Source organism: Chenopodium quinoa, unplaced genomic scaffold (assembly GCF_001683475.1).
Source record: "Chenopodium quinoa cultivar QQ74 unplaced genomic scaffold, ASM168347v1, whole genome shotgun sequence".
NCBI classification, from domain to species: Eukaryota; Viridiplantae; Streptophyta; class Magnoliopsida; order Caryophyllales; family Amaranthaceae; genus Chenopodium; species Chenopodium quinoa.
The window spans coordinates 102672-174760 of NW_018742222.1; the positions used below are offsets into that span (position 1 = coordinate 102672).

At 39.1% G+C, this 72089-nt stretch overlaps 1 long non-coding RNA gene across 1 annotated transcript; it reads left to right on the forward strand.

The window, feature by feature from the left end:
- The first annotated feature begins 5115 nt into the window (after positions 1-5115).
- Positions 5116-37507, forward strand: LOC110734465. The gene is made up of 6 exons (XR_002513809.1): positions 5116-5567; positions 5659-5709; positions 7305-7384; positions 10513-10557; positions 35453-35547; positions 37121-37507. It is a non-coding gene; the product is annotated as an uncharacterized LOC110734465 (long non-coding RNA).
- Positions 37508-72089: the final 34582 nt, after the last annotated feature.

Sequence of the window (72089 nt, forward strand, 5' to 3'; positions counted from 1 at the left end):
TGCCTTTGAGATCGCAGGAATCACTTTTCATTATAAGAATCGAGTAGAGGCCAATACGAGCGAATGTGACTCCATGACTCACTTCGTACCATCATCCTCGATCCTCCTTTCGTGGTTCCGAACCATATGGAGTTAGTAATCTCATGGATTATGAATGGGGTGTAACCTTCACGGGTCAATCGTTGTTCCCTTTCGTTGTCCCTTATCGTGGTTGCCTTTTTATGATCTGTGAACGATTTACAAGTTCCTTAAAAACTTGTTGGCGGCTCCCTACTTTATTTGTCCCTAATCGTGTTATGTCAATTCCCACTTCCTATGAGTGCCAAACATATTCACCACATGCTTTTACGTAGGCGCACTTCGAACGACGCCTACAACAGCCATAGAGACTATGTTCGATATAATTTAAGAAATTTTCTAAAGTCCATTCAGTATTTAAATTAAGTACACTAGTCATACTTTTCTTCCACTGATCTAAAACATCTTGTCTATCCCTTATACCATCTAATTTAAGCTTATAACCAGTTTGACTTATAGGTTCAAGAGTCACTTCTTCTTGTTTAGGTATATGATTAGGCATAACCTTGACATTAAACCAGGTAGTCTTCCCTAGTATGTATCTTGGTCGTGTGCAACTTCCTTCTCCTTGATACCTAGGTCTTTGGATAACATTGTTTACGTTAATGTTTTCATTAATAATTTCTTCTCCAGCATCATTATTATCCATTATTTTTTTTCCTAGTTTGTTTTCAATCTTTTGTTGGACAACTTCTATGGGTAGAAAGTCTAGATCATTTAACTTTATTAATCCCATTTAATTTGTTGATATAAATATTCTTCTAAAGAAATATAATTATTTCACTCTATTTCATTATCAGAAGCAATCCTTTTTTCAGAAATTAAGTTCATGATTTCGTTAAAGCTTATTAGGGTCTTCTTCCTTATCGAATAGGGCTTGTAATTCATTAAGCGTTTTCTCTTGAAGATGAGAGCTCATCTTTAGTTTCTTTATTCTTTTCTTGGTTACTAGTAGGTCTTTTAGGGAGTGATACAGTAAACTTTTTATTTTTATCTAGATTTTGAAAAGGATATTTGTATTTATATGGGACAATTTTCTCTTTATTAGGTGATACTCCTAACTTCGTTTGTTAAAGCAAGTTGAACTTGTTTAACCTTTTCTTTTAGATCGCTTACTTTTTTTTATTAATATCAGTTGTGGTTATTGATATCTTATTTTCGATATTAATACAACGAGCATGTATGTTATCAACTTCCGATCTTATTTCACCAATTTGGCCTACTATATAATTAAGGACTAGCAAAAAATTACTAGTATTTTCATGAATATGATAATAATGCTTAAAATCAGGTTTCTTATACTCAGTAGAGGGCCTAGTATTCTCCAATTTTACTTAATTATTAATTAAATTAACAACTCAGTTTAGCTCCTAACCCGTTAACCGCATGGCTCTGATACCAATCGAACGCAGCTAGATACCAACAATATATCAACAACAATATTTGTTAAATATGATACCAACCGCAGTACTATGATGATACCAACATGTTGTAGGATGGTCTTTCGATACTACTAGGATGGTTTTACCTATATATCTCGTTGGTACTATACAGATAATGTACTTTTTTTATTATTTTTTTAATTTACAAAAATGACCTTACTAGAGATCAACTTGGACTCTACCTAGTTGAGGCCAAGAATTTCTATTTTTAACTAACTTATTTTTTTTTAAAACGAGATTTCCAAATACGTAGTAAAAAAGATGTCAAACAAGTTTTTTTTTTTTTTTTTTTTTTAGTTGTTGGTTTTTTTTAGTACATTTTTTTTTTTGGGAAAACAGCTATTAGTACCTAGTTTTGAACTTTTGATACTATATTAACTCTTCCAAAAACTAATAAACCCCATAACAAAAAATATAAAAGCAAAACGAAACACCAATAGAGGAAGATGGCGGCAAGATTATCTGCTCTTCGGTCATAGGTGCTGCGGCCATTGCTACGCCGGCAACAACTTCAATCATTGTCATCTCTAATTGCTCCCCAGAATTCTTCACTCTCTTCAATTTCTCAATTCACTCATCCCATCCCACTCTCCAACCTCACCATTCCTGCCGCTGCATGTGTCTTCTCATCCTTCTCTTTGGGTTCTAGAAGCTACTCTTCCGACTCAGGTACTCCTGTTTCTCATTATTATGCATATATTACAGAAAATGATTTATTGTTTATGTTGTAAATTTGTGTATTTGTTGCCAAAATATAATACGGTTATTGAGAAATTTAAATAAAAGTTAAAGATTTACACCATTGAGGAGAAAAATGTGGATGTCCATGGATTGGGTCGGTTTGGGGCTGAATTGGTTTTTTTTTTATAGGATGAGTCGTGGGTTGCTGCAGTTCTTGCCGCTGCTTCTGAGCCAAATTGGTTGTGCTGATGTTTGATTCAGCGTGGGGGGTGCTGCAGGTGAAGGAGGGTGCGATTGGTGGGGGTTGCTGCTGCTGAATGGAAAGGTGCGTTGCTATGGGTGTTGTGTGGTGGGCGAGTGGCTGTTGTCGCCCTTGTAGGTAAGTCGCTGCTGTTGCGTGGCTGCTTGCGGCTGCATTTGAAATGGGTTCTGGGCGCTATTATTGGCATGGATTTGTGAGATGGTTGTGGCTGGTGGTGCATCAGTGTGACTGGTTTTGGTGAGTTGAGTTGTTGTGGGTCTGTCGGTGGGTGCTGCTCCGTGGTGCTGATTGTGCTGCTGTGGTGGCAGTGAGGTGGTGGTGTTATTGTTGGTGGAACAGGGGAGCAGGGGATGGTGATGTTGGTTAGTGTTGGGAGCAGGGGAGTTGTGGTTGTGGGTAAAGGCACCTGCAAACTACTTGGAGTGACACATGACTCAAACCCGGAACTCCGAACACGACCTACAACGAAAATACAATAAAACTCGGGAATCAGGAAAATAAATAGAATAAAGAGGAACAAAATATAAATAAAATGAAAAGCTATAACACATCAAAAACTTAAATAAAGTAACATATAAAATAGAGAGAGACGAGAGAAAAAAATTATTAACTAAAACTAAGACTTAAAACATTAGAAATTAAGAAACATAAATAAAATACGAAATAAAAATCACTAAAAAAATACCAAATACTCAAATTAAACCATAAAAGACGAGAATAAGAAAATAAGAGAAAAAGGGTTTAAAAGAGGGAAATTATAGGAAAAATAACTAGAAAATAACCCTTAAATACTTCTAAAAGTGACATAAATGTCTCTTATCATAGGTTTACTTCAAAGTTGAGTCATGCTAAATTATTGTGTCCATATGAGTCAATCCTCAGCTCACTTAGCGTAAGTATATTTAAGTATATTTAAGCCTCTTTTTGTTGTATGTATGTGTGTGCCTGCACTTTATATGGAAGATGAAGCCTCATTGTGTTGTGTGTATGTGTTTGCTCACACTTCATTATTTGGAAGATGTATTCATTATTGAATAAGCAAGGGAGGGAGTGAGAGAGCTAATTAAGATAGATTTGACAATTTTAACGGCATTAGCTGCATTACATCAAGACGAGATTATACTTGGATGCATATCAACAAAATATGGTAGATTAAGCAATTTATGCTAATTGCCTCTATAAGAAAGAAGACAAGGGACTCATAGTAAACTAATGGACTACCAATTCGTTACAACTTCACTACAACAAATTGAGTTGATTGACCTATGTGCCACGACAAAAATCTTGGCACAAGTTTAAAATTTCCGTGGCTAAGCAATTTTGCCACGGGAATATTAAATTTACGAGAGGTTTTGGCTAGGAATTTGCCATGGGATAATGGATGGTGTGACAAATTGATTTTATGCTGTGGGAATTTACGTGGCAAACAAATTCTCTTACCATGAATACTAGTGTGGATACCAAATTTTTTTGCCACAAATACAACCATTGCTAATAAACTTTGTTGCTACAAACATTACCGTGGCTAATAAACTTTTTTTTCCACATATAAAGTCGTGGCAAATACCATTGATACTATACTTCCGTGGCTAACAAAATCCCATGCCACAAATACTAACGTCGCTACCCAATTTGCTAGTGATAAGCTTTGTTGTGGCAAAAAAAAAAAAAAAAGTACACACGTAGCTAATATTTAAAATGACATTTTTTTTTGCTTAAATATGTCGCATCTGTTATTATTGAAATAAATATATAACACCTAATAAATTTGGAATAATACACATTTGATATCCATGCAGGCATACATACAAACATACTTGAAATTAGTATGTGGTACGAGAATTTAGGAATAGAAACTGTTTAGTAGTGAATAGTATTATAAAAATTCAATTCTAGGTTGGCAAACATGAGAGTTCCCAAATTCGAGTTACATAATATAATGTATGATGGATTCAATCCCATGATATCCCCATCTCCCTTCAAAGACTCTACCAATTAAGGACGATTTCTTTTAACTGTGGGATTATGTTAGCTGACACAATCTAATATTCTATACTAAGGAAAGCAAATCAAAGTTATCCAAATGTGGCACATGAGGATCGTATTGATAACCTAGTGTAAGTCACCTAAAGTGACTCCTTACGACATTTATACATCAAAAGCCAAATAATAAACAAATTAAGACATGATGCAGTTTGATAGTTCATAATTTCATTCATTAAATCATTGTGTAAGAGGCGCGCCAAAAAGAAAATAACATAGCAAAATTAAATGAAAGATGAATAAAGTCTTTAAATAAACTAACCAGATTTAATTTTTGTACCAGATAAAAATCCAAGACTAATAATCTGACAGTTCGAGTTTCAGTTGATGCTAAGGCTAACTATTAAATAACTCTTGCTCAATTGTCAAATAAGAATGTTAATTGCTACCTGTAATTAGAAGACCTTAATCTCATAAATCCAATGGAAGTTCACAGTTCAACCACAAAACTGTAACTAATTTAATGTGAACATTACAACTAGCTAGAATTTTCAATTTTGCCTTTGATGCATGTAAACTGCTAACGAGTGTCAATTTGTTGTAGTGTTATGAAATAAACATTACAAGGAAATGGAGGATAATTAAAAAACTTTGAAAGTTGGGGGCAAGGGGGAATTTTGTGTGAATAAAGGGAAACATAGAATATAATTAGTATCTATAATAATCAAATATTAAGTGGATGTTAGCATTTGAGTTAACGAAGAAAAGGTAGCTTAAGAACTCCAAAAACTTATTAACACCAAGATGTTAAGTTAATAACAGTTTCTTCCACCGTGTCAAATATCTTACTCTATTACATCCCTGATTTCGTGTTATATAGTTTCCTTAATGTTTGAACTAGTTTATTCCCTTATGCCTTGAGGGTCATGGTGATTTCTGGTTTGTGAATGATTATTAGGATTAACTTGAATGACGAAGTTGGTATCCTGTGTATGGACATTAATTTTATTTTTGAACCCTATTATTGGTTTTTTAAATTTTTTTGAATACAGAATCATATTCAAATGTGGTCGTCGTCCAGTCTGATGATCAGTTGAATGACTTTCTTAAGAAGGCAGAAGGTATTTCATTTTATAAGCTCTCTCTCTTCCACACCTCTCCACCTTTATTTATTTTATGAATATTCATGCTGAAATTGTGCATTTTTTCTAGATGAATCTTCGCAGGCAATCTTCTACTTCACAGCAGTATGGTGTGGTCCATGTAAGTTAGAGTATTATCTAAACATTTTCATTTAATTTGTATGGATTTTGAATTGTTATAGATTTGGGATATTTATTTGATAGGGATGAGTCAGATTTTAGTGTGTGAATGTTTTGAATCAAACTAGTTGTTGGCTCGTGCACCAACATTGTGCAATCCTTTAAGTTTATGGGGCATAGTAACTAGGAAGAACAGCTTGAACAAAAGAGAGTTCACTTCTTTAATTATCTACTCTTCCTATAATCATATAGAACATAATGTTTGTGGATTCTTTTTTCAATATTTTGCCTACCATATCACTGTTCATGAAGGTTCTTTCACCATGAAAATATGTGCATATTCGTTGATTTCAAATCTTTCTCTATAGTCATAAAATAATAATGAAATATTTTTGGTAAGGCTTCTGTTTTTATTGTATTTTTTTATTTTTATTATTATCATCAAAATTTATTTTTAAACATTTATAAAAATCATACTTCAAAACTGCACAATTCTAATTGCATCAAGAGGTTAAGATGTCCTCACAAATCTACTAAAACTCACAATTCATCTTAGTCCAATTCCTTTGTATCTCCCCAAGAGAATAGTTTGGGTAGCCCCAACTGCCTTTGGCCCTTTGCCCATAAAGAAGCTAATGGGTTGACTTTATACCACAGCAAATCATTGGGTTATCATTTCCATCAAAGATTTGCTGATTTTGCTATGGCTTGATACCCAGATACTCCAAATAATAACCAGCATTGAATTTCACTATATCAACTTCTTCTCCTTTTCCCTACTAAACCCCATATAACAAATCTATAATAACTCTCTTGTGTTAAAAAGATTTACCCAAGCCTCACTAGACACCACAGAAAGTCTTCTCCAAGTGACAAGCCATATCACAATAAAGAAAACACATGTGATCATGTAAAATGACTTACCATTAGCTAAGCAACGCGCCAAAGCACATAAGTCTCCACATACTTTGATCACGGGGACAAAACTACTGGTGAACTTAATACTTTGAGGATCAAACTGGTCTGCTTAGCTTTTGTGTACCTGGTTGAGGTTGCCTATCCTAATGCTTTTTTTTCTAGGATGATAATTATTTTGCATTTGTTAATTTGTATACAACTCTGGAGTAATGCTGCCAAACTTCTTTTGTGCTCTTGAATCTTGATATATATTCACCTGTTGTTGTTTCATGGTTGTGTCTCTTGGAAATTGGAATGCCTCTACTCATGAATTTCACAGTACGTGAAGAAAAGAATCAAGGCATTTACCAATATTTTGTATAGGTTGGACCGTTGGAGTATTAATTTTATGATTTGCCTTTACAGATTGAAATGCCACCTATTCACCTGTTCTTTAAGACACTAAACCTGATTTTGCCTTTGTTTAAACTTTAAAGGCAAAGCTGCAAAGCAATTCAATTGGAACTCCAATTGACGGAAGAAACACCATACATATCCCAAACTCCTTGGCCCCACAACCCTTTAAAATGGTTTCTCTGTGAAATTATTTAGTAGGAGAATGTCGTATTCTATATGATTTGGGCTTATTAGCTTTCAGAATGCTGATTGGTTAGAATTGGTCTTGAATATGTTTTGCAGGTCAATTTCTGTGGCCAGATATGAAAAAGCTGAGTGATGGTTTGCCTAATGTAAAGTTTTACAAGATTGATATTGATGAGGTAATGATACATATGTATAACTCCTGTTTGTGAGCTTTACTGTGATGAATGATAATAATTAGGTTCTTTGCATATAGTCTGTGGAAAGGAACATGGCTCCTATTGTCACCCTATGATGTGTCACACACATGTATTATACAAGTCGATATATATGAGATCCGAAATTTGTGAGTCTTGTGACTTATTTCGAAGAACATTAAGTGTTGGAAAATGATTTAGGTATATCTTGATATGTGCAGTGATGTGTTTGAGCAAATGTTCGATTCGTTTTGTAATTAGATTCTATTTAATATGTTTTAATGTTTTTTTGCATGCTACTTGGAAATAATATTATGTTTTGTGTACAGTTCACTCATCTTAGCTCACCTAACAATGATTTTAGATTTTCAGTGGGTTTAATTTTGCATGGTTAAATGATAGTAAATATTCGTTATGACTTGTTAAGAGCATACTGTTAGTCTGTTAGTAACTATTCATCATATAGCAAGTGAGGCTACACAATCCTTAATTAGGAAATAATACTGAGTGGGTTGCAAAAGTTGTGTCAATTTCTGTCTTTCTAGTCTAGCAAAATATGTAAAAATTTCATACTATGCACCTAGTACAAACTCTTTTTCTAGGGGATCAAGCAGTAGCTAATGCATCATGTATCATCAATAATGCAATTTTAGTATACTAAAAACTCCAGGTTTTGCAATGTTGAATGCTTGGTTGGCCTTACCGAGAGCTGAAAAACAGTTCCTTGATTATAACATGTGACATACGTATAGGGAGCTAGGCAGGGTTAAGGCAAAGTAACGCAGAAGAAGAGGAAGCCAAGAGTGATAGGACATGGTAGCTAAAAGAGAAACTAGTGAGAGGTGAGCAGGAGATAAGAGAGATGTTTAAGTACAGAGAGATTTAGAGAGAAAATTAAAGCATTGAGGAGAGACAAGAGAGTAGAAGTACAAAAGCGTGAAAAAGGGGGGCAGGGGGTGGGGAATTTTTCACTAATTTAGAAATACATCAAGTCAAGATAATCCTCATCTTCTTGGGAGGATAATATTCTTAATTTCTACTAGTAGCTTGCATGTATTATGAACATCATTTAAAGGCCGTATAGTGAGAGAATTAAATGGTTGTGTTTTAAAGAACTTGGTACGCCCTCCGTCCCATAATATAGTTCTTGTTTGTGTTTTGTCATGGTATATAAGAAATAGGAGGAGAAAGTAGGTGAAGTATTTTGATAAAAGTGAAAAGTACAATTATAGACAAAAGTTAAAGAGAGAAAGTGGAAAAAAGTACAAGACATTTGCAAAATTCAAGGGTAATGTAGGAAGTATAATGAATAAATTAAAAAAAAAAAACGGTATGATGGTCTTTACATACTATCCAAAAATAGAAACGGGAACAACATTTTAGGTCTCCAAAATAGGAAAAAGGGTCTATATTATGGGACGGAGGGAGGGAGTATATGTTTAACCCTTAGACTCGCTTCCAACCACATCAATTTTCCACTTACATTTATCTACACCTATAGCAAAGTTATCAAAATCTCTACTATTGAGATTCTACTCTGAATCGTAAAGGTCTTTTAGAATCAAATCGTAAAGTCTCGAGTAGCTCTTAAATTTCATTGAATGTATTTATATTATGGGGGTGTTTGGTTAGTTTTTTTTTTGGAGCTAAATAATTTTTTTTTGGTGTAAATGAGTTATTTAATCATTTCAAAAAGCTCATTGGGGTGTTTGGTAAGGAGCTTTTTGAAAGAGCTTTTAGTGGTTTTTTTTTTTTTTTTTTTTTTTTTTTTTTTTTTTTTTTTTCAACACACTAAAACAACTAATAACTTACCACTATTTACCAAACACTTTAACACAAACTGTAATTTGTAATAGACTAGAATTTTCAGATTATAAGTTCTATTGAACAAGAAATTTATTACTAAAAGCTTGAGTCTTTGATTGATAATGGCAGAAATTTGGATACAAAAGTGATAGGTTAATAGCTCTAGGTTATTACTGTCCTTGATGACTTTAGGTTATTACTCTTTTAGTAACTTGAGGTAACCATTTTCTCTCATTTCCCCAATACAAATCTCATACCTTCTAATGTTATGCTACTACTCCATATATAATCAAGCAAGTTACACTAGACAATGAGGATAACCTAATATTAACTTTGTTACTATGCTACAAAGTATCAAAACAGCAGGCTTTTGTTACACCTCTCCTAAGTGTTTCATTGATGAGTTTTGTCCAATAGTGCCTTGCTGTCCTATGCTTCCCATTACACTTAGGGGGAAGCCACATTGAGCCTGGCACATTACTCACCGCCAGAAGTTTCACCTTGCCTTCAAGGTGGATTATAGTCGGCACTCGATTCTTGACCTCGGTAATTTTGCAATGACATAATCGGCACTCGATTCATGACCTCGGCAACAATGATTACTAAACTGATTCTTGAATAGGCCAAAACTGAGGATGGGCAGGAATGATCTCTAAAGTAGTTTTAAATCAATTAGTCAAAATAGTTTATACAAACAGCTTGATCAATGTTTCCAAACAGGGCATAAAAGTTAAAAATCTAGTTATTGATAGAAAGTAGTTCTTGACCCACTAAGCAACCAATAATTCACAATATATTTATTAATAACTTTGTAGGCATGTTTTAAAGTTGTAAGGTTTTCTCTAGGTAGGATAAATATGTAAAGTCGGGTAGAATTGTAAATTGAATTGTATGGCCATGCATAAATCGTATATTTCTATGATTCAAAGATTTGAATCGCGATTTTAATAACAATGGCCAATAGTTAGACTCCTAGACAAATATTACACTTTATCTCACAAGACTCACAAAGTGTCTACCCTTATGTCATTGCAAATATCCTCGCCCCACCCCCCCCCCCCCTGTTTCTGGTATTAATTAATTGATATTTTCAGCATCAAAATTTTATTTATTTCTAGACTAGAATTAAGCTATTGAAATTTGAAAGGCAAACTATTATATCATTATTTCAATGTAGTGATACTTGCATAATTATAATTAATTCCTCCTTTTGTTTTCTTGTAGCAGCAGTGAGTTTTAGATATATGAATTTTCTTGGTTATTTTTTGGCTAGGATGTTATTTATGGTTGATATTTGTTTTTAGGTGGGAACTGGACCTACAATAAGCAAGTTAAATATATGCTCTGTGGTAAGATTTCTGTCCCTTCTGGTTCCTTTACTTTGTATTTATTTGCTGGTATTATTGAAATTAGTTTATTGTGTTCCTTTACTTTATTGTGCTCTGTACATAACCACTAATTTTATCATTAGAATTTGATACCAATTGACACATATGGATATGGGGTCACTTTAATTAATCTAGGAAGAACTTGAATGGAATATTTTTATTTTGAAGTATGGGATTATAGGCATCACTCAAGCCATTGTTTTGATTCCTAACCCCTTTGTTAATCGGACTCGGCATTTTGGCCGCCAAACGCGCGTCAACACGACGCGTATGGGATTTGGACACAAAATTCGTGTCCAATTCGTGAACTTCTCCTCGGATTCGACAAAAACCCTAATTCCCAAATAAAACAAAAATGAAGAAGTAAAAAGTAATAAAACTATAGGGCTTTTACTCGTGGGCCTCTAGCGAGCCAAATGCCATTCTGATTTTGCATCGAGGGTGACGGAGAAAAGAGACTCCATTGAAGTGCAGGGAGTTTTTTAGGTGAAGAAGAAATACGAAGAGAGAGACAAGAAAAAGAAAAGAAAATGTTTTCACGTGATTCTTACTCTTTATGCTTTAACAGCCTGTATTTTCTTTTTTATTTTCATTAAAGGCTGTTTCTTTTTTTCTATCCTGGCCCACATCAGACATCCTTTTTTTCCTTTACTTTTTTTTTTCAAACACAATTCAAACTACTACGTATTTGTTGGCTGTATTTTTAGTCAAGTGGACTTTAAAATTGGGCTTCCTTATGGCTTACTATGTAGAAAATATTTGATATATATATATATATACACACACGTGTACTCGCACCCGTGTCCAAATTTCGGAGTGAGTCCCCGAGTCCCAAAATTTTGGACTTTGCCGAATTAGACACCTTGACGTGTCCGTGTCCGACACCGGTATTATCGAAATTAGTTTATTGTGTTCCTTTACTTTATTGTGCTCTGTACATAACCACTAATTTTATCATTGGAATTTGATACCAATTGACACATATGGATATGGGGTCACTTTAATTAATCTAGGAAGAACTTGAATGGAATATTGTTATTTTGAAGTATGGGATTATAGGCATCACTCAAGCCATTGTTTTGATTCCTAACCCTACCGCTTATAGCAGAAGATGATCCAGACTCACCTTTTGTGGATCTCTTGGATTAAAATTTCTAATTTAAACTCTTTCTTTGGTTTGATTTTGAGTAGCATCAAGTGAGTCCTTAACAAGAAAAAAGGTACTTTGTGCATATTAAATTGGTCTATTCGTCTAAGTGTCGTGTCCGATAAGGTGTCAGAGTGGCCGATACCTCAGTCCTAAATTTTGGTCGACACTTCGACACAGTCAAGGGAGTGTCTTGACTTATTCATAGGATACAACTACTATATAAAGTGTCAAAAAAATTTAATCCGACACTTAAATAATAATAATAAAGTAATTAGATTAAAAAAAGGTTTAAAAAAGGTATAGTACGTTAAGTAACAAAAACAACTTTCAATTAAAAATAAAAAAATAAAGTAGAAAAGAAAGGATGAGAATGAGAAGTCAAAAGTAAAAAAAATACTCCACCACATAAAGATGACAGCTGTCCAACTTTCTTTATTTGATAATAGCTGTCTAATATTTCCACCAACCTCGTTATTATCAGCCAACCTTTCATTTTCAGGCTTATTTGCCTCTTTCTCTCTCTATTTCCCTATTATGTAGCTGCTACACGCCGGAAACAATGGAGTTTACCACTAAAATTCCACCGACAACACTTATTTCAGACACTTTTTCGAACCTCGAGTCGACACTTTCTCTGAGCCGTGTCAAGGGCCGTGTTGCGCGTCGTGTCGTGTTGACACGCGACACCCATGGCTAAGGAATGTGTCGGAGTAACAGTGCTATTATGTTTTGGTGAAGTGATTACTTATGTTTTAACATCTATAAAAGATATTAGTTTAAATTCTTCATTAGTGTTCCGGCCTTGCTCTCACCAATTTAGAGGGGCATTTTGTACTTGTGAGTTGTACATGTTTTGTGCTTATCATATGCTTTTGGAAATTAACTAGTGTAATATTAGTTGCACAAATCCAAAACAATGTGAAATACAATGAGAGAGATTCAAAGCATTTTGATTGAATAAGAACACATTTTATTGCCTTACAATATATATTGCGGTTTGATTGATTGATTAATGCTTTGATTGATTGATTGATTGGTTGGTTGTTTGATAGATAATAGGTTTTGGGTCAGGGTTTTGTAATACTTGCTCTGTTTCGTTTTAACGTGACCTATATTCCCATGGCACACAATTTAAGGAAAAAATAAGATAAACAATTTTTTTTTTAATACAAAAAAATACAACCACCAATAAGAGGGATTGATATATTGGGGTTTTATAGTATTAATTTATTTTTATTTAGTGTATGTTTTTTTTTTTCTTTAATCTCTTCCTCCTTGTTGGATGCCAAAGGGCTATAGGCCTAGTTAATAAAAATGGAGGAAGTAAATAGTACACTTCCGTGCTCGGAACAAGCATAAGACAACAATAAACTACCTAAACATGTTAAATTAGCCTATAAAATGTTCTAGTCTACATGTTAAATTAGCCTAAAAAATGTTCTAGTCTACCAATATTTGCATTTGAATATGTGCCATACCAATACATAATTTGTGTGAGGGTTGGAGGACGGGAGTATTAGGTATATTAGGTAGCTCCGGTGGCAACACCTAAAATCTTATTTCGAGGTTGAGACATTTTAAAAGTACTAAGAAGATGCACTCTAGAGTGGAAGATTTTGTTAAAGAGGTAGAAGATCAGGTTCCTATCCTTCCAAAATTTAAGATGAGCGTTAATAAGTTGTCGTAGACAATTGACATTACTATGGGTTTTTGGGATTACGTTAGCTTTTAAAACTCTAAAGACATGTTTCTTTAATCCATTAGGGTTTTAAATTTTCAATGATATGAACATACTACATATCATACTTTAGTTATTGGAGCTATTGCATACATTAGAATCAATAACTATATACTAAAAGATACACCAGTAATGACACGTGTCAATTTTTGGTGTGTAAAAAAAAATAAAAAACTCCTTTTATAAAACTTTCAGTTTAAGAAATCATTACATAATAATAATTGTTTACATTAGAATTAATAACTATATATTAAAAGACACATTAGCAATGACACGTGTCATTTTTTGGTGTGTTTCTAGTATTTTGTTTAGGAAATCATTAAAAAAGCTCCTTTTATAAAACTTTTGGTTTAGAAAATCATTACATAATAGTAATTGTCTTAATTGTATAAAATAAGTAATGATCTTTTACATTCTATGGATGGATATGCAACTACCTAAGAGCAAGTTTAGCCCCAAGTCTTAAGATTTGGATGTGACATCATTTTTGGTGGTCCCCGTTGAAAATGATGTCCCTCTTAAGACTCACTAAGACTTATACATATTTATCACTTTAGCCCTAAGACTTAAATATTTGACATATCTATACTAATATATTAAAAGGCGTTTCTAACAACATCCACGTGCCACGTAAGCTTCCCTTACTACGCCACGTCATCCATTCAGGTACTTATAACGCCACGTGGCTCTCTCTTCCATTGATTTTCATTACATGTCATGCACTCTTAATAATTATAAAAAAAAAGTTATCCGCAAGATTTGAACTCGCAACTTCTAATTCAAGAACTAAATGTCTTACCACCAAGTTATGTCATTCTTTATGTAATCTTTTGAATACAAAATATTAATATGTAGCAAATTGACAATATGAATAACAAATTTAATTATAAGAAAATAAAATCATAAATTACAATGTATATTAATGATCAGTTAGTTTTATGTAATAACCCGGGGCATCGCCTGGGCCCAAAAACTAGTTATATGTAGAAAAGTGTAAGAAAAAAAGGGATAATAACATTTGATTTGTTATTGTGAAAAGCTATTTTGACCACATGAGGTATATATTGCTTTTGGTTGTGATTTAATACATGATGATGAGTAAGCAACATATAACCTTAAATGATCTCTAAGAAAATGGGGTTATATTAAACTACTCCTTTGATTTAGAGTAAGAAAAATAATACATCAATAAATGAAAATTGCTATACATAGCCGGCTATATATAAGAAACTTAAAATGGTTTAAACAAATGAAAATATAACATTATTTACACTAATTTGCGCGTGATTTTGTCATGCATTTCTAAATTAATACCAAATTAGAAAATATATTAAATACTTATTCTTAGCCTTAAAGTTACATATAGCATTACCCAATAAATGAACTTGTATACATAACCCTTTATAAGGAGCTAAAAATGGGAAAAAAAAACCAAATGAAAATTTAACATTAATTACACTAATTTATGTGTGATTTTGTCTTGCATTCCAAATTTATACCAAATTGGAAAAGATATTAAATGCTTATTCTTAGCCCTAAGGGCTACATATAGCATTACCCTTGGGGCTAAGATTAATACCAAAATGGGTTATGCTATATGTAGCCCTTCGGGCTAAAAATAAGCATTTAAAATATTTTCCAATTTGGTATTAATTTAGGAAAGCACGACAAAAATCAAGCATAAATCATTGTAAGTAATGTTATATTTAATTTTAAAATACTCCTTTGATTTATAGTAAGAAAACAATACATTAATTTTGTCTTTGAAAATTTAAAATTACCCATATAATCTACGACAGGATTTTAAAATACTCATTCAATCAAACAAATCTTTCACATGATATTCTATGTTTAATTTTTTTGTAGAGACGTGAAATAAGAAGAAAATAAGGTCAAAATTTGTTTACAATTTTATATAATTTTTATTTATTTTTTTAATTAAATATAATGCTAAATTGAGTGCTTCCCTCAATAATGCTCTAATTTATAGCAATTAAAAAAAAAGAAAAAAAGGTTCAGTATAAAATAAATCAAGAGAAAACCACTAATTAAGAGGTGGCGGTTTTCCATTTTTTTTAAAAAAATAAACTAATTGAGTTATCAAATCAAAGTAATTATACAGAGTACAAATCAAAGGGTGAATACCGTGAATTGAAATAATCAAGGAAAGGTTGATATTATTCTAAAGTCCAAATCTATTAACTATTACTAAAACAGTTGTCGTTGAAATCATCATTGCTCACGTGTCGCTTTCTCAAAAGAAAAATTCCCGCCTAAATGCAATGATGATGTCATTTTTTTTTTTGGAAAACTATCATATTTAACATTTTTGAAATTTAAATATTGAAAGCTTCTACATTACAACTAAAATCTATCAATTTATCATAGGAAATTGAAATAATTTTAAATAGCACACTAATAAATGACTTCCTACATTGAACTATGAGTTAGAAAACGTTGAACAAATACTATATCATAATTTTGGTTAAAATAAAAAAATTTAAAATTACAAAATATATGTAATTCTTATTTATATTCATGTATTATAGCGATTTATTTTTAAAATGTACAAATTAAAAATAGGCTTTATACAAATCGTGCATCGTACGGGTTCTAACCTAGTCTATACTAATGTTTTAAAACAGGAACTTTTGCAAGTCATACATAGTACTACGTGGCATTTACCTAATATCCATCTGTAGTTAAATTTTTTTATAATTTTTATTACTTTAAAAGAAACCTTTTCAAGTTTTCATTCATGTCTTTTCATCGTATAGTTTCCTATTTTCTCGAAATATTGTACTCTTTCAATGCTTACTCCTATTATTGTTATCGAAAACTTCAGTTTCTAATTCTCATCCCAAATGATTCTCATTATAAATTTAGAAATGCTCTTTTAATTTTCCCCATTTTATTTTCATGTCTAAAATTTATTTTTCTTCCTTCTTATTTTTCTAATTTGAATTATACAACCTTATACCCAATTTTGTTGATTTCCTTCCTTCCTCTAATTTGAATTAAACAATCTTATACCACAATTGAGTTAATTTCATAGTTTTGTAAGACAATTTGGCGAGATTTTGTCTTCAGTTTCATACCTTCATCAAATTTGTCACAAAAGGTTTGTTTTCTCAAAGTTTAACTTCCTTCTTCTTCTTTTTTTTTTATTTTTTTTTTTATTTTTTTTTCCGAATGTGCTATTTTACAATTATAATAAAAAAAAAATAAAAAGTTGTGATAAATTAAATTATAGGTAGGGAGTATTAAAAATTTATGACAAAATGATGTTATTGTTCAATTGAATTTGAATACTGGTTGGGTCTTTAAAATCGGTGAATACTAATTTTACTAAATCAATCATGTGCATTATATTTTTGGAAAATTCTTTAATACTGTTTTGCATATAGCCGAAATTCCTAAATACTACTTCGTATATAGTAGTTGGTCAAATCTATTTATCCTGCTTTTACAATTTGAAATTTTAAAATTTGTGGGTTTTCAAGTATTTGTGTTGTTTTTTTTTTTTGGAGTTCAAATTTGCTAACTATTTCAAATTTCAGTTTCTATTCATTATTCTACATTGACATAGCTAATTTTTTTTTTATTATTATTTTTTATTTTTTTTTTAAGAAAAAACCTCCCAAATGTTTTCAATCTCCTAAAAAAATGACCAACTTTTATTTGTGTCTCTTCACCTCTTGGTTCTCCTCTATGTCCCAAACGTTTTTAAATTTTTTAGTTGTTTTTAAATATTATTTTGCAAAAATTTGAAAAAAAATCTGCGAAATAAAATTTTATTTATCGGCAGATGTATTTTTTTTTTCTACTTGGTGCAATTTGTATTATTGAATGTTATATATATGATATGATGCATTTTTCCCCCCCGTTAAGAATATATCGCATTACATTTACGTAAACTAAATCAACTAATTTAATGAAGTTGCTAACTAAGAGAGAGTATCTTTTTTGCTGAAAACTATTCTACTGTTTTTTCTTCTCTCTTTTTCTTTTTCATTCTCTTTTTCTTTTTCATTCTCAGAGGCTTTCTCTTCTTCATGCTCAAAATCACTCTCAAGGGGAGGCTCACTCATGTTCACTTTCTCATTGTTTTCCTTAGGGACACTCTCTTCCAACACTTTCCCACTCCTAGTTGATATAGCATTCACCGGTTTCTTGGGGTCAAGTCCTTGGGGTGGAAGTTTAGAAGTGCTAGCTCCCTCTTTTAAAACATTGGCCAATTGAGAAATTTGTGTTTCAAGCATTTTGTTATGGGTCATTACTTCATTAAACTTCTTATCACTAGTGGCCATGAAAGTGTTGAACATTTTGGCTTGGCTTTCCATCATCTCTTCTAGGCTAGACTTTTGTGGAGGTGGTTGAGTGTAACAATTGTCTTGTTGTGCTCTAGGACCTCTCACATTGGAATTAGCATTTTGGTTGTTAAAGCCTCTATTACCATTATAATTCCAATTGTTCCGGTTATTAGAACTCCCCCCTTGGTGGTATTGGCCTTGATTTCCATAGTTTCCTTGATTGTTATGATTATGGTTACCATAACCACTTTGTTGGTTGTAATTACCTTGGGGATTTTGGTCCCTTTGGTTTCTACCACCCCATTGGTTGTGGTTGTGGTAATCATAATCATTTCCTCTTTGGTTGAAATTATTCCCTTGCCCTCTTTGATTGGGTGGTAAGTATCGTTGGTTGTCATTCCTAGGTCTATTATCATAAGACAAGGCATTGACATGTTCATTTTCATACTCATTACCATCATCATTAAGGGGTTGGGATTGGGAATCAAAATTACAAGAAGATGTATCATGGTCATAAGACCCACAATTATCACAAAATAAGCATCCACTGGGCATGTTATTAGATGTAGAAGTAGAAGGGTTAGAACTCATACCTCTCCCCTTAGATTGGGAGGAAAAGTCTTGGCGCGAAGTGGAGGACTCAAGCTTAGCTTTGATCGATGTCATCTCCTTTCCAAGATTTGTAATTTGGGATGTCAAGTTGTTTATAGCATTGAGGTGATCTACCGAATAAGCCCCCCCCCCCACTCTTGCTTGTGGATTCTCTTTCATTTTCTTACCAATCCATGTGGTGCCTTACCACATCTTCAATGATCTCAATCACTTGATCTTCGGTTTTATTCATGATTGGCCCACCGGCTCCCGCATCCAAGCTTGTTTTGCCTTGAGAACTCAAGCCTCCATAGAAGATTTGTAAAACTTGGTATGTTGCGATTCCATGGTGAGGGCACTCTCTTTGGTACTCCTTGTACCTCTCCCAAGCTTCATAGATAGTCTCACTACCCCTTTGCCGAAAGCCTTGAATTAGAGCTCTTGCCTCGGCCGTCTTCTTTTGAGAGTAGAATCTCCCTAAGAAAGCCGTGGTGACCTCATCCCAAGTCCTCAAAGAATTGGGTCTCACCTCCTTCTCAAGCCATTCGAGAGCCCTTCCTATTAAGGAGAAAGGAAATAGTTTTAGTCTCACAAACTCTTGAGTGACCCCATTCACCTTGATCGTGTTGCAATATTTCTCAAACTCGTTCAAATGTACAAGAGGGCTCTCGTGTTTTGCTCCACTAAATTGTCTCCTCTCAATCAAATTTATCATTGCGGGCCTAATCTCGAAGTCATTGGCTGGGGTGTTTGGGGGAGCAATCCCACTTGAAGCTCTATAAGCTCCCGGAGTTCCCATCTCCTTCAAAGGTCTTGGAGGTGGTGGTGGTGGGTTGTCACCCATTGGATTTCTTTGTGGTTCCGGGTTGGATTCTCTTCTTGGGGAAGTGGAGGACCGCGAACGAGATCTCCTTCTTCTTCTAAGGGTTTGCTCAATCTCGGGATCGTAAGGCACCAACTCTTTTTGTGTTTTTTTTAAAGGTGAATTAGACTCAAGCAATCAAATAGCAATCAACAACACCGCTCCCCGGCAACGACGCCATTTTGACGGGCGTTAGAACGGTCGCACATTCCACACTCAATCAAATAAATTTATAAATCCTAAAACTAACCCCTAAACAAGTCTAGTGGTAAGTTCGGAGTCGAACCACAAGGAACGGTAATGCTAGATTGTTCTTAATCTAATGCCTAAGCTATGCGGAAGTCGATTTACGGATAAAGGACACTACAACTACACTAAAACACATATAAAGAACAAGGTATGATAAAGTCTACTAGGGGAAAAGATCCACTTAGAACAATTAATAAGCTAATGAGAATCCATTTGATAATCAATCATGCAAAGAAAGAATTATAATGAGAATTAACTACACTCAAAAGTAATCTCTCAAATTCCTAGCCTAGATCCCTCATTGACTAGGTGCATAGAAGAAAATTACCCAAAATGCAATCAAATATATCAATTCTAATTCACAATCCCTTGTCAAACTAAAACCAATATGCAATTAAGTGTGCTATCATGGGAGATCAATCCAATCTAAAACAAACAACATGCCAACATCAATTCAATCAATTTAATCACACAATTATCATCAAATTTATCTCAAATAACTCAAATAATCGGCCTCACTCAACACCTAGTAGAGAGAGAAACTCTCAAAATTGTAGAGAGAGAAAGTGAGGAGCACAATGGTTTTCAATGATTGATTTTGAAAAAGAGGCTTGATCACCCTTTGCTTCACGGTTAGGCTAAGCACCAATTTCCAAATTCCTCCACACCCTTACCCCCTAGTCAACGTTACAACCCTTTCAATGCCCTGTTGACCTAGGTTGGTTGAGTCACTAGTCGGTGGAGGGAGCTGGAACTCAAGCATATGGAGAAGGCATGACTTGGTGAGATGTCAGGTTCCTCTATTTTGCAGTGTTTTATCTTTGTTCCGGCTCCTTCGAGGAGTCACTTGATGCTATCTCCAAGGGCGGATTTGAATCTAGATGAGAGAACGCGGTAAGATTGTATGGAATGCGGGGGGAGTGGTGCATGTTTGAGTTCTCTATGCTTAGCATGACTTGTCCTTCAATCAACTTTCGGCATCCCCTTGCATGCTCACTTCTACTACTCAGAAAGTTTGACTCTCATCCATGTTTGTTATCTCCAAAAGCTCGACTTGGCTATGATTTGTGTTGGATTTGTTGTTTCTCTTTCCCTTGTTTTTGGTTTGTCTTGAACACAATTTTGTAAGAGTTGTGGGGTATGCTCTTTGGAAACCCTCACGAGATCACAACTCGTCCTCATCGGCGACCTTGGGGTTTAAATGGCTTGTTGCTTTTGCTAAAAGCAATTTCGGTTTTTCTTTTGTTCCTTGCATGTTTGAATAACTAATTCTTTCTCCCTTGTTCATTTTCCTTTGCTTTGCTCGAGGGCGAGCAAAGGCTTAGCGTGGGGGAGTTTGATGAGTGACATTTATGTCACTCTTAGGGGTAGCATTTAGGTCTTTTTCCTCTTATTTTTCTTAGTTTTTTCCACCTCATTTATCCTCTTATGGCTTCTTTATGTATTGATGAAAAGTAATGCTTATTTGCGCTTATTTTGATAATCTTTATGCATTATTTTATCATCCCCATGCTCTCGTGAACTTTGGTATCTTCTGCAGGTTCCATGACGGTCCTATGCACGGTGGGAGGCCCCTTGGCCAAGTATGGAAGCCATGGACAAAGGCAAGAGGAGCAAAAGGGAAGGAGAGGAAGCAAGAAAAGGAAGTGCAAGTGGAGGTGTGGCCGAACCTCTGAAAGGTCCGGTCGAACCTAGGTGTGGTCAAACTTTTGAAAATTTTGACCGAACCTCCTGGGTGCAGTGAAGGCAGTGTCAAACCAGTTTTCAGCAATTTTGCAGGAGAGGTCGAACCTCAAAAGTTCGACCAAACAAGGATCAGGGAGGTTCGACCGAACCTACATAGAGTTCGACCGAACCTACCCTGAGTCCGACCGAACCTACCCAGAGTTCGGTCGGACCTTTTCCCGATCTCAGCCAATTTTGTACGGACTATTTAAGGTCCTTTTGAGATCGTTTTTCGGGGAGAGAGAAGAAAAAACAATAGAATAGTTTTCAGCAAAAAAGATACTCTCTCTTAGTTAGCAACTTCATTAAATTAGTTGATTTAGTTTTAGAAACTCTCAAATCTAATCATTGTAGAAGCAAATTTCAAGATTTATCTCAAGAATTTCAGCAATTATCCAACATTTTTTGAAGCTTCAATAGTAACTTTCTTCATTTGTCCTTCATTATTTTCTGATTTTATTTTTTTGTTTTGTAAGCCACTTGATTTTCTCTCAATCTTGATATATTGTTGTTGCATGTTAGCTTTGTCCATAGATAATCACTTGTTTTTCCAAATCTTAGAATCGCTTATAATCCAAACTTGGAATTTGCATGTACTCACAATGAATTGTGAGTAGTCCTCTTGGCTAGGGGTTGGGTGAAACTCAACCTATTGGTGATTATGTGAGTTTGGGAGTGATTTTGATGATGGATTGCGACTAAACTTGATTATATGGGATTGCTTGTTAGTTCTTCATGATAGGAGTAATTAACCTAGATTATTGAACTTGATGGCATGAAATGTTTGGTTCGACATGGAAATGTGAGTTGAATTTTTCATTACCTATTGCAATATGATTATGTATCTTTTGTTGCTAAGTTAATGAGGGATCTAAGCTTAGTAATCTGAGTTGTTTTCATATCGTTTGATGTTGATCTTACATGTGGTCTTTGCTATTCCATTACCCTCATTCCTCCCTATTTGCCTAATTGCTATTGGTTGAGTGAATCCCATTCCCCTAGTGTTTTAATCCCTTGAATTCAACCTTTAGTTGTAGTTTGTTAGTTAATCGCCACTTATACCTTGATTTCGATTTAGCTTGAGCATTAAGATTATTTAGCATTTGATTCCCGTTCTCCGTGGACCGAACCTTTGCTTGCCATTGTACTTGTTTGAGTGAGGTGTTTGTTATAAATGTGTTTGAATGAGCCTAAATTGTGCGACCGATTTAGCGCTCGTCAAAATGGCGCCGTTGCCGGGGAGCGGTGTTGTTGATTGTTGTTTCGGGGTTTTCTGATGTCCTGCGGGAGAGTTACAATTCCGAGACTGGAACCGGACGCCTGTACCTGCAAAACAAACGGATGCTCCGGATGGTTGGAGATCCGCCTCCGACGGTCAAGTTAGTACTTGATTAAGGAGTAATTAATGCGGAAATTAAAGTGATTGGGTCTCTCTAGGTGAGAGTGTTTAATTGCTTAATCCCCTTTAATGAGGATTAATTAAGTATTTATAGTCTTTGAGAAGCGTGCCAATCCTAGGTTTAGGTTAACCTTGGGCTGATTGGGCTTCCCTCGGAAGTTGGGCCTGGGTGGCCGATTTCTCCATTAGGCATGGAGTATGCCACGTGTCATGACATAATAGGTTCAAGGTGGACGAATAAGCGGGTGTCACGTGGCAAGCCCTGACAGTTCCAACTGAGGGACACTTGGCAGGACCTGATTGGCCCACGTGGCGCATTCCGATTGGTGGGAGCGAAATCCCCTAATCATTTGCCCCTCACAGGTGGCACGTGACTGGTCACGCGTTACCTGTGACAGGTGTCGCACTGTAACAGGCGACGACCTGCTACAGGTGTCACTCGGCGAAAGGCCGAGAGATTCTCCCGCCCAAATTATGAATTCTGGAAGTGACCCTTCGCCTTCTCACTTCGCCTATATAAGGGAGTGTTGACTTCAGTCATTTTCACACTTGAGAACTTTTTTAGAGAACATTCGGACCCCTGAACTTGCTCTGACATTTTGGACCCTTTCTGCCTACCGCCTGCTCTGACAAGCCGACTGCAAAGGATTTTCAGAACTTCATCAATCGTCACTCGTTCAGGTAACTGTCGGTTCTCTTACTCTTAATTTTCTTTTTATTCTTTTTTGAAATGGCACCACGGAAGCACACGACACGACCTAGGTTAGTGATCAGCCGGTCACCGGGGACGGCTGAATCTAGGATTAGGAGTGCCGCCTGCCCTTTTCCGGACCCATCTTTGCCCTTTATACAAAGTCCGACTGTATCTGTGTCTATGCAGAGCATGATGGCCAGAACAAAAAAGTATGCCAGGATCTCAAACTCAGACGGCTCCTCCCACAGGGTGCCGATTAGTGAAACATCTGACCAGGCGCCAGATGTGGAAGTGAAACAAAGCGGCTTGAAAGCCGGCAGTTCTGAGGGAGGAGTCAAAGTGACCCCTTCCCATTTTATAGTTGACAATTCTACATTCTCTCCTGCTCCTTTTAAAGGAGAGGAGGCGGGCCCCTCCGGGAGAGGACGATTCCGAATCTAGCTCTTCTGGCCATGCATCTCTGGACACAGAAGAGAAAAACAGTCGCCTGCAAGAGGCAAGGCTTTCTCACGCAGTTGAGAAGGGGGACGATTGGGCGGAGCCATCCGCCTCTTACCGAGAGCAAAATACCCCCTACTACTGCACGGTACCTCGGGGCCGGATCACGGCCATGCAAGAGAAAGTGGAGAGCTTTATCGCAAACCACATAATGGGCCCCGGCTTTTTAGTGTTTGTGCCGGATCCAGAAGACACAGTCGTCTGGCCGGCTGGTACCAGTTATGATAGCGCCTGCTTTGGCTGCTACGAGGCGGCCATCAAGGCTGGGCTGCGCTTCCCACTACATCCGGCTGTTCAACGGATCTTGGATGGGTATGAGTTGGGGTTATGGCAGTTAGCCCCGAACTCCTGGGTCAACGTACTCGGCTATGTGGCCGGGTGCGAACTGCACGGGGTGGAGCCGAGCTTTGAGGCTTTCGCCCACATGAACTACCTCAGCCGGACCCCTAAGGCAGGCGGTACCGGCTGGTATCAATTGACGAGCCACAGGGGCTACCTCATGACGAGAGGTAAAGCAAACAAATGGAAGGACTGGCGGAGCACCTTCCTCATCATTGAGAGTTCAGACACAGAGCTGAACAAGCGCTTCAACAGGTGGAACAGGAATCCGCCCCTTCTTGCAGGCGGCCGCAGCATGCCGCCTGTTCCCCCCAAGGCTAAGAAAGAGATCCTAGATAAAGGACTCTTCAAAGTAGAGTCGAAGGTGAACTCTACTTCAGGGGTACGAGAGCAAGTACCCCTGCACTGCGTCCCAAGCTTCAAATGGCTCTACGACGAGTACTTTTTGGCCGCCTGTGGCCTCAGCAGTCGGGGCTCAAGAGGTAGCCGGCCGGTCGAATACTCTTTTGTTCCATGCATTTCTTGTTATGACTTATTAACTTTGCTATTTGTTTTTGCAGCGGACGCTATGATCAAAATTACCGCCTCCAAGACTGCGGCGGCCATGTTGCGGGCCTCCATCATGCAACAGTCTTCAACCGACTCCCCCAACAAGGGGGCACCCTTGGTGGGCTTCGAACCTTTCACCCTCTTTTTGGAGTTGTTTATGCATATACTGACTTCTTCTTTTTTAGACGGGCGCTCCAAGAGCTTCTTCTTCCCAACAGCCGGACCCCAAGGCCCGGAGGACGACTGTTGCGAGCTCTCCTGGTTCTGCCAGGAAACATGCGGCGGCTGAGAAACAGCCGACCATTTTTCTAAAACTCCAGCTGGGCCACCTAGAAGTATGAAATTGTCCTTGTAAATTTTAGACTTGCTCCCTTCTTTACTAGGTCTAATCCGTTTGTTTATGCTTGATGCAGCCGGCCCTCAGGAGCCTGACTTGGTCGAGGTGGCCAAGTCTATGATCAAGGTCGTTCCTCCAGCTGAAAGGGAGGCGGTCAGGGGTGTCGGCACCCTTGACCTAGACGGGATTGCAGGGGTCCTTGCTGAGGTATACTTAGCATATTTTTGAGTATTTGAATTCCAGGACGCCTGTTTTCTTTTTTGTTTGGAAACTGACGCCTGTTCCCCTTTTTACTTAGGCCTTGCTCCGAGTGAACGACCTTCGCAAGCCGCTTGACCGGAAGAACAAAGAGGTAAAGGCTGCAAAAGCTATAGCCGCCTCTGACTGTGATAAGGCAATGTTTCAAATTGCCCAAAATGAAGTTTTGACCATTGATATTCTTTATTATCAGGCGCAGGCTACCGCCGCTAACCGGGCTCAGTTAGAGGCGGCCCAGAAGAGGAATAGCGAGCTGGAGGCGACCATCAACAGCCTCAAGGCCGAGCTGAGACCTCTTCGCCAAAAGATGTCCTCATACGAAACCTTGGAGAAATCCTTGGCGAGCGTAAAGGTACGCCTGGTGACCCAGGAGAAGAGTCTTACTTAGGAGCTCTCGGAAAAGGCCGAGCAAGAAAAGAAAGAGCTGGTCCGGGAGATGATGGAAGACTCTGCTCAAATCCAGCGCATGACTTGGGGCCGCCTCTTCCCCAATGCCGACTTTGCCTCATGGGAAAAAACGTACCGCCAGTGTTCTGATAGATATAATCAAGAGATCCTGGCGGCTGCTGAGGAAGAGGCGTTGGAGGACGCGTTGGAGGAGGAGGAGGAGCCGGTAGTGGCGCTTGTGCCGCTTGGGGGTAGTGCATCAAAGAAGGATGCAGCTGAAGCCGAGTCCAGCAAGAAGAGTGCTGACGAGGCGGCAGCTGCTGATATTGAAGATCTGCCCCCTTCTTAAGCTTTATGTCTTCTTTCCACGGCCTGCGTGCCGTTTGTTTTGTATTTACCCGGCCAGGGGGCCGGGGCTCTGAATATTTTGCCGGTCTTTAATGACCGGCTTCTTTTTAAGAATACTTTTGTTTTGCTTCAAATTTGTTCAAGTATTGAATATTCTGATATCCAATTGTACACTATACCGACTGTTTTACATGGCCGATAGTTGCAGACAGGTACGGATAGTTAGTCACGCCGCCTATGCCCCTGGACGACTGGTTGTCTGTTTCCAGGCTAGACGATCAGTCGGCCATTTATCCAATCGGTATTCGAACCATTTTAAAGACTGGATCCCCTTTAGGCAGGCGGTCCTGTCATTTGTAAAATTAACCAAGTAGGAAAGTGGTTTGACCAAGTAAACATGATTGTTACCTAGTCGCCAAGTAACTGAGTAGTAGAGGTATCAAGCGGTTGGTACCGGTTGTTCCCCTTTATTCGCCAATGTTCGTTGGCTTTTAACTCATAGGTTGTTAACCTAGCAGGAGTAGTGGTTGAGAGCCCCTGTTTGCTAAAAACAGGCGGACGACTCATACCTTTTAGGCTCCATACTAAGTTTGAGAGAGTGACTATGAGTTAACTTTGGAGTTACTCAGTCGCCGTCACTCCTGCTTGAGTAGTAAAGGTACCAGGCGGCGGAGACCGGCTGATCCTTTTGATTCGCCAATGTTTGTTGGCTATTAACTCAAGCGGTACCCCCTGCATTTATCCCAAGTAATACAGGCGGTCATCTGACTCAGATTTCAACTACTACCACAAGTTTGGTTAGTGATAGAGTTATCCTTGTCTCAAAAACGGCTACGTGGTTGCCCTTGGGGACAGTCGTATAGGTGCCGTGTAATTAGTTTATAGAGCAATGTTCCACCCAAAAGGGAGCTGCTCTCTGCGACGAATTTCATCCGGAGGGATGCTGCCGGACGCCTGCTATGATGTTGGGACAGGTCGTATTAGTTTTGAAGATTTGATCAGTTGGCTTGGCGCCTGGTCTGATCATTCGGCCTGTGGCCTTGGTTAGTTCTTGGTGAACGTAGGTGCTAAGTAAAAGGAGGGTAGCCGCCTGTTAGGCACAGGGTCGGCCAGTCCCTGATCATTTTTAGTTAAGTATAAGGGGGGTGGCCGTGTGTTTGGAACCAGTCGGCCCTCTTTTATGGAGAGTAGCCGACTATATGTCCAGACGGCATGCCCCTATGGTGAGGGTAAAATACTCAATGGAGAGTAGCCGACTGTAAAGGTACAGACGGCATGCCTCTCTGAGTAAAATACTCAATGGAGAGTAGCCGACTGTAAAGGTTCAGGCGGCATGCCCCTCTGAAGATAGAGTAAAATACTCAATGGAGAGTAGCCGACTGTAAAGGTACATACGACATGCCCCTCTGAAGAGAAAATTAAACATGGAGAGTAGCTGACTGTTTGTTAGTAGGCGTGCCCCTCTTAGTACAAAATTGAATATTAAGTACGCAAACTTTTATTAAGTAGCCCTTGACTATTTACATCATTCAAAAGAAATATTTCTTAAGATTATCTACATTCCAAGTTCGAGGCAACGGTTGTCCGTCTGGTGTTCCCAGACGATAGGTACCGTCCCTGACCTCTTCACAGATTCGGTAGGGTCCTTCCCAGTTGGGAGTTAGTTTACCAGACTCATTAGCCCTACCAACTGCTTCCATTTTTCTAAGTACAAAGTCCCCCTACTTTGAGTGGACGCCTGTGTACTTTTTTGTTGTATGATCTAGTCATTCTCAGGCGGTAAATTTCATGGCGCAAGACAGCATTGCCCCTCCTTTCAGGAAGTGAGTCTAATGCCAGGCGCATGGCTTCCCAGTTTGCCTCTTCGTCATATAGCATTACTCGAAGAGTCGGCTCGTAGTGTTCTATTGGAAGAACAGCTTCCGCACCATAAGTTAGGAGGAATGGAGTTTCTCCAGTCGCCCCTTTTTCAGTTGTCCTAATGGCCCAGAGAACATGTGGTAATTCATCCGCCCATAGGCCGCCTGCTCGTTCAATCTTTTTCTTGAGACCGTCTGAGATGATTTTATTAAAGGCTTCTACCTGGCCGTTTGCTTGTGGACGGCTGACAGATGCAAAGTAGTGTGCCATTCCTTGGTCACCCAACCAGATTTTGAGAACAGGCGTCTCAAATTGGGGACCATTATCAAAAACCATAGACATGGGAACCCCGAACCGAGTGATGACATTTTTCCAAATGAATGAAATTACATCCTTCGTCTTGATTCCCTTTACAGCCTCCGCCTCTACCCATTTAGTGAAGTAGTCGACGGCAACAAGTATGTACCTCCTTCCGCCTGTAGCAGGCGTATATGGACCCAGAATATCCATGCCCCACTTAGCAAACGGTAGTGGGGCTATGAATGGTAGTGAGGTCAGTAGCCGGACGGTGAATTAGTTTGCCAAACCTTTGGCACTTGTCACATTTTTTCACCATCACCATCGCATCTGCTTCTAAAGTAGGCCAAAAGTAGCCCTGTCGCCTTGCCCGTTGAGCAAGCGTCCTACCGCCTATATGGGAAGCACAATAACCAGAGTGAAGATCGTCTAGTATCTCTCGTCCCTTTTCTGGAGTAACACACTTTAAGAAGGGTTGAAGGTACCCCCTTTTGTGAAGTTCTCCCTTTATTATTTCAAAACTGGTTGCTCGTTTTTTCAGTGCTGCCGCCTGATGATGATCATCCGGCAGGGAACCGTTTGTCAGATATGCCCTGATTGGATCCATCCAGGTTGAGCTTCTGTCTAGGATTCCAATAGGGTCTTCCTCGATGCTTCTCTTCTCCATTACTTCCCATAAAACAGTCGAGGAGTATCACAGGAGGCGGATGATGCTAATTTTGACAGTGCATCCACCTGGTTGTTTTCTGATCTCGGCACTTGGATCAGATGGAAATTCTCAAGGGAGCCGACTGCTTGTCGGACCGCCTGTAAATACTTGATCATGGCCGGATGGGTTGCTTCGTATTCGCCATTGTACTGACTCACTATCAATTGTGAATCGGAACAGGCGTCTATTTTTCTTGCCCCTGCCGCCTTGCACATGCGGATTCCGGCTAGTAAAGCTTCATATTCTGCCTCATTGTTTGAGGCCTGAAAACTGAAGCGTAGAGCATACTCGTACTTGTCGCCCTCTGGCGACTGACACATGACGCCTGCTCCACAACCATTTGAAGTAGAGCTTCCGTCCACATATACCTTCCAGACTTGGTTTGTAACTTGAGAGTCAGGAGGACGAGTCATCTCAACAATAAAGTCAGCAAAGGCTTGCCCCTTCACTGCTTTTCTAGGCTCGAAAGTAACTTTGAGGCTCTGTATTTCTATGGCCCATTTGATCATTCGGCCTGACGACTCCATGATGGTCAGTGGCCGCTTGATAGGTTGGTCTGTATACACGACAACTGCATGTGCCAAAAAGTAGGGCTTCAATTTTTTAACAGCCATGAAGAGTGCAAGACCAAATTTCTCCACTAAGGGATACCTCAACTCGGCATTTTTCAGTACATGACTGACAAAGTAGACCGGGAGCTGACAACCGTCTCTTTCAGCAAGGAGAACAGCGCTTAACGCATGATCAGAGACGGCCAGGTACATGTAGAGTACTTCTTTGGGCAAAGGGCTGACCAGCCTCGGCAAGGAATGCAAGTGAACTTTCAATTTCTGGAAGGCGGCCTCAGCATCCGGCCCCCATTCAAACCTTGCCTTTTTCTTAATTGCCTGGAAAAAGTATAGGCATTTATCGCCTGATCGGCTTAGAAATCTTCCCAAGGCCGCCAGACAACCTGTTAACTTCTGAACCTCTCGGATGGTACGAGGCGACTGCATGCCGATGACCGCCTGCACCTTCTCAGGGTTCGCCTCTATTCCTCTCTGATTGATAAGGAATTCGAAAAATTTCCCAGACTCAACTCCAAAGAAACATTTCTTGGGATTGAGCATGACATGGTGCCGCCTGAGTGTGGCGAAAGTTTCTCGGAGGTCCAACAGATGATCTTTCTGAAGTTTTCACTTGACAATCATATCATCAATATATGCCTCGACATTTCTCCCAATTTGATCAAAGAACACAGTGTTTATCATTCGCTGGAAGGTAGCCGGGGCATTCTTAAGACCAAACGGCATGACCGTGTAACAGTATAACCCCTGATCAGTGACGAAGGCCGTCTTCTCCTGATCTTTCTTCCATAAAGGAATTTGATGGAAACCAGAGTAGGCGTCCATAAAGCTCATTAAAGCATGGCCGGCTGTTGAGTCGACCAGGTTATCAATTTTAGGCAGAGGGTAACTGTCTTTGGGGCACGCCTTGTTTAAGTCTGTGTAGTCTACACACATTCGCCAGGTGCCATTCGGCTTTTTAACAAGCACCACATTTGCAACCCAGTCTGGGAAGTAACATTGCCGAATGAACCCTACATCAAGTAATTTTTTAACTTCGGCGGCTGCCGCCTGACTTCTTTCTTCGCCATGGTTCCGCTTCTTCTGCCGTACCGGCTTCTTTTTCGGATCCACGGCCAGTTTATGTACCGCCAGATCAGGACTAATGCCTGGCATTTCATGGACTTCGAATGCAAAGATGTCCTTCTATTCTTTCAATAGTTTGTGAAAGTCGTCACCAAGGTCTCTCAGAGCAGTCGTCCCAACTTTGACTGTTCGCTCAGGACGTGAGTCGTCTAAGATCAAGTCCGTATGCTCACCAGCCGGCTGAGGGCGGAATTCATCCGACCGCTCCTCTGCCAATGATTGCTATTTTCTGTCTTTTCTTGCGGCCCCCGTCTGGGCCGCCTTTCTCTTCTTGCCGCCTGCTTCTTGAACAGGCGCACTCTCCTTGACATTGTCAAGGTCTATTTTTCCACCACTCGACCCAGTGGCCATAACAGTGGGCTTCACATCCGAGAGAAAGCACTCTCGGGCCATCCTCTAATCTCCTCTTAGGGACCCGACTGTTCCATTATCCCTCTCAAACTTGAGCAACATAAGAGATGGGATTATAACAGCCTTGGAATTATTCAGGGTTGGTCGTCCCAGAATCATGTTGTAGGCCGAGAGTTCTTTTACTACCAAGAACCGGACTACCATGTGTCGTCCTTCCCCTTTTTCGCCCAGGCGGATGGGTAAATCCACTCGTCCCACTGGGTGGACGACTCCTCCTCCTAACCCTACTAAAGGGTGGGATGCCGGATGTATGCAATCAGTCTGATATTTTAGTTTCGACAGACATTTGCTACTGATGAGATCTGAGGAGCTTCCGGTATCTATGAGGATTCGGCCAACTCTCTGGTTGGCCACTTTACATTCAATAACGATAGGGTCGTCATGCGGCCCTCTTACCCCTCCTAAATCTTCTTCAGTGATGACAATCTCAGGAAATGAATATTTGGAGGGCCGTTCTTGGTGAACGGAATTTACATCTAACCGCCTGATATTGTCTTTGTTGCCCCTAATAGTGGGGCCGCCTCCTGAGAAGCCGCCTGCAATGGTGAAAACGACTGCATCATCTGTATCGGAGCTGTCGGCCTGTTGATTCTTTTTGGCCGACTGCTTTTTCGAGGAAGTGTTCCCCGTAGATTTCTTGACATAAGTGTCAAGATCACCTTGCTCAGCCAAGCGGTCCAGATACCGCATGAGACTGATGCAATCATTGGTGTGATGACCAACATCTTCATGATAATCACAGAATTTTTCTTGGTTCCGATAGTTTGCAGAACCCTTCATGGGGACCGGCTTCTCAATTGAGATTCGTCCCTTGATTTCCTTTAGGATAAATTGGCTATCCTTGTTAAACGCATACTTTGGGGAGTATGGTTTGAATTCTTTTTTCTTTTTCTGGGCCGGCTGTTTAGAGGAATCAGCCGCCCAGACCTCTTTTCTCTTCTCGTCTTTGTTTGACGACTGTTTCTATCGTCCTTCTCTTTTGTCGGACCTTCTCCTGTCTGACTGTTTTACCGTACTACAAAGATCAGTCGCCTGTATATAGGCTTCCGCTTCAATCAAGGCCTCTTGAAGAGTCGCCACCCTCTTGCGGACCAAATCAAATTTGAAGGTCGACCCGTCTTTGAGACCTCTGAAAAAGTCAGTATAGGCTACTTCATCCGGTAACCCTTGAATCTGTATTCTCATCAGGTTAAACCGCCTGATGTAAGAACGAAGCCCCTCCTTCTCGCCCTGCTGAATTGTTCCTAAGTCAAGGGTCGTCTTCTTCGCAGGGATGTTCATGGCGAAGTTGGAGGTGAATAAGTAAGCAAGCGTCCTGAAGCTATTTACATAACCAGTTGACAGGTTGCCGAACCATTGTTGTGCGATTCCTTTGAGAGTCGCTGGGAAACACTTGCACCAAGTGGGATCATCCAACCCTTGAAGGTACATCAGGTTGGTGAATGCCATCAGATGGTCTTCTGGGTTAGTAGTGCCGTCATAGGCGCCTACTAATACATTTTTCACTTTGGCCGGCTGAGCGGCTTCAGTAATTTCCTTGGAGAAGGCCGACGGCTGTTCGCCAAGTCTAAGCAACCGTAGCTGCCAGTCCATAGGTTGGAATTTTTTGCTGCATGTCCACCAAACGGAGGTGGCTGTAAGAAATACTGTTGTTGCGGTACAAATGGTAAGTTTGGTACCGCTTGGTCGCTATGATAGCCGGACTGACGGGAGGTGCCGCCTGACTGACTCTCATGATACGACTGAGTATGCCTCATCGAGGTATTTCGCAGACTGTCTTGGAAGTTTGAAGTAGAGGCCGACTCTGACTATCGGTCACTCTTCTTCTGCTCTAGCAGTAGCCGAGCGTCTGTGTATGTTTTCCTCGACCCGTCCGCCTGAATATGACGAACAGGTTTCCTATTTCCTGGAGTAGGAAAACGGTATTTTGTGAAATCAAAGGCAGTCGGCTCCCGCTTCCTAGATTTAGGATGAGGAGTCGCCTCTCGCCCTTGAACTGGCTTCCTCTTCTGTGAAGTGGAGGGTTTCTTAGCCGACTGCTCCTTGTCCAGAGCAGGCGGCTTCTTGTTGATCAACTCTTGAATTTCTCCCTTGAAGTCCCTCATGAAGGTCATGAGTTCGTTCCTTGTGATGGGAGCAGACCCATCAGTCGGCTGCTGCCGAACAGGCGGTGCGCCTGCTGGCTCGCTTCCTGTATGAAGATGTTCCCGTTCCCTCCTTTCGGTATGACGGGTACGTCGGGCCCTTAGGGTCCCGTCTGAAGCCGTGTGAGCTTCAACTTCAAATTCATTCTCAGTATCGTGGTCCGGCTGAACTTGAGGGTCGTCTAGGGGACGCCTCTCTTCAGGAGTCGGTACAGACGTGGATGCCATCTCAGAAGTACTCTCCCCACAGACGGCGCCAAATGTTTCGGGGTTTTCTGATGTCCTGCGGGAGAGTTACAATTCCGAGACTGGAACCGGACGCCTGTACCTGCAAAACAAACGGATGCTCCGGATGGTTGGAGATCCGCCTCCGACGGTCAAGTTAGTACTTGATTAAGGAGTAATTAATGCGGAAATTAAAGTGATTGGGTCTCTCTAGGTGAGAGTGTTTAATTGCTTAATCCCCTTTAATGAGGATTAATTAAGTATTTATAGTCTTTGAGAAGCGTGCCAATCCTAGGTTTAGGTTAACCTTGGGCTGATTGGGCTTCCCTCGGAAGTTGGGCCTGGGTGGCCGGTTTCTCCATTAGGCATGGAGTATGCCACGTGTCATGACATAATAGGTCCAAGGTGGACGAATAAGCGGGTGTCACGTGGCAAGCCCTGACAGTTCCAACTGAGGGACACTTGGCAGGACCTGATTGGCCCACGTGGCGCATTCCGATTGGTGGGAGCAAAATCCCCTAATCAATTGCTATTTGATTGCTTGAGTCGTATTACATATTTATGTACTAAAAATATGCAGTTTATGTTTACAAAACTTTTTATTTAAAAAATTAAATTTAAATACATAAATTTAGACAAAAAAATTATTCCGTGCATGACACAAGCTAAAAATTACAAATGAACTGATAATTTACAAAAATACATACACATAATTTCAGTGTTTTTAAAATTACATTAATGCCCTCTAAAATTTACAAAAATAATTAAAGTTGTAATAATACATGAGAATTACATAAAGTTAATCAAATACAAAACATAGAAACTAAAACTAGTGCGATGAAATGTTTTGGCTAATAAATCTTAATTTACTAAGATGTGAATTACTTACTTTCTAAAAAATAAAAAATATGTACAAACTTATGACAAAAAGGTATCGGAAATGGTGGTGATGGCAGAAGCTCGATGATGACGCGATCTATGATCCCAAATAATCTGAATAAAAAAAAAATTAGATTCCCAAACTTAATTCATCCATCCACCATAGTTTTGACTCTTTGAGGATGATTGGCAATGAATAATGAAATTTGAAGAATGAATGAGAAGAATTTGATTGAAATCTAAAGTTTGAGTGTGAATTAACAATGGAGAAAGGGGAATTTCAAATCCACCCACCATAGCTTTGACTCTTTGAGGATGATGGGCAACGAATAACAAAATTTGAAGAATGAATGAGAGGAATTTGATTGAAATCTAAAGCTTGAGTGTGATTCAACAATGGAGAAAGGGAATCTGGTTTGAACGACAATACCGAGGAAAAGAAGTGAGAGAAAGCTGAGAAAGTCAGATTTTTTAATATAAAGTAGCGCTTTTTCCAAAATCACCGGAAAAAAAATAAATGATGATGTGTAGTAGATTGAGAATTTATTAAAAAATAACTGTAATAATGGTTTTGCAACTCTTTTTACATCATTTAGGGAAAGCACTTTGCTAAATTAACAATATTAAAATATATGGTGCATGGCACGTCACGTAACCTAATATTTAGGTAAAATCAAAACATAAAAATTTCTTTTTGAAAAAAACATATATATCTTTAAAAACATAAAATATATCTTTAAAAAACATAAAATAAATAAAAACTGGGTTATCAGTCCCGTCCGGATTCTTCTGGGTTTAGCCCTGATGTGACTGAAACCTGTAATTAAAAATTTTACGACCCAGAGACTGACTGGTTTTGAAAAGGGTCTGTCTATTTTACCGGTCTGAACAACCCTAGCAGTGCTGCCATTTTTTTTTTTTTAATTTTATATTTTACCTTTGTCACATGAACGCCTCCATTTAACTTTTATCTTAATCATCAATTAAAGTTTAGGGTATGAGGTATGTTGGTAAAATTCTATACTTGCCATACTCTGGCTGCTCTATTAGAGTATTAGTTGTTTTTCAATTTATTGTGACAGATTCATGAATATTGTTGACATTTTGAACTGGGAAATTGCCTTGATTATTTTATAGCAAAAATTGTCTATTTCCTTGCGTTTTCATAATTTTCACCTTGGTTTCTTGCTTTCCCATCTTTAGCCAACACTCCACTTTTTTAAGAATGGAAAGAAGGCTGCAGAAGTGATTGGTGCTGATATTAGGAAGATTAAGGATTTATCTTCAACATTGTACAAGTAAGGATCATCTTTTCTCTTGCACCCATGTTATGTATGTTATGATTCATCTTAGTTGGCATGCTTTTGTGCTCTTTTTGATCCTGAAAAGAAGATCAATTTCTTACCTACTGTGCAATAACACTAGGCGCTGTGGTCATTGCTGTTTTTTGTTTCATGACATGTAGAATATAACTATTGTGAAGTTATTTACAGACTTTTCAGCTGAATCTTATGCCTTTTGCTTGGCAAGGGTGCTTGTTGAGAAAAATTGTGACCTTGGTCTATGCTGATCCATGGTATTTACTGCCACTTACAAATTTATTGAAATTTTTTGTCAAATGAGCAAAATTAGTTATACTTTCTAAATACCAAAAACTATTAGGGTTCATTTTATTCTTTACAATTATTGAAGTACATGTTGCTATGTTAGCAGTGGAAGGTCCAGGCTTCCCTTGAGAAGATAACTCCATGGTATTCAAAAATCGAACTTAATTTCGTCAAGTTAATTTTATAACAAACATGATTAAGTTGCACTTGTTCAATATAGTTTTCTTCTCATGTTCTCATTTTTTTTTTCTATCCACACACACATGGAGGGGTTGGATGCAGGGAGTACATACATTATCCATAACAAAGCTTAACCCTTTATAATTAATTCAACTAAGCTTCAGGAAATATGAGCCTTTTAGCACAACAAAGATTTTAAGTTCAAAAAAAAAAAAAAAAAAAAAAAAAAAAAAAACACTTAGAAATTGACTTCCAGAGCAAAAGAAAATGAACCATTATTTTAAAGTTAAATAAATTATGATTCAAAAACTATGAACTTGAATTTCATAAAAACTGAACTGCCTCAAAAATATGAATTAAATATGATTCTTCAATAGAAAAGGAACATTTAATTTTATAAGGTGTTTCTTGAAACTTGAATTCAAGAAATGTGGTATTCTTGAAAATGTATCGAACTCTCATCTACAATTGCTACTCCCTCTTTCGCCTTGCTTCGCCATTGCCCATATGAAGTAATGAAGGTAGAGAGCCGGGACTCTCAATTTTTCGCACATGAGGACGAGTTCAAGAATGAAGCTGCATTTTGGTTTTATTGCATGGAGGATGTATAGTGTGGCATATTACATGGAAAGATTGGAAACACACTTGATGTCCATCTAACTTATTTTCAGATTTTGTTTTCCATACTATTCATTTGTTAGGGTTGTGTAGATATAGATTAAAATGAACGTTAGCATCTGTTGAGTGACATTATTACAATGTTGTAATGTTATGGCTCTTGTGAGAATGGCAGTGCTCAACTACCATATATTAGGGTATGGTAAAATCTGTAGGTGGTGCATCTTTCACTTGATGCTAAATTTCTGTGGATGATTGTACACGAGTGAGGTTATTTTGGCAAATATCCATGGGTTTAGAGTGCATGAATTGGAAATTCTAAGGTTCTTATTTGACATAGTACAGTAATGATTTGATTGGAAGGAATTCTAAGGTTATAATTTGAGTTATTTGACATAGTTCAGTAATGATTTGATTAGAATCCATTGTAAAACTTTCTCATGTTCATATTTTTTGTTTAATTCAGGAATGAGTAGAAAAGATCTCTTACTGTGTGCAATGTATCCATGATGCTTGAGACTGGATATGGATTGTGGTGTTGTCTTTTCAGATAAATGCAAGAGTTTTACGACTTTCTGAAGATCTTTTCGCATATGAAGAAGTTTATTGATAATGTCTTGATTAAGTGGACAGCCAACATGTCATTGCATCCTCTATTTTATGTAAATAGAAATTCAAGGCAGGTGTTCATATAGTACTTAAATGAGTGCATTCAGTCAATTTGTCAAATGTCAGTTTACAGTTTGAACCTACCAAGCCATGATGGGTTGAGGCTCTACCTGCTAATGTTCGTCCATCTTCAAAGTGATGTTTTTTGTATGCTGCATCAAAGTGATGTTTTGTGTATGCTGCAGATAGCAAGAGGTCGAATTTAGGTTGAGCAAGCTTTGAGTTACCTATATTATGCAAAAAAATCCGGAAAATTAAAAAAAAAAAAATGAACTGAAAATTGCTGTTAAGTGAACTAAAATAGTAGGATAAATATTCATAAAACCCATTCATCGACTATCATCAAAATTTCGTAAATAATCCTACTAGTTAATATTTACAATAAGTTGTTTTACAAAGGATTTCAAAAAGATCAAAAGAAAGCTTTTAAATACTCCGATAATTACGGTGTACATTTCCTTCAGATTATGCGGGGATTTATAGTATTGTTGCATGAACAGTGTTTGCTCGATATATTAAGCATGTAGTAAAATGTCTAATTGAGGATGAGGTTATGAGCGGCAATAGTTACTCTTGTATGGGAAGCTAAGCGGTGACGTTTGACGGCATTTTTAATCCATTCATATTATGAATACGATGCGTATTACAACACTTCTCCTTGAACGAATTTCTGTAGGATGACTACTATCTAAAATTTACATTTATGTGAAAACAAATATTAATGCTATTGTACCTATATGTTTATTTGCCTCATTAAACCTTGCCAAAAAAAAAACCATGTGGGATAAAAACCTGGACGAAGGAAAGAGTACAACACATAAAGAGCTCCCCCCCTAAGTTTAACACAGATTACAAAGACGATGCATGTCGGCCATAAGCACGAGTTATTGAAATTTGTTAGGTGGTACTTGAAAGGAATAGTGTCCTTCGAACAAGTGTATTATTCTGATAATGGGTTCAGAATTATTAGAAAGCTAATATATTCAGTAAGGTTAAGTGATCGGAATGCCTGGTTGGAGGCCGCTTCCGATCAGTAATATTAATGCATAATTAATATTACAGCTTAATCTCGATTGAACCCTTCGGGTCACACCCAAGCAACCAACGAGCCGAAACGACGAATTAATTTGGAAGGAATTAATGAGTTGACCGAGTAATATTTATTTAGACGTCGGAAATTCGAGATTAGAGCGTCGAAACCGAGCTTCAAAAGTCGAGTCGAATATAATAAAAGACGAGACGTGAAAATATTAATAAATCAACATATTTCCAAAAATACCCAGTGCATCGGAGTGCCCCGAGCAATCCGAGTGCTAGGGGCACAATGCGTAGCATGGTGGCTAGCATGCGCACCAAGCCGAGCCTTGGCTGGCTAGTGCGTGCTAGCGCACCAATGCTAGCAGCCAAGTGCACGCACAAGGCAAACCTCGACACCAAGCCTTCGCAGCAGCTTGCACTTGGAGTGCGCGGCTTGCTGGTCGAGAACAGCAGCAGCCCGCAATACGTGGGTGCGAGGATGGTTGGGCCGAGACTAAGGGGAGCAACAAATGAGAAGCCCACTTGGGTGCCTTGGTGCCCAAGTGGGAGTTGACATGTGGCGCAAGGTGAGGGAGAGAGTAGGGAGCAAGTTTGGTCCCCCCCTCTCCAAGTGGTCCTCACTTGCTCTCTCATGTATAGTTAACATTTGTTGATTTATTACTAGCTTGCTTAAATAATTTTATTTTAGCTTTAAAATAAAATGTGAAAAATCTCATTATCCCACATTGATGGGAGAGACAATCATACGCTCATCATTTCCTATAAATACCCAATTAGGGGTATTGGAAATGATGCTTGAGTAAGAGTTGAAAAAGGAATTACTAGTAGTGAAAACCTTTGAACTCAAGAGTTGAAAAGGGTATCACATTTGTGAAATCCTTTGAACTCAATTACTCGGGTTTATCGGTCGGGTCTTGCTAACCCCAAGACATTGGACCTAGTCGGTGATCGTGTTGCGGGTGGATCATCGTTGGAGGCCTTCGTAATTTCGAGGCTAGCTTTCACGTAAGAGCCCTAGTGGTCGGGCGAAGCACGCTCCAAAGGTAATCTTATTATCTTAATCTTGTCATTAACTTAATTATGTTTATGGTTTTATTTATTGTGGGTGCGGTCTTGTATTTGGGTTTGTTTCCGCGGCGAGTCGGACTCACCAAACCCCAATAGTGGTATCAGAGCTAGGTTGTTTATTTTAAAATCATAATATTTTTTCAAGGTGTTTTTATGGCTTAATTTTTCTGGTTTTAAGTTTCTAATTAGATTAGTAGCTTGTTTTATCCATTTTAACCTTGTATTAGAACTGATTTCAGCTCCCAAACCCAGATTTCGACCAAAATAGTGAATTTTGGGTGGAAAATGCTTTCTAGAAATGGTTTTAACCCTTTTTGGGCTCGGTTTTAAGCCAAAAACCGACCGTAATTGCACTTTTCGATGGGTTTTTCGTTTTTACAAAAAAAATTAAGTCTTTATGTAGGGAATAATTTCAAGCCTTTAAAATCCTACTAGCTTGAACCCCACTGTGATCATACACTAAAGTACGGTGGCATCCAAAAGGGAAGAAGATAAAGCAAAAGAGTCGCCAACAAGTTTTTAAGGAACTTGTAAACCGTTCACGAGGTGAAGGTTTCACCCCTTAACAATCTAAGAGATCGCCAACTCCATAAGGTCATGAACCAAATAAGGGTTCGGGGATGATGGTACAAATCCAACCTAAAAGAGATCGAACCTGCCCTAATAATAGGCCTCTACTTTATTCTGCTCGTATTCATGTGCGCTTTCTGACTAACATACAATCAATAGATTAACCCTAAACCTGTTTAATCTATGTTGGTTGAATATTAATGCACAAATAAACTATTATTGGCGATCACTTGAATTATAATCACAATTAACCTAACAAGATTATTAAATTATCTTATTAAGCGTGATTGCAAATACCAATTCCCTTTAACATGCAATGAAAGGTGATCAAACAATAACAATAATAATATGCATATCAAGCAACATAATAATAATCATCATCATTAATAATCATAAATATTAGGAAGAGGATAGGAAGCATCATACTTTTAATCATACTTAATATTAAAGATACCCTAGACATGATACTAGGAATCATCAAAAGAACAATCTAAGCATGATATCTACATCATAAAATCAATTAAACCATCAAAGTACTTACTTGGATGCCTCGTACCTCTTTCTAATTACAAAATACACGCGTTAGTAACTTCAAGGAAAAATAATAAACAAACAATTAAATTAAATAATTGAAAGAAAGATTTGGGACCAAACCCTCAGAAATTAAAACCTTTCACGTCTAGGGCAACTTCGAATATGGCTAGGTGTTTCAAGATCTTGTGAATGCGGAATTTTGTATGAAAATAGTAAAGTTTAGAACAGAATGCTAAAAGATTAATGTTATTGAAAATTGATGAATGAATGATGTAGATGAAGAGAGAGTTGATGAATAATTTTGATTATTGGTAATTCATAAAGTGATTGTTGATGAATGAAACCGGAGTTTTTGATACGATATTTATAGAGAAAATCAACCAAAAAAGATTATTTATCAAAACAGAGTCTGAAGACCACAAAACTAACTTGGCGCCAGCCCTGGCTCATTGGCGCCAGGACCAGTGGCTAGCGCCAGGCGCCAAAGGGTGGCGTCTGGCGCCAATCCTGATTCCAGGCGCCAAGGCCTGGGGTTGGACGCCAATTTGGATTTCAACGCGTTTTCGAAAATCTGATAAATTTCCCGTACTGGAAGATAAAATAATATAGGGTTTTTCTATACAGTGCTCCTGAGGTATTGACTTTTCCAAGCTGTGTCCACCCATTTTCAAAATTCCACACTGTACCCCTAAGTTCTCTTTAGTGACTACGATGTAACCCTACCCTAATCCCTCCATTAACTTAAGTTAACTTTCCGTTAACTTCAAAATAAAGAAATTAAAAAAAAAAAGACAAAAAAAACCAAACACCTCTCTCTCCTCCATCACAACCACCCACCACTACACCTCCAACCGCACCATTACCCCACCTCTCTCTCCTCCCTCACAACCACCCTCCCCTACACCTCCAACCGCAGTCCCCATTTCCGGCCACTCCCTCCCCCTTCGCCCTGACCGCCCTTTTCCGGCCACTCCTTCCCCTCTCTTTCAGCCATTTTGGCCAGCCCTCCCCCCAGCCACGCCTCATCCTACAAAAATCCAAATTCCAAATCAAAGTCGAGAATTTTAAATCAAATAATCCATCTAATACAAAACAAAACTCAGAATTCCTAATCTCATGGTATAATCGATTGAATTTGGGCGAGGGTTTTCGATCGTTTTGGGCGAAATTCGTCCCAAAAATCCAAAAATCGAGATGATTTCATGAAATTCGAGCTTAAGAAAACCAATTCCAGCATCGCCAATGCACTTCGCCGCGTTATGATCGCCGAATTTCCCACCGTCGGCGTCAATCTCGTCGAAATCGAAGTGAATTCCTTCGTTCTTAACGACGAGTTCATTACTCACCGACTCAGCCTCATAGGTGGTGGGTCGAGGAAAGAGGAGCGCAGCTCGGTGGTGCGGCTGGGGGGTGCGGCGGTGGTGCGGTTGGAGGTGTAGCGTAGTGGTGGGTGGTTGTGATGGAGGAGATAGAGGTGTTTGGGTTTTTTTTTTTTTGTTTTTTTTTTTAATTTTCTTTAATTTGAAGTTAACGGATGGATTAGGGTAAGGTTACATCGTAGACACTAAAGAGACCTTAGGGGTACAGTGTGGAATTTTGAAAATGGGTGGGTGCAGCTTGGAAAAGTCAATCTTGTAACGTCGATACCTGCAAAACTAGCATTAGTTAAACAGATAACAGAGTTAAGAAACGCGTATCTTGCACCGTCGAGCACACGTCTTTGAAAGTAACCGATTGTTACTGCTTCTGTTGTTGTGACGACCTCCTGCAAGCTAGAGAATGCCATCCCGCTTGAAAAGTGCTATGCCCGTAACTGCTTCCAATTAGAAGATTGCTTTGCCCGAAACTATCCTCCTCTGCATTGATAATATTCCACGTCCAAGGGAATACCATTAAAGATTATTTCTCTTGAAACAATCCTCATCCGCATTGATAATATTCCACGTCCAAGGGAATACTATCGAAAATTGCTTCCCTTGAAACAATCCTCAGTTGTTTGTGACAACTCACCACAATCTAGGGAACGCCATTGTGCTGTTTGTTTTGACGATCTTCCGCAATCTAGGGAACGCCGTCGATCAATGTTGCTACATCTTGAGCCTTTTCTTGAATCATAGTGACAACTTTTCCAATCATAGCAAAAGTCGTCGAAGACTGCCCATCTCGTGCTATCTTCTCAAATCTTGGGTGACAACCTCCACAATCTTAGCGAATGTCGTCGAAGATCGCCCATCTCGTGCTATCTTCTCAAATCTTGGGTGACAACCTCCACAATCTTAGCGAATGCTGTCGAAAATAACATTATTTGTTGTGTATATATTCTATGTTTCTCTTAACCGTTTGTTTGACTTGTGTTGAGATTAAATAAATTAATGACTTAAAAGAACTTTGCCTAATTAATTAATTAATTTGAGTCAATAAAGTCTAATTTCTTAGTCAGAATTGACCTAGTACGACTTTAGGCATACCCCTGTTGATTAATAACACCGAAAACAGTCCCAGATTGAAGCTTCAGCATTGGCGCCAAAGTTTGGACTGTAGCGCCACTCTATGGATTGTGGCGCCTGGCGACAACTCTGTTGTCTGGCGCTACACCACACAGTGCGACACTAGTTCTGTCGTTTTGCCGACAGTTCGGATTATTGATCGAGTCATCACCTATTGTCTAATTAACCAGTTTGCTAATTAATTCGATTAATTTTCACTGTCGATAGTACCTTGTCGAGTCATTAATTGAGTCTAGACACTAAGTCACATAGTCTAGCCACATGGTCATGACGCGAGTCTTAACATATCACCTACACTCATTAGTCTTAGCACACACTTTGAATATGTATCACCATGACCATGTCTTAGGTTCATGCATGAGTCGGTCTTTTCCGTCATTTGAGTTGGGGGTACATTCTATTCCTAATTCTTCATATCCCTCCATCTACATCATTTTTCTTCACATTCTATTCCATATTTCTTCACTTCCTCCATCCATTTCATGTTGAATAAAGTTTGAGTCGAATAATTAACGATGAATATCCCCAAATTCCTTTTCCACAGTTTTTGGTCGAGGAGAGAAGGGCAATCAATCAAGGACAACCTCTTTATTCAGGTCTCTCTTTTTGATAAACTGATTCGTCAAAAGAGGAAGGCTAAAAAGATAATGGCAAGTTAAGAAGAAGTCAATGAGCTTAGGAACCAATTGGTTACCGTGACTGAGACACTGAAGCTACTCACACTCAAGATCGATGATCCAGTGAAGGAACAACAAATGAACCTCATGCAAGAAAATTTGAGAAAGCTATCTAGTGACTATAAATTTCAGGGCATGAGTTCACAAGGGGTCTCGCTGGACAAGGAACTTCTTCCGCATAAGTTCCACGCCACTGACATCCCTAAATTCAAGGCAACAGATAACCCTTACTTTCATCTAAGAGCTTTTGAAACTATAATGAGCATTAAGGGTATCGATAAGAAGGTTTTCCCCTCTCTGTTCCCACTTTCTCTTGAGACCGTTTGTCAGCAATGGTACTTCTCCCTTGACAAAGAGAAAACCTTTACTTGGGAATCGATAGTAAACGCTTTCGTTGATAGGTACAAGTGCAATATTCAAGTTAAAACCGATTATAGACAACTTGAGATGCTAAGACAAAAAGAAAATGAAGGTTTTACTTCTTTCTTTAATAAATGGAGGGAAACTTCCACTAAGATGATTGAGGTGCCCACTGAAAAAGAATATGTGAGGATGTTTATCAAGAATCTTCAAGAGAAGCATTTGAAGTATTTAAAATATCAACACATTATGAATACTTTCAAGGCCGTTTATGACATCGGAATTGAAATCGAAGATGACCTCGCAAAGAAAAAAGCTACTAAAAATAGTAACCACGGTGGCTGGAAAGGAAAGAAGAACGACAATCCTTCTTCTCCCGAAAACGCCCACTCTAGTAACAATGTTAGTACCTTTGATCTCAGTGAAGTTTTAGCCATGGATAACCAAGGATCTAAGAAGCAACTAAGGAAAGACTTCACCCCCATTGGGATGAGCTACGATACTTCCTTCGATTGACTCCATGCCAAAGGGCTCATTACTCCCATTGGACCTATTCAAGATCCCGCACCCGAAAAGAGATTGCCTAGTTGGAATCCAGACGAACACTGCAATTACCATCAAGGTAGGGGTCGTGCTACTGAGAGCTATTGGAAGCTAAAGGAGGCTATCCAACATTTGATTGATAATAACAAGCTTCCCATGCCTCCAGTTAACAAGAAGAGCAAGTGATGATAAAGGAAACAACACAAGACAAGAGGCGAGCTTCAACGACAAGATTTCGTGACCTCTTTTTTCTATTTCTTTTTTATTTACCCTTTCCCCAATAAGTCTAGCATAGGCACCTTTTTATTCTTCTTAGATTTATTTTGTAGGATCATTATATATTTTCTTTTAATAAAAATGAGCATTTATTTCCTTATATATGATCATTTCATTATTATTGCAAAAAAAAAAAAAATCCATGTTGAATTAAGCACAAGGTATACCAATGATTTGAGGCACCCCTTGTTGCCACACCATATCTCCTTTCACCTTTCAAATTTACAATCCTTTCTTCATAAACTACTTTGAGCCTCGTCTAACGATAGACCTTTCTTTTTTCAACCTACATCTACCTAACCTTGAAATGGGATGGTGTGCAACTTATGCAATTCTAAAAGCTTGAGTGATTTCAAAAGATCAAAATAAATAGAAAGCAATAGAAAAAAAAATAAAAGTGTACAATAAGGCAAGTTCTCCAATGTCGTTGATATGAAAATATCTTTGATATGAACACGTCTCAGATTGCATCTCTTATGAGGCTCGGTACCGTGCCTGAGAAACATGAATGCCAAGTGAGTGATAGACCGCATGGTCGAGATTGCCCGCACTCATAAAAATGAAACAAATGTGAAAGCAAAAAAAAAAAAGAGAGAGAGAAAAGAGAGCTAAAAAAGAGTACAAACTCATGCATGAAAATACAAATATTCAATAGCAAAGTTGCACACCTTGGGGGCTTATCTAGGGTCTTGAGCCTTTTATATCCTTCTTTTATAACCTTTAGCCTAACCACGTTACAACCCTTCAAAAGATCTTTTTGAGGTATACACGCTTGTGCGAGGTTCGGCTAGAGCTACGTTCGTCCTGATTCCTAACGGATACGTAGGCAACCTCACATCTAGGTGCGGCCGTAATAAACATGCATTCATATTCAAATTCACACACTTATACCATGATCATATCAAGGGATATCCTATGCTCATCCCTATTCACTTAGAGCTAGACTTGGGGGCTTGATCCCTACATCATTAGCTTACCTAGCCTAAGAGTCACCACCATTTGACTCTTTTAACAAATAATATCTTTCCACACACTTAGCTCTTGCGGCCTAGCTTTAGTGTCACTTTCACACACTGCACAGATACATGACAAAATATACTTTCCTTAGGAACCCTTTGTTATGGAATCTTAACACAACGCTGAAGCATGTATTGTCATGTCAAAATGCCCATCATCACTGCATCAAAGTATGAAGTGCTTAGGCCTCCGTGCCTAAGTTACCCAAATACTTTCATTATTGAGTCAACAATTGAGATAGCCTAGGATGGATTAATCCTTGCACCTTGAGAGATAGTATCAAACGACATTTGGCTAAACTCATTCAACATGCACCTTCAAACTCCGATTCTTTTTTTCTCGTGTCTTTCTTTTTCGGGAGAAAGTCGATATCCTCCACAAAAATGACAGAAATTTTTTGCTTTTTTGCATTTTCGAGTCGCACAATCAACACTATGCACACACGGGTCATGAGTCACACGTGTCATTTCACTTCGAGTCGAGTCAACCTCGAGTCAATCACAGAGAGTCAAGTTTATGCCTTGAGTCGTGTCGAGTCAATGAGTCAAGCGACACTAAACCTTAGGTCAACCCTAAGATAAAAAAAAAGATTAGCAAAGTTCTACAGTCAAAAATAAATTCAGGTGCAGCAGAACAGGGAGGACCCTACTCCAGCGCCAGATGACAACATCTAGCGTATGGAAATAGATTTTAGCGCCTGGCGCTAGATCCCAGCGTCTGGCGACAGAGCCAATTCCTTGCGCCGGAGATATTCTAGCAGCGCCAAAACAACAATTTTGGGTTCCTTGGTACGCCAGTTAGCCCGTATAAGCAATTTGACATGATTGAGTAATCGATTTGATTACAACTGCAAATAAGTGATTGACCTGATGAAAGATCGTCTCACTTAGCTTAAAGCACCTAAGAATTGGCTCATCACGGAGACACCAACATACTGGTTTTAGCGGAAGCAAAGTTCAAACGAGCTTTAGAGATCGACAAGCGTTGGTCTTCGGCAATTTTCTTCGGAATATTATCGCAACAATTGAGGATGACTTCAAGTAAAGTTATTTTCGACAGCGTTCGCTAATATTGTGGAAGTTGTCACCAAAGATTTGAGAAGATAGCACAAGATGGGCGATTTTCGACAGCGTTCGCTAAGATTGTGGAGGTTGTCACCAAAGATTTGAGAAGATAGCACGAGATGTGCGGTCTTCGACGGCATTCGCTAAGATTGTGGAGGTTGTCACTAAGATTTGAGAAAAGATTTGAGAAGATAGCACGAGATGGGCGGTCTTCGACGGCATTCGCTAAGATTGTGGAGGTTGTCACTAAGATTTGAGAAAAGATTTGAGAAGATAGCACGAGATGGGCGGTCTTCGACGGCATTCGCTAAGATTGTGGAGGTTGTCACCCAAGATTTGAGAAGATAGCACGAGATGGGCGGTCTTCGACGACGTTTGCTAAGATTGTGGAGGTTGTCACCAAGATATGAGAAGAGCGGTTCATGATGAGGCGATCTTTGATGACTTTTGCTATGATTGGAAAGGTTGTCATTATGATTCAAGAAAAGGCTCGAGATGTAGCAACATTGATCGACGGCGTTCCCTAGATTGTGTAGAGTTGTCACAAACAACTGAAGGTGATTTCAAGCGAAGTTATCTTCGATCATGTTCCCTTAGACGTGGAAGATGGTCATATAGCGGAAGAAGATTGTTTCAAGAGAAGCAATCTTCGATAGTATTCCCTTGGACGTGGAATATAATCAATGCGGAAGAAGATTGTTTCAAGAGAAGCAATCTTCGATAGTATTCCCTTGGACGTGGAGTATTGTCAATGCGGAAGAGGATTGTTTCAAGCGAAGCAATATTTGATAGTGTTCCCTTGGACGTGGAATATTATCAAAGCGGGGGAAGATCGTTTCAGGCGAAGCAATCTTCCAAATTGGAAGCAGTTACAAGCGTAGCAGTTTTCAAACGGGATGGCATTCTGTAGCTTGCAGGAGGTCATCAAAACAATCGATTACTTTCAGAGACGTGTGCTCGACGGTGCAAGATACGCGTTTCTTAACTCTTTTATCTGTTTAACTAACGCTAGTTTGTAGGTATCGGCGTTACAAGAGTGATTTAGGATCGTAGAACGTTCTGAATCATTCTCCGTCCCTATCTATACTTTGACTTTTGTTTTCGAAACTCGTGTTTCTCCAAACTCAGTCAAACTATCCAAGATTTAATTGATAACAACAAATTACCATTGCCCCTGCTAGTAAGAAGCCAAGCATCGACAATGCACCTCTCTCTCATTCCTTGGCCATCTCTGATGAAGAAAACGATGTTCATCCCTCATCTCTCATCAAACCTATTGAAGAAATTCATGCTATCGAAGAAGAGGAGGAAATATTTTTCGATGCCATGGATGAATTTCCTGAACCAGCAACCAAGGAAGATGTGCGAATGCTATATGGTCCATATAGGAAGGAATAGACTTACTACGTGAGGCTATTGAATTTACAAAGAATCAAGGAGAGGAACTTCAGAAAAAATACGATAAAGTTCCACCCATGAAGAAGAAAACATTCCCTCTACAAGTAATTGACACACCCAAGAAGAGTAATAAACCCTATACTCCAATTGGGTCTTCATATGCTAAAATGTTCCATATGCTCTCCAAGAATGGTAAGGTCAAACCTCTCGAACCGAGACCATTTGAATCTCTAAAGAGGACATATATGTTCTATTGTCCATACCATCAATCAGGGGGACATACCAGTGATAGCTATTTTAAATTTAAAGATTTAATTCAGAAGATAATTGATGATAAGAAACTAGTTCAAATCCCATAATAAGAAGACATAAGCATTAACGGGGTTTGGGACAATGATGAAAAAGACGTCTACCTAAAAGACATGGAAAAGTCTCCACTTTCCGTGTCGTATTCAATAGGTGAATTTTGGGATGAAGAAGATTCACCTATAGACGTCCTCACAAGATCTAGGAGAATGCAACCTCCCGTCTCTACACAACCTATTCCAACCGTGCAGCAAGTTCCCATACCTATCATAGAAGACAATGATATTATCAAACAATTCAAAAAGACCAAGGTCAAGATGAATGTATGGAAACTCCTAGCTACGTCTCGAGAACATAGGTTGGAAGTAATGAGTGCCTTGGATAAGATAGGGATAGATTACGACACCACTCCTGAGGGGTTGGATAACTTCCTTACGAGTGATCTCCATCAACTTGATCACCTTTTTTTGACAAAGATTTACCTCCAAAAGGTGACATGCATTACAAGGCACTAAACCTCACAGTAGTCTGCAAGAGAATGAATGTCCCAATGACTCTTGTAGACAATGGATCGGCAATTAATGTCTGTCCCCTCAAAACTGCGAGGATGTTAGGCATAAGGGATGAAGACTTAACCCCATCAACACAAGGAATAAGAGCTTATGACAATACTCTTCGCCAAGCTCTTAGTAAGATTACTATGAATGTAATGGCGGGAGCAACAGAACATGCCACTACCTTTCAAGTGGTAGATATTAAAACTTCATTCAACTTATTGTTGGGACGCCCTTGGCTTCATGACCTCAAGGTCGTCCCTCGTTCTCTTCACCAACAAGTAAAAGCCATAGTTGGAGGAATCCCCATCACAATCCATGCTTCACCCATGAGGATTAAAGCAGTTGAAAACCCGATCATTAATGTGGAGCACGATGAAGATGATGAAGACTTGTGGGGCTTTAATGAAGAGGTATCCTTAATCGAGGAGGATTAAAGGACCTCTCTCTGTCACGACCCCCACTCGAATATGACAATAAATGCTATTCTCAAGAGACAAGGGCACTTTCTTAGAATGAATCTAGGAAAGAAAAAGGAAATAGAAAAGCAGCTGAAATTACCTGGCCTCCCTAAGTTAGATACTTTCGGACTTGGTTTCGAACCGACTCGGGAAGATCTTAAGCGAGCCCAAGAAAGGTTCAAGGCGCGTAGGAACATTTGCATCCAAAAGAAAGCAATCCTAATGGATCAGTATCCTCTTACTCTTAATGGACAATTCATAAAAGAACGAGAGGACTATCCATGCTATGAATTTCCCGAACCTTTTGTTGTAAATGACATAAGGCAACCGGGATTTGAAAAATTCTTGGATTGCTACTTTCTAGATGAAATCCCAACTCTTATTCATAAGGAGAAATCACCCCTATGCTTTGACTTTAATGTCATGGGATTACTATTTGGGCGAGAAAAAGATGAGCCGAGATACATATAGGATAACTCCTCGCTCATCCAAACGGTCCTACAGAGTGAGAACTTTGACCCTTCAAAGCTCATCACTCCAGCGGAAGGATTAGTACAAGGATGGCGCAAGATGGTCAAGGTGACTACTCCAAGTGGAAGGAAAATCTCCATAACAACAGGGCAAGGACTGATGTTCGAAGAGTCGTCTGAGTCAGAGTCAGAGTCAGAGTCCTTTCCTGTAGAGTCTTCCAAGTCTTTAGTTGTAGCACCCCTCCTTCTTCTATTGTTACTCCTAGGATAGTTAGTAATCAAGTCCCTGAGGACATTTCTCGTTTTGATGTAATGATTTCAGAGTTCAATAATATGTCTTCTTCTGCTTACTCCTCGTGTTTTTCATTAACCTAATATGACAAGCATTGCTTAACTAACAATGAAAACGACAAAGAAATTATTCAAGCAATGGAAACACTTGAAAAGAAAACACCGATAATTGAGGAAACTGAGACAATTGATATCTCAAATGATTCAACCATTAAAAGAGAAGTTAAAATCGGATTAACACTTAATGAACAAGAAAGAACCGATTTAATTAATCTACTTAAAGAATTTATTGATGTATTTTCTTGGTCATATGAAGATATGGCAAACATTAATAGAGAAATAGCTCAACACACTATACAACTAATTCCAGGAATGAAACCTGTAAAACAAAAGCTATGCCGAATGAAACCTGATGTATCTCTTAAAATAAATGAAGAAGTTCAAAAACAAATAGTTGCAGGTTTCATCAGGGTATCCAAATACCCCGAATGGGTAGCCAACGTGGTCCCAGTTCCAAAGAAGGATGGAAGGGTAAGAATGTGTGTTGACTATCAAGACTTAAAATAAGGCAAACCCAAAGGACTACTTCCCTTTACCACACATTGATATTTTGGTAGATAATACAACAAATCATGCACTTCTCTCGTTTATGGATGGATACGCGGGATACAATAAAATTCTCATGGTAGAAGAAGACATGGAGAAAACAACATTCTTAACACCATGGGGTACTTACTGTTACATGGTAATACTATTTGGGTTGAAAAATGCAGGTGCTACTTACTAACGAGCAGCGACTGCCTTACTCCATGACATGATGCACAAAGAAGTTGAGTTATATGTAGAAGGCATGATTGTGAAATCAAAAGATCGCCCAGGACATCAAGTAGCCTTGAGAAAATTCTTCGAAAGGCTAAGAAAATACAACATGAGGTTGAATCCATCCAAGTGTGCTTTTGGAGTTACCTTAGGAAAACTCTTGGTGTATGTCATAAGCTCTAGAGGAATAGAGATAGACCCAACCAAGATCAAGGCGATCATGTCAATGCCACCGCCCAAAGCCGATACACAAATTTGAGGGTTTATTAGCCGGTTGCAATATATAAGTAGGTTCATATAAAAGCTAACAACGATATGTGAACCAATATTCAAGAAACTCAAGAAGAATGTGCCAGTAATATGGGACGATGAGTGTCAAAAAGCCTTTGAAAAGATCAAAGCCTATTTTGCAAATCCTCCCGTATTAGCACCAGCACTTCCAGGAATACCTCTTAGGTTGTACTTAACAGTCACCAAGGAGACAATGGGAGCTATGCTCGCACAAGAAGTAGAAGGTAAGGAAAATGCAATCTACTATCTAAGCCAAAAGATGCTCGAGTATGAAGTACGCTACACACCGCTTGAGAAATTGTGCCTCGCATTGGTGTGGGCCACAACAAAGCTAAGACATTACATGCTCGTACATACAGTCTTTGTAGTTTCCTGAATGGATCCACTTAAGTATCTATTTGAGAAGTCTACACTCAATGGGCGCATATCAAGATGGATAGTCAATTTAGCCCAGTTCAATGTGAGATTCATGCCTTAAAAGGCTATCAAAGGATTTGTGGTCTCGGATTTACTAGCGGATTTCCCAATAGAAGATTTGACGCCGATACATGACAATGAATTTCCAGACGAAGACTTGATGGTCACAGAAGATGATACTTGGACTTTATACTTCGATGGAGCCTCAAACCAAAAATTATGTGGCGTTGTAGTATTATTAGTATCACCTAAAGAAGAGCATGTTCCAATCTCCATAAAGCTAGATTTCGACAGTACCAACAACGCTGCTGAATGCGAAGCATGCGTGGTAGGCCTTGAAACAACTTTGGCATTAGGTTTAAAGAAATTACGAATATTCGAAGACTCTTCTGAATGGAATGGTGTCCTTCAAACAAGTGTACTATTCCGTTAGTGGGTTCAGAATTATTAGAAAGCTAATATATTCAGTGAGGTCAAGTGATCGGAATGCTTGGGTGGAGGCCGCTTCCGATCAGTAATATTAATGAATAATTAATATTACAGCTTAATCTTGACTGAACCCTTCGGGTCACACCCAAGCATTTAACAAACCGAACCGACGAATTAATTCGGAAGGAATTAATGAGTCGACTGAGTAATATTTATTTAGATGTCGGAAATTCGAGCTTAGAGCGTTGAAACCGAGCGTCGGAAGTCGAGTCGAAAAATAGCGAAAGACGAGACGAGAAGTAGTAATAAATCAACAAAAGACCAAAATACCCCTAGCATCGGAATGCCCAAGCAAACCGAGTGCTAAGGGCGTATGGCCTAGCATGGTGGCTGGCATGCACACCAAGCCGAGCCTAGGCTGGCTGGTGCGTGCTAGCGCACCCATGCTAGCATCCCAAGGCTAGGCGCTGCCTAGTGCGTGCTAGCATGCTAGGCACAGCCTTGTGCGCGCAATGGCTAGCAAGCCATGCCGCAACAAGCTGCAGCAGCTAGCACGCTAGGCGCGCCAGCTCGCCACATCTAGCAGCAGCATGGCTAGGCCATTGCTTGCTGCCTAGCAGCGCTGGCCAAGGCACAAGGCCAGCAGCAACCCGCACAAGAATGCTGGGCTTGCTGGCCAGCAACGCCTGGCAGCCCGCATGCGAGTGCTGGGCCTGCTGGGCTTGCTGGGCGTGGCTGCCTTGGTGCCCAAGGGTGGGTGCCATGTGGCTTGTGGTCCTTGAGTGTGTGTGGAGTGAGGTGGCCGGTTGTGGGAGAGGGAGTGGGGAGCAAGTTTGGTCCCCCCCTTCTCTAAGTGGTCCTCACCTAACCACTCACATGAGCTTGCCACTTGTTGATTTATTACTAGCTTGATTATTAATTTTATTTTAGCTTTAAAATAAAATGGAAAAATCATACTATCCCACATTGATGGGAGAGTAAATGATACTCCCATCATTTCCTATAAATACCCAAGTATGGGCACTGGGAATGTTGCTTGAGTCAGAGTTGGAAAAGGCATCACAATTAGTGAAAACCTTTGAACTCAATATAATTACTCGGGTTTTATTGGTCGGGTCTTGCTAAACCCAAGACATTGGACCTAGTCGGTTTTGTTGGTGCGGGTGGACGTCGTTGGAGGTCTCCGTGTGAGCGGGACTTGAAGCTTTTAAGTAAGAGCTCATTTTGGAGCGAAGCACGCGTCAAAGGTAATTAACTTATCTTAATCTTGTGATTAATTTAATTATGTTTATGGTTTTATTTATTGCGAGTGCGGTCTTGTTTTTGGGTTTGTTTCCGCGGTGAGTCGGACTCACCAAACCCCAACATCTTCATTGATCATCAATCAGATTTCTAAAAGATATAAAGTAAGGAGTGAAAGTCTAGCCCCTTACCAAACTTATCTGGAAACCCTTACCAATAAGTTAGAAAAGGTAGAATACACTTATCTACCTAGAGAGGAAAACCAATTTGCCGATGCTTTGTCAAGACGCCTCAATGGTTAGGATTTCTACGGAAATCGAGCAAATGCCTCTAACCATAGAGAAAAGGCACAAACCGGGTTATATTCAAGCCATAGAAGATGATGAAGTGATCCAAGACAAAGAAGAAGAAGAAGAACCGTGGTATACATATATACTTAATTGCGTCACCAAAGGAGAATATCCTCCTCACGCTGACAAAAGAGCATAATGAGCACTAAGACTCTTAGCTTCCCAATACGTACTCATAGACAAAGAGTTACATAAAAGGGTACCTAAGGGTCGAGCTCTCTTATGTGTAGGGAAAAAGGATGCCCAAAGAGCTATGAGGATAGTCCACGAAGGCATTTGTGGAACCCATGTTAATGGCAAAATGCTAGTCCAAAAGATTACGCGAGAAGGGTACTATTGGACTACCATGAATAGTGATTGTCATCAATATGTAAAAAGATGCCCTAAATGCAAAATTTATGCCAATTTACAACATGTTCCTCCATATCTACTCTACACTTACACTTCACCATGGCCGTTCTCTACATGGGGAATTGATATCATTGGTAAAATTACCCCTCCAGGAACAGGAGGTCACGAATACATCCAGTAGCAATTGATTACTTCACAACGTAGGTTGAAGCACAATCATATGCTAAACTCACTACAAAACATGTATCACTCTTTATCGAAAGGAATATCATTTGTCGATACGAAGTCCCACATGAGATGATAAGTGACAATGGAACTCACTTCAAAGATGAGTGTGAAGAATTGTTACAAAAATATGGCATTCAACACCATTATTCTTCCCCTTACAAACCTCAAGAAAATGGAGCAGTTGAAGCAGCTAATAAAAATCTAAATACTATCATCGAGAAAATGACAAAAAATTACAAGGATTGGCTTGACAAACTCCATTTTGCACTTTGGGGTTATCGCACGTCAATTCGCACATCAACAGGAAATATGCCATTCTCCTTAGTTTATGGAATGGATGCCGTACAACCTGTAGAGGTAGAGATACCCTCTCTACGCATTGCATTAGAAACTAAACTCGATGAAGTCGAATGGACTAGAGCAAGGTATGAAGAGCTAAGATCTACTTGATGAAAAGCGACTAGAAGCTCTGCATCGTACCCAATGCTATTAAACTCGTATGGCTAGACATTTTAATAAGAAGGTCAAGACAAGAAACATTAAAGTAGGAAACTTGGTGTTAAAAGCATTAAGGAAAAATGTTTTGGATCCAAGAGCAAATTTAGGACTAATTGGTCCGGACCCTATATTATCAAAACAATCCTATCAGGAGGTGCAGCAAAACTAACTAACATGGATGGCAATGAGTTCTTGAACATGACGAATCTTGACCAACTTAAAAAGCACTACCCATAATTACTTGAGTAAGATACTCAAGAGAGCTATGTTTGCCCTGATTCCTTAGGAAAGGATACATAGGTAACCCTTTACTGGGTGTAGCCACTTTAACTTTTGCAAACCTTGCATCTTAGAAATAAAAAGAAATTCGACAGAAATTCAACGGACCAGTAGCGTCACAGAAAGAAATCTGTTGACGGCTAACTGACTGCAGCGCTAAGCGACCACACTTACTGTCGGCCGCAAAACGGCGGCGACGCTCTTCCGGGAGTACCTGGAGAAATTTAAGTGTTTTTCGAAAAATTTTCGACTTCCGTACTCGAAAAAATTTCAGGAAAATAAAATTTTCTGTTATCTTTGCTTTAATAAACTAAATTTAAAGAAGTTGATTTCATTAAAAGGCTGAAATTTCATTAATAAAATAAAATAAAAATATATTATTGATGGAATTTAAATAAAAGCTTAATAAAACAAATTGACTTTAAATTTAAAACTAAGTCTAATAAATTGGAAGTTAAGCAATGCTTCAATCTTTCTTCTCTTTCTTTGCTCTTTTCCAATTTTTATCTAAATCCTCTTCATCGTCCATGACTTTAGCTAGTAGGCATCCTTTAGAAGACGTACATTCAATTTTAGAGTAAATAGTTTCTCCCTTATCTAGGACTTCATGTTTCTTTTCTACCCTCTAGAGTGTCAGCTTTTCTTTTCCTTTTATCCTTTGTAGAGTCTTTCTTCTTAGGCATCATAGGTGTTTTGAATTCAATCTTTTCACCCAAGCGTTCCTTAACAAGAATTACCTTGTCACATAAACAATTCTTCACATTGGATTTACTCTGATTTTTCTTCATGTCCTTTGAACGTTTCTTAAGAAGCCACCTCTTTACATCATTGGGCAAAGAAGGAGGAACCTTTTGGGTAATCACTTCCCATAAAGGTCTAGCGCTCCAATATGCATGAAATTTCTCCACTTCTTGTGAAACAGGGAATTCATAGGGACGACGAAGATCCCTAGAAGAAATTGTTTGAAGTAGGTCATACTGTCTTTTTACCTAGCAGGGATAATAAAATGTCATCTTGGTTAAGCTTGAAAGACGACAGAAAGGTTGCTTGTTGACCCCAACCATCTTCTCTATTTTCCATCAAGGGATGACCCACTTGATAGCAAAGTTGCAAGAGACAAAGAATTTGTTCCACTCATGGTGCCCCATCTTAGAGAAGCATTTCTTTCTCCTCACAAAGCAATTTGGAGTATATTTTTCAACATTTTCAGGAGGACTAATCAATTCTAGTTTCTCCATTAGCCATATTTGCAAAAAAAAAAAAAAAAAAACAATGTAAATAAATTAATATTACTATACAAAAATATATTTTTGATTTATGTAATTAAAAATATTATTTTTCAACCTGTAATAAAATTGGAGAACCCCGAAAAGGTGCTTTTGGATTTCTCTTCAATTCAACAAGACTAAGCATAGTCTCTCCAACAATTCATGGCCTACGAGGCTGACGCAGTTGTCCTAGTGGAAGTATAAATCCCCAGCCTGAGGATACAACACTATGAGCAGCAAGGAAATGAAAAGCGTATGCTGGAAGAGCTAGACTTCATGCCAGAAGTAAGGCTGAAAGCAGCTCTCAAGTTGGCAACCCAGAAGAGCAGGATTTCAAAGGCTTTCAACAAGAGGGTCAAGCATAGGGAGCTCCTGCCCGGAGACTTGGTCCTTAGAAGGACAACAGCAGTGGGAAGAGGAAATCAGCATGGAAAGCTATCAGCAAACTGGGAAGGCCCTTTCATCATTCACGAGCAAGTTGGACCAGGAGCATTCCCCCTTGCAGATTAAGAAGGTCAGGTCTTAAGAGACAGTTTCAATGATGATGTGTTAAAGAAGTATTTTGTTTAAACAGTCTGAAAAAACAAACATAGTTGTTTCAAGTCTGATAGACTTTTATTCAGTCCATGTTATGTTAATTAAGGCATTTGAGTCAGTTTTATTAAATGAAATACAAGCCTCTACATGAGGAGTATGCTGCGTAAATTTGTTTAATATGTTATGCCCAAGCATCATATGCTAACATGCAGAAGTCAAATAAGGACAATAACAAAGTGTTAGAGGCAAGAAGCACTCTAGTGCAAAGTGGCAAAGCAAACGCATCCCTCCCCAAAACCTCACCTCACCTACTCACAGCAAAAAAGGGCACCACCTCGGGGACGCCTGAGGGGGAAGCCTGGCACATTCAGCTTGAGCAGGAGAGAAAAGGGGAAAAGAAGAGGATGAGCTATGTGGGAAACACTAAGGCTCTCTTAGTCCCACTTAGCCCATCTCTTTGAGGAGGAGAGGAAAGGAGAAGACAACCAGACAATAAGCCTTTACGAAAAGAAGTAAGTAGGCACAAAATGACAAAGTCGCAACATAAACAAGCTGAACGACATAAATAAGTCATAGAAAAACAAGATGAATGACAACTCACAAAATGACAAAGTCGCAACATAAACAAGCTGAACGACATAAATAAGTCACAAAAAAACAAGCTGAATGACAACTCACAAAATGACAAATTCGCAGCATAAACAAGCTGAACGACATAAATAAGTCACAGCAAAACAAGATGAATGACCACTCACAAAATGACAAGTCGCAACATAAGTAAGCTAATCGACACAAATAAGTCTCAACAGGGGTAGATTAAACAATGCGCAATCGAATAAACCAGCCAGTGCACAGGAAAAATCTCTGGTCAGAGCCAAGTAGAGTGCGCAATGCATAAGAACTTAAAGCAAATAGAGCAGGAAGGATAAAATGCGACAAAGTTCCTGCTAAAGAACAACAGAGTACAAAGAAGCAGGAAAGCGCTAAGCAGCTAAATCAAGAAGACAGGGAGGCCAAACCTACAAGGCCCCACCAAATGCAATAAAGATGCTGCAGCGCTAAAAAATCTGGATACTGCTAAGAAATGCATAGTTTCAGGAAAATGTGCAAACAATAAAATATACAGGAGACAAAGCAGCAGAACAAGATCATAAAAGGCATACATTATAAAGCTGAACCCCTGCCCCCCATGACAGAGTAAACATTCACTAGTCGCGGGGAAAATAAAGCAGATCCCTCGTCCACCAGGACAAGGAAACACTCAGTAGGTAAAGTTAGGAGAACACAAATACAAGTTAAGCTGGGAAAACCCAACAACAAAAGACAAAGTATTCAAGAATTACACAGAGAAACATAATCTTTGGCAGCTATATACCCCAAAGATAGTAACAAAAACTACCTAGTTACAACAGATCTGGGTGAGGAAAACTCAGAGGAACCACTAGAGTAGGAGGGTGACAGCCGCCATAACCTTTATTGATCACCAGTCAAGGACTCCACTCCAATAGCTGCAGCAACGTCAGGGTAGAGAGGCACCTCCAAGTTCAGCACATCCTGGTTGGGAATCTTGCAGCTGGCAGCATGAGGATGATCAGCAGGGAGGTCAAACAAACCAGCCTTACCTGCAACTTCAACCTTAGCCCTGAAAACGATGAAGCGAGCCTGTTGCTCCTCACCTCCACCATATAAGCTGCTAACGCACCGAGCCCCAACTTCCCATCCACCATCATGGCGATCAACCAATAGCTTAGAAAAAGGTCTGAGAGCCTCTTTCCTAGCAGCTTCCAGGTCAACAGTATACGCAGCTTGCAGATCTGCCATTTCCGCCTCCTACGCCTTCACCCTGGCCTGAGAGGTCCCCAACTGTTCCTCGTATCTCTTCAACTTGGTCTGAGTGAGCTGAAATTCTCCCAACTGGAGCTGTAGGGCATTCGCCCTCTCCCTCAACGGAGTCACCTCACTAGCCATGTATAGACACCGATTTTTGTCTCCCAAAAACCAAACCCGGTGATGAGTGCCTTTCGCGTCAAATCATAATCGAATGAAGTGAAAGTGTGGAAAGTTTAGTGTTGTGGATAGTTTTAATTTCTTTTCTCTTCTCTCTGTTTTTTAAAACCTATTTTAAGAAAACAGAGTTCTGTTGCTAAGGTCAGCGTTTGGCGCTAATCTGGTTTTACGCGTCAGAACTCTGTTTTTTGATGTTTTATCTTTTTGGCTGATTTTTTCTATAAATAGTCTTCTAAAAACTCCGTTTTAAATCATCAATTCTCATCAATTCTTATTCTTTCTAATTCTCATCGACTCTCATCAAGATTCTCTTGATTACTCTCTGTCTCTCTTTTCTAAACTAGCTTCTCTCAAATATGAAAATTTCGCACTCATTAGATTTAGAAACACCTAGCCATATTCGAAGTTGCCTTCGCCCTAGACGTGAAAGGTTTTAATTTCTGAGGGTTTGGTCCCAAATCTCTCTTTCAATTATTTAATTTAATTGTTTTTATATTTTCCTTGAAGTTACTAACGTGTGTATTTTGTTATTATAAAGAGGTGCGAAGCATCCAAGTAAGTATTTTAATGGTTTTTATTGATGTTATTATATAAAAATCATGCTTAGGTTGTTCTTATGATATACCTAGTATCATGTCTAGGGTAACTTTAATATTAAGTATGATTAAAAGTATGATGCATTCTATGTTCTTCCTAATACTTATGATTGTTAGTATCATGTTAGGGTTAAAGCTTTGATTTTTATCGTTTAGTGACATGCTAGGGTTTGTTATTAATCTTGTTAGTATCATGCCTAGGATCTTGCTATTATTATGCTTTAACATGATTATGAAAATTATTATTATTATAATTATGATTATTGTTATTATTATTATTATTTTGTTGCTTTATACTTATTGTTATTGCTTGATCACACCTTTTATGCATGTTTAAAGGGAATTTGTACTTGTAATCACGCTTAATAAGATAATTAATAATCTTGTTTAGGGTTAATTTGATTATAATTCAAGTGATCGCCAATAATAGTTTTATTTGTGCATTAATATTCAACCAACATAGATAAACAGGTTTAGGGTTAATCTTATTGATTGCATGTTAGTCAGAAAGCGCACATGAATACGATCAGAATAAAGTAGAGGCCTATTATTAGGGCAAGTTCAATCTCTTTTAGGTTGGATTTGTACCTTCATCCCCGAACCCTACTTGGTTCAAGACCTTATTGGAGTTGACGATCTCTTGGATCGTTAAGGGGTGTAACCTTCACCTCGCGAACGGTTTACAAGTTCCTAAAACTTGTTGGCGACTCTTTTGCTCTATCTTCTTTCCCTTTGGACGCCACCGTACTTTAGTGTATGATCACAGTGGGGTTCAAGCTAGGGGTTAACGCTTGAAATATTCCCTACAATTTTGGCGACTCCGCTGGGGAGGATTTCTATTTTAATTCCTGAATTTGTTTCGGCAATGATTTAGAATGAGTGGATGAGACTCGAAACGTTCTAAGTATTTTATGTGCGTAATTTTGTTTAACATTATTATCATATTCATAAAAAAGATCTCATTGGAAAGACCATCCGTAATGAGTTAAAACATAGGATTTTACATGTAGGAAATTTGAGGAATATCTTTCACAACTAGGACCGAAATAACACTGCGCAAAAACTGGAGAATTCTATTGAGCACAGAAAGCTACTGAGGCATGTAGAAATTAACGTCAGCGAACAGAGTATTAGCGCTAGAATTTTAACTGTAGCGCCACACGACAGTTCTGTTGCCAGGCGCTACAGCTAAAACCTGGCGCCAATCTCTATTTGCTGGCGCCAAATTCTTCCAATACCGAGCCAGAAATATGCATTCTAATTTCGACCAGTTTTTCGCATTGTTTGCTCGATCCTACTTCCTGATAGAGTTTTTCTCACTTTTCCGAAACCCATATGTGTTCAACATATGGACATAACCCTCTGGGAATTCATGCTCCATCTACCTGATTGAACGCTCTGAGCAACAACGGGTACATCCAAGATTGTTGAATTCACCTAACCATGGAAGCGAGTTTTTTCTAAAACTCGCGGTGTCCCATCCACTCGCGCCAACCCTTCACGGTTAGGCTTCCGCGCGGTGCATCTGGAGAATTAACCATGGACCCTCTATTGACTAACCCATATCCCGAACTTTAGAGAACTAGAGCCATGGTTAGGTTGCAAACTCATTGCAACATATCGTGCCTACTTGACTAATTGTGCATTATTTGTTGTGCATATAAAATATGTTTTCTTAACCGTTTGTTGACTTGTGCTGAGATTAAATAAATAAATGACTAAAAGAACGTTGCCTAATTAATTAATTAATTAATTTGAGTAAATAAAGTCTAATATCTCAACCAGATTTGACCTAGTACGACTTTAGGCATACCCCTGTTGATCAATAACATTGTAAACAGTTTCAGATTGAAGCTCCAGCAATGGCGCCAAAGTCTGAACTGTAGCGCCACTCTGTGGAGTGTGGCGCCTGGCAACAGCTCTGTCGTCTGGCGCTACACTGCAAAGAGAGGCGCCAGTCCTGTCGCTTTGACGACAGTTCAGATTATTGATCGAGTCATCACCTTATGTCTAATTAACCAGTTTACTAATTAATTCGGTTAAAATTTACTGTCAAGTCATTAATTGAGTCTAGGCACTAAGTCCCATGGTCTTACACAAGAGTCCGAACATGTCACTTACACTCAACGCACACACCAATACACATACTTTGACCATGTCTAAGAGAGTCTTGTATGCGCGTTTTTTCCGTCATTTTTTTAGGGGGGTAAGTCGGATATTAATCCTCCAATTTAAAAACCATACTTAGTTCTTAAAAAATATATACATTATTTTTTCCAAAATATGCACCAATTTTTTCATTTTTTCCTCTTTAAAACCGTAAAGTCAAGGTTGATTTGAGTCAAGTAATTAAAACACAAAATGGTTTAATTTACAGCGCGTGGTCAAGAAAGGAAGGGCGATTAATCAAACACAACCTTTTCGTATTAGTCCAACCTTTCGACAAACCCATTGCTCGTAAGAGGAAAGCTAGAACAGTAATGGCAGCATAAGAAGAAGTCAATGAGCTTAGGAACCAACTAGTTACCCCGACTGAGGCACCGAAGCTCCTAACACTTAAGATTGATGATCCCGTGAAACAACAACAGATGAACCTCATGCAAGAGAGTCTAAGCAAGCTATCTAGCGACTACAAGTTTCAAGAGATTAGTTCACAAGGGGTCTTAGTGGACAAAGATCTTCTTCCGCAGAAATTCAATGCCAAAGACATCGCGAAATTCAAAGCAATCGATAAACCTTATTTTCATTTGAGAGCCTTCGAGACAATAATGAGTATTAAGGGTATCAAAAAAAGGTGTTCCCTTCTTTGTTCTCACTATCTCTCGAGACCGTTTGCCAACAATGGTTCTTTTCTCTCGAGAAAGAAAAGACCTCCACCTGGGAGTCCATAGCAAACGCTTTCGTTGATAGATACAAATGCAAATTCAAGTTGAAACTGACCATAGGGAACTTGAAATCCTCAAGTAGAAGGAGAACGAAGGCTTCACCTCCTTCTTTAAAAAATGGAGAGAAACCTTAGCTAAGATGATTGAGGTGCCAAGTGAAAAATAGTCTTTAAGGTTATTCATCAAAAACCTTCAAGAAAAATACTCCAAGCATCTCAAGTATCAAAATAATCTCCATACCTTCAAGGCCGTCTACGACATTGGAATCAATATTGAAGACGACCTGGCTAAGTTGAAAGCTGCCAACAATAACTCCAACAGTGGTTGGAAAGGAAAGAAGAACGACAATCCTTCTTCTTCCAAAACCACCCACTCAAACAACGTTAGCACTTTTAACCTAGGGGAAGTCCTTGCTATGAATAACCTAGGGGAACTTTTAACCTATTGGCATGAGTTATGACACCGTATTTGACCGACTAAAAGCAAAGGGTCTTATAACTCCCATTGGACCATTTGGGGACCCACCAATCAAAAAGAGGTTGGCTAATTGGAACCCCAATGCACACTGCAAGTATCACCAAGGTAGGGGCCATCTTACCGAGAACTGTTGGAAGCTTAAAGAAGCTATCCAAGATTTAATCGATAACAACAAGCTGCCGTTGCCCCCTGCCAGTAAGAAGCCAAGTATTGATAATGCGCCTCTCGCTCATTCCTTGGCTATATCTGATGAGGAAAACGAGGTCGACCCCTCGTCTCTCATTAAACCTGTCAAAGAAATCCATGCCATCAAAGAAGAGGAGGAGATCTTTTTCGACGCCATGGATAACCTTCCAGAACCAGCAAGCAAAGAGGACATACAATCGCTCACACTGTCTATGATGGAAGGATCGCATTTGCTACGTGAAACTCTCAAGGCTATAAAGGAACTTCAGAAGAAATATGATGAGGTTCCACTCCCGAAAGATGAACCCAAGAGAGAATTCACACCCATGAGAACAACTTATGAGGCAAAGTGTTTTCCTTTACAAGTCACTGAAAAACCAAAGAAGAGTAATATACTCTACACTCCAATTGGGATCTCATATAAACAAATGTTCGAAATGCTCTCCGAGAGTGGCGAGATCAAACCTCTCAAACCAAGACCATTCGAATCATTGAAAAGGACAGATAGATATTACTGTCAGTATCATCAATCAGGGGGTCACACTATCGAAAACTGTTTTAGATTTAAGGATTTAATTCAGAAAATGATTGATGAAAAGAAACTAGTCCAAGTTCCACAAGTAGAGGATGCAAGTATTAATGGAGTTTGGGACAGTGATGAAGAAGACGTCTACTTAAAAGACGTGGTAGGATCTCCACCTTCACTATCATACGCCATGGATGACTTTTGGGCTGAAGAAGACTCATCGATAGACGTCCTCACAAGATCCGGGAGAATGCAACCTCCCGTCTCAACACAACCCATACCAACCGCACAACAAGTGCCCATACCTATCATTGAAGACAATGATATCGTTAAGCAGTTCAAAAAGAAAAAAAGTTGAAATGAACGTATGGAAACTTCTTGCAACATCCCGAGAACATAGGTTGGCTGTAATGAATGCCTTGGACAAAATAGGGATAGATTCTGACACCACTCTTGAGGGGTTGGCTAACTTCCTCACGAGTGATCTACCTAGTCCCATCAACTTGATCACCTTTTCTGACAAGGATTTACCTCTAAAAGGTGACAAACACTATAAGGCATTAAACTATAAGGCACAAGAATGAACGTCCCTATGACTCTTGTAGACAATGGATCAACCATTAACATCTGTCCACTTAGAACTGCGAGGATGCTAGGCATAAGGGATGAAGATTTAACTCCGTCGACACAAGGAATAAGAGCCTACGACAACACTCGTCGTCAAGCTCTTGATAAAATTACCATGAATGTAACGACAGGAGCAATAGAACATGCTACTACTTTCCAAGTAGTAGACATTAAAGCTTCAATCAATCTACTGTTGGGACGCCCTTGGCTTCACGACCTAAAGGTCGTCCCCTCATCTCTCCACCAACAAGTAAAAGCCATAGTTGGGGGAATTCCTATCACTATCGATGCTTCACCTATGAGAATCAAGTCTATAGAAAATCCCATAATTAATGTGGAGCACGACGAGGATGATGAAGATTTATGGGGCTTTAACGAAGAGGTCTCCTTAATCTAGAAGGATGGAAGGACCCCTCTTTGCCATGAACCCCATTCCAACATGATTGTAAATGCTATTCTAAAGAAACAAGGACATTTTCCTGGGATGACCCTAGGAAAGAAGAAGGGAATAGCAAAACCTCTGGAGTCATCTGGCCTCCCTAAGTTAGACACTTTCCGACTTGGTTTCGAACCGACTCGGAAAGATCTCAAGCGAGCCCAGGAAAAATGAAAGGCACGTAGGGACGCTCGCAGTCAAAAGAAGGCAATCCCAATGGATCAGTACCCTCTTACACTTAATGGTCAATTCATAAAAGAAGGAGAGGACTATCCATGCCATGAATTTCCTGAACCATTTGTCGTAAATAGTATAAGGCAACCGGGATTTGAAATTTTCTTGGATTGTTGTTTAACAGATGAAATCCCAACTCCTGTCCATAAGGAGAAAGCACCCCCATGCTTTGACTTTAACGTCTTCAGATTATTATTTGGGCGAGAAAAGGATGAGCCAACTTACAAAGAGGATAACTCCTCACTCATTCAAACAGTCCTACAGAGCGAAAGCTTCGATCCCTCGAAGCTAATCACTCCAGCAGAAGGATCATTACAAGGGTGGCGTAAGACCGTCAAAGTGACTACTCCAAGTGGAAGAAAGATATCCATCACGACAGGGCAAGGACCGATGTTTGAAGAGTCGTCTGAGTAAGAGTCTGAGTCGGAGTCTCTCCCTATAGAGTCATCTAGGTCTTTAGTAGTAGTACCTTCCCCTTCTTTCTCTTTTCCCAGAATAGTTAGTGATCAAGTCCCTGAGGACATATCACTCTTTGATGTAATGATCTCAGAGTACAATAATATATCTTCTTCTCCTTAATTCTTGTGTTCTTTCTAACCTAAAATGACGAGCATTGCTTAACTAACAATGAAAAAGACAAAGAAATTATTAAAGCAATGGAAACACTCAAAAAGAAAACACCGGTAATTGAAGAAACTGAAACGGTTGATATCTCAAATGATTTAACCAATAAAAGAGAAGTTAAAATCGGACTAACACTTAATGAACAAGAATGAACCGATTTAATTAACTTACTTACAGAATTTATCGATGTATTTTCTTGGTCATACGAAGATATGCCAGGCATTAACAGAAAAATAGCTCAACACACTATACCACTAATCCCAGGAATGAAACCTGTAAAACAAAAGTTACGTCGAATGAAACCCGACGTAGCACTAAAAATAAAAGAAGAGGTCCAAAAAAAAATAACTGCAGGTTTCATCAAGGTATTTAAATACCCTGAATGGGTCGCCAACGTCGTCCCAGTTCCGAAAAAAGATGGAAGGGTAAGAATGTGTGTCAACTATCGAGATCTAAATAAGGCAAGTCCAAAGGACGACTTCCCTTTACCACACATCAATATTCTGGTGGATAACACTACAAATCACGCACTTCTCTCATGGACGGATATGTAGGTTATAATCAGATTCTCATGGCAGAAGAAGATATGGAGAAAAAAACCTTCATAACACCATGGGGCACTTACTGCTACACGGTAACGCCATTTGGGTTGAAAAATGCGGGTGCCACTTACCAACGTGCAGCAACTGCTTTACTCCATGACATGATGCACAAAGAAGTCAAAGTATATGTCGACGACATGATTGTAAAATCAAAAGACCGCCCAGGCCATCAAGTAGCCTTAAGGAAATTTTTCGAGAGGCTAAGAAAATACAACATGAGGTTGAACCCACCTAAGTGTGCTTTTGGATTCACCTCAGGCAAGCTTTTGGGTTATGTCATAAGCTCTAGAGGAATAGAGATAGACCCAACAAAGATCAAAGCAATCATGTCAATGCCACCGCTCAAAACCGAGAAGCAGATTCGAGGATTCATTGGTCGGTTGCAATACATAAGTAGGTTCATATCGAAATTGACAACGATATGTGAACCAATCTTTAAGAAGCTTAAGAAGAATGTACCAATAATATGGGATGACGAGTGTCAAAAAGCCTTTGAAAAGATCAAAGCCAATCTCGCAAATCCTCCCGTATTAGCACTAGCGCTTCCTGGAATACCTCTTAGGTTGTACTTAACAGTTACAAAAGAGACAATGGGAGCTATGCTAGCACAAGAAGTAGAAGGCAAAGAAAACGCAATCTATTATCTAAGCAAGAAAATGCTCGAATATGAAGCACGTTACACACCACTTGAGAAATTGTGCCTCGCCTTGGTGTGGGCCACAACCAAGTTAAGACATTACATGCTAGTGCATATCGTCTTTATAGTCTCCCGATTAGATCCACTCAAGTATCTATTCGAGAAATCTACACTCAATGGACGCATATCGAGATGGATAGTCAATTTAGCCCAATTTGATGTAAGGTTTATGCCGAAAAAACTATCAAAGGATCTGTGGTGTCAGACTTCCTAGCGGACTTTCCAACAGAAGACTCGACGCCGATACAAGACAATGAATTTCCAGATGAAGACTTGATGGTCACTGAAGATGATACTTGGACTTTATACTTCGACGGAGCCTCAAACCAAAAGGGATGTGGTGTTGGAGTATTACTAGTGTCACCTAAAGAAGAGCATGTCCCAATCTCCATAAAGCTTGACTTCGACGTTACAAACAACGCTGCTGAACACGAAGCATGTGTGGTAGGCCTTGAAACAATTTTGGCATTGGGAGTAAAAAAGTTACGGATATTCGGAGACTCTTCATTAATGATCAATCAAATAGCCAAAAGGTGGAAAGTAAGGAGCGAAAGTCTAGCTCCTTACCAAACCTATCTGGAAACTCTTAATAATCATTTAGAGAAGGTAGAATACACATACCTACCTAGGGAGGAAAATTAATTTGCTGATGCCTTGGCAAGACTAGCCTCGATGGTTAGAATTCCCACGGAAATTGAGCAAATGCTCTAACAATAGAAAAATGGCATAAACCAGCATACATCCATGCTATAAAAGATGATGAAGTAGTCCAAGACGAAGAAGAAGAAGAAGAACAGTGGTACACGGATATACTCAACTACGTCACCAAAAGAGAATACCCTCCCCATGCTGACAAAAGAGCAAAACGATCTTTAAGACTCTTGGCTTCCCAATATGTACTCATAGACAACGAGCTATATAAAAGGGTACCTAAGGGTCGAGCTCTCTTATGTGTAGGAAAAAAGAACGCACAAAGAGCAATAAGGATAGTCCACGAAGGAATTTGTGGCACTCACATAAATGGCAAAATGTTAGTCCAAATGATAATGCGAGAAGGATATTATTGGACTACAATGAATAGGGATTGCCATCAATACGTAAAAAGATGCCCTAAGTGCCAAATCTACGCCAATTTACAACATGTTCCTCCATCCTTTCTCTACACCTACACATCACCATGGCCATTCTCTACATGGGGAATTGACGTCATCGGCAAAATCACTCCCCCAGGAACAGGAGGCCACGAGTATATCCCAGTAGCAATTGATTACTTCACAAAGTGGTTGAAGCGCAATCATACGCTAAACTCACTTCAAAACATGTAGCACTCTTTATCGAGAGAAATATTATTTGTCGATACGGAGTCCCACATGAAATGATAAGTGACAATGGAACTCATCTTCAAGCAGAATGTGAAGAATTGCTACAAAAATATGGCATTCCACATCATCATTCTTCCCCTTATAGGCCTCAAGCAAATGGAGCAGTCGAGGGAGATAATAAAAATCTAAAGACTATCATCGAGAAAATGACGGAAAATTATAAAGATTGTCCTGACAAACTTCACTTCGCATTGTGGGGTTACCACACGTCAATTCGCACATCAACAGGAAATACGCCATTTTCCTTGGTTTATGGAATGGATGTCGTACAACCTGTAGAACTAGAGATTCCATCTCTGCGCATCGCGTTAGAGAGCAAACTCGATGAAGTTGAATGGCCTAGGGCAAGATATGAAGAGTTAATTCTACTCGATGAAAAACAACTAGAAGCATCACACTCAGTGTTACCAAACTCGTATGGCTAGACATTTTAATAAGAAGGTCAATACAAGAAACATCAAAGTAGGAGACTTGGTGTTAAAAGCATCAAGGAAAAATATTTTAGATGCAAGGGGAAAATTTAGACCTAATAGGTCTGGACCCTACATTGTCAAAACAATCCTGTCAGGAGGTGCAGCAAAATTAACTGATATGGATGGCAATGAGTTTTCGAACATGACAAATCTTGACCAACTTAAGAAATACTACCCATAATTACTTGAGTAGGATACTCTAGAGAGCTACGTTTGGCCTGATTCCTTAAGAAAGGATACGTAGGCAACCCTTTACGGGTGCGGCCACTTTATTTTTCAAAAATCTCGCATCTCAGATTTAATAAAAAATTCGACAGAAGATCGACGAAATATCGGCGTCACGGAAAACATTCCAGCGCCAGCCATTGAACGTTGGCGCCAACGGCACTGTCGCTTGACGCCAGACTACCGCAGCCGGCGCCAGTCGCAAAAGTGTGGGGCCAATTTACAGTTACAAGTATGGGAATATTTTGGTGTTTTCGGAAAATTTTCGACTTCCGTACTCGAAAAAATTTCTGGAAAATTAATTTTTCGGTTTCCATTGCTTTAATAAAAATAAATAATTTAATTAAAAAGCTGGAATTTCATTAATAAAATAAATTACATTATTGATGGAATTTATATAAAGATTAAAATAAATTAACTTTAAATAAAAAAAAATCTAAATCTAATAATTGGAAATTAAGCAATGATCTTAATATTCTTTCTCTTTCTTAGCCCTTTTCCAATTTTTGTCTGCTTCCTCCTCCTCATCCATAACCTTAGCTAGTAGGCATCCTTTAGAGGACCTACATTCAATCTTGGAGTAGATAGTTTCCCCTTCAGCTAGGACTCGATGCTTCTTTTCTACCCAAGCTTTCTTTTATGTGGTGTCAGCTTTCCTTTTCCCCTTATCTTTTGCAGTACTCTTCTTCCTAGGCATTGTAGGTGTTTTAAACTCAACTCTTTCACCTAAGCGATCCTTAGTAGGAATCACCTTGTCACCTAGACGACTCTTCACATCAGTTTTACCCTGATTTTTCTTCACGTCCTTTGAGGGTTTATTTAGAAGCCACTTTTTCACATCATTGGGCAAGGAAGGAGGAACCTTTTGGGTAATTACTTCCCATAAAGGTCTAGCGCTCCAATAAGCATCAAAATTGTCTACTTCCTGGGAGACTGGGAACTCGTAGGGAGGACGAAGATCTCAGGAAGGAATAGTCTGAAGTAGGCCATATTGTCTTTTTACCCTGCAGGGATAATAAAAAGTCATACGGGACAAGCTTGGAAGACGGCAGAATGGTTGCTTGTTGACACCAACCATCCTTTCTATTTTCCACCAAGGGATGACCCACTTGATGGCAAAATTGCAGGAGTCGATGACCTTCTTCCATTCATGGCGCCCCATCTTAGAGAATCGTTTCTTCCTCCTCACGAAACAATTTGGAGTGTACTTCTCAATATTGTCTGGAGGGCTAATTAATTCCAGCCTTTCCATTAGCCACATCTGTAAAAAAAACTGCAATGCAAATAAATTATTATTACTATACAAAAATATATTTTCTATTTCTGTAATTAAAAATATTATTTTTCTACCTGTAATAAAATTGGAGAGCCCCGAAAAGGTGCTTTTGGATTCCTCTTTAATTCGTCAAGACTAATCATAGTCTCTCCAACTATTAAAGGCATTGGATTTCTCCCTAATTCAATTTGTTCTAATACAGTGGTTATAATTGATTGACCCTCATTATTTTTACCACTAGTAAGAAAATATTGATTAAACATACAAAATAAGAAAGCCCTTCTTCTATAAACATGAAAAGATTCGGAGTAAGGTTTATCAAAATAATGGCGAGCAAATTCTTTCAAATTAACTATATTACCATCTATTATTTTTGATAAATCCCTGTCTTTTAAATTGAAGAAGCGTTCAAAATCTTTATAATAATATGCATCTATTCTAGGGATTACTACAAGATATATTGCAAGGAAACCTAAAATAGCACCAAATTCTTCCGGCAAAGGGCTAATTTCATCATACCCTATTCTAAAGCAATGGGTATCTACATCCCAATATTCTAGAGCGGTATGAATAAAATCTGAGTCAAGATCTACCCCTTTGATACCATAAATACCATAAAAAATAAATTAGCAACGACTTGTATTAGACCGACACCATTCATGGGTGTAATTGGTAAACGTTTTGGTGACTAGAGACATGACATTATTTTTCTAAAAGCTAAGAAATATTTTATCTGCTAAAATTATGAAAAGAATCGGCTGGGCAGGGGGCTATTTATGCACAAAATCGGAGGAGTTTTAATCAGGGAAGGATTCGGGATCAGCGCTCTTAGCGTCACATTTCTTTGCACACACAAACATGCACATAATAATAATAAATGAAAAAACAAGATAAATAAAATAAACTCATAATAGTATGTATATACAAATATGTCTAAAAAATGAATCTAATTAAAAGGAAAAGTTCTATACAAAGTCAAATAAATAATAAAAAAGCACAGGTATAAGCTACGACGCCGGGGGACGTAAACCCATCATCGCATAAAACTCCGCTGTACGAGGAGTAACCTCTCAACCAGCTCCGGCTCCAGCTCCAACATCAGCTCCAGTCTCCGCGGGAGGAGGAAAGCTCAAAGTAGGACCTGTCCACCCGAGATCAACCTGAGGCTGAGCCTGTGGAGGCTGCTGCGATGACGAGCCAACCTCGTACATCCCACCACTTCTAAGAGCCGAGGTAGGCTCTCCCTGGCCTACCAGCGCAACATGTGCACCCTCAGAAGAACTTAAGCCCTCTACCCGAGCAGCCTCGGAACGACAGCCCCTACCTCCCGAAGTAGTACGGCGACGTCTCGAGCTAGACCTCGCCGGATCCCTCCGCACCTCGGGTCTCGTGCGGGTACGAGAAGGAATGGGCTGAACCTGCAAAGGAAATTAAAGTCAGAAACAAACAAAATAGAAGCGGTAATACAAAAACATATGAAGGGAACACTACCTCCTGAATAGCGTCGTCTGGACGACAGGTAGCCACGTTCCTCATCCGGACAAGCTGGCTCTGGAAGGCATCTATGCATCGTGCCATCGCTGAAACCACCTCGCGTGAGAACTGTCAAAGAAATAAGTTAGTAAACATGCATAACATATGTGGACAAAAGTTGCAAATAAACAAGCTTA